The sequence below is a fragment of the Abramis brama genome (genome assembly GCF_963993115.1).
Source record: "Abramis brama genome assembly, chromosome: 17".
In the NCBI taxonomy this organism is placed as follows: Eukaryota; Metazoa; Chordata; class Actinopteri; order Cypriniformes; family Leuciscidae; genus Abramis; species Abramis brama.
In genome coordinates this window covers 35098921-35156420 of record NC_139979.1, presented here as the reverse complement: position 1 = coordinate 35156420, position 57500 = coordinate 35098921, and the positions used below count along the sequence as shown (strand labels likewise).

Genomic DNA, 57500 nt, shown 5'->3' with positions numbered 1-57500 from the left:
CTCAGAATAAACCTCTTCAGGTGTGTGTGTGCCCGCGTGTGTGTGTGTGTTCTCAGAATAAACCCCTTCAGGTGTGTGTAATCTCAGAATAAACCTCTTCAGGTGTGTGTGTGTGTGATCTCAGAATAAACATCTTCAGGTGTGTGTGTGCCCGCGTGTGTGATCTCAGAATAAACCCCTTCAGGTGTGTGTGTGCCCACGTGTGTGTGTGATCTCAGAATAAACCTCTTCAGGTGTGTGTGTGTGTGATCTCAGAATAAACCCCTTCAGGTGTGTGTGTGTGTGTGTGATCTCAGAATAAACCCCTTCAGGTGTGTGTGTGTGTGATCTCAGAATAAACCCCTTCAGGTGTGTGTGTGTGATCTCAGAATAAACCTCTTCAGGTGTGTGTGCGTGTGATCTCAGAATAAACTCCTTCAGGTGTGTGTGTGTGATCTCAGAATAAACCTCTTCAGGTGTGTGTGTGTGTGATCTCAGAATAAACCCCTTCAGGTGTGTGTGTGTGTGATCTCAGAATAAACCTCTTCAGGTGTGTGTGTGTGTGATCTCAGAATAAACCTCTTCAGGTGTGTGTGTGTGTGATCTCAGAATAAACCTCTTCAGGTGTGTGTGTGATCTCAGAATAAACCCCTTCAGGTGTGTGTGTGATCTCAGAATAAACCCCTTCAGGTGTGTGTGTGTGTGTGTGTGTGTGTGATCTCAGAATAAACCCCTTCAGGGGTGTGTGTGTGTGTGTGTCTGTGTGGTCTCAGAATAAACCTCTTCAGGTGTGTGTGTGTGTGTGATCTCAGAATAAACCTCTTCAGGTGTGTGTGTGATCTCAGAATAAACCCCTTCAGGTGTGTATGTGATCTCAGAATAAACCCCTTCAGGTGTGTGTGTGTGTGTGTGTGATCTCAGAATAAACCCCTTCAGGTGTGTGTGTGTGATCTCAGAATAAACCCCTTCAGGTGTGTGTGTGTGTGTGTGTGTGTGTGTGTGTGTGATCTCAGAATAAACCCCTTCAGGGGTGTGTGTGTGTGTGTCTGTGTGGTCTCAGAATAAACTCCTTCAGGTGTGTGTGTGTGTGTGTGTGTGTGTGTGATCTCAGAATAAACCCCTTCAGGTGTGTGTGTGTGTGTGATCTCAGAATAAACCCCTTCAGGTGTGTGTAATCTCAGAATAAACCTCTTCAGGTGTGTGTGTGTGTTCTCAGAATAAACCCCTTCAGGTGTGTGTGTGTGTGTGTGTGATCTCAGAATAAACCCCTTCAGGTGTGTGTGTGTTCTCAGAATAAACCCCTTCAGGTGTGTGTGTGTTTTCAGAATAAACCCCTTCAGGTGTGTGTGTGTGATCTCAGAATAAACCCCTTCAGGTGTGTGTGTGTGATCTCAGAATAAACCCCTTCAGGTGTGTGTGTGTAATCTCAGAATAAACCTCTTCAGGTGTGTGTGTGTTCTCAGAATAAACCCCTTCAGGTGTGTGTGTGTTCTCAGAATAAACCCCTTCAGGTGTGTGTGTGCCCGCGTGTGTGTGTGTGTGTGATCTCAGAATAAACCCCTTCAGGTGTGTGTGTGCCCGCGTGTGTGTGTGTGATCTCAGAATAAACCCCTTCAGGTGTGTGTGTGCCCGTGTGTGTGTGATCTCAGAATAAACCCCTTCAGGTGTGTGTGTGATCTCAGAATAAACCCCTTCAGGTGTGTGTGTGCCCGCGTGTGTGTGTGTGTGATCTCAGAATAAAACCCTTCAGGTGTGTGTGTGCCCGTGTGTGTGTGATCTCAGAATAAACCCCTTCAGGTGTGTGTGTGATCTCAGAATAAACCCCTTCAGGTGTGTGTGTGCCCGCGTGTGTGTGTGTGTGATCTCAGAATAAACCTCTTCAGGTGTGTGTGTGTGTGTGATCTCAGAATAAACCTCTTCAGGTGTGTGTGTGATCTCAGAATAAACCTCTTCAGGTGTGTGTGTGTGTGTGTTCTCAGAATAAACCCCTTCAGGTGTGTGTGTGATCTCAGAATAAACCCCTTCAGGTGTGTGTGTGTGTGATCTCAGAATAAACCCCTTCAGGTGTGTGTGATCTCAGAATAAACCCCTTCAGGTGTGTGTGTGTGATCTCAGAATAAACCTCTTCAGGTGTGTGTGTGATCTCAGAATAAACCTCTTCAGGTGTGTGTGTGTTCTCAGAATAAACCCCTTCAGGTGTGTGTGTGATCTCAGAATAAACCCCTTCAGGTGTGTGTGTGTGTGATCTCAGAATAAACCCCTTCAGGTGTGTGTGTGATCTCAGAATAAACCTCTTCAGTTGTGTGTGTGATCTCAGAATAAACCCCTTCAGTTGTGTGTGTGATCTCAGAATAAACCCCTTCAGTTGTGTGTGTGTGTGTGTGATCTCAGAATAAACCTCTTCAGGTGTGTGTGTGATCTCAGAATAAACCCCTTCAGGTGTGTGTGTGTGTGTGTGTGATCTCAGAATAAACCCCTTCAGGTGTGATCTCAGAATAAACCTCTTCAGGTGTGTGTGTGTGTGTGTTCTCAGAATAAACCCCTTCAGGTGTGTGTTTGATCTCAGAATAAACCCCTTCAGTTGTGTGTGTGATCTCAGAATAAACCCCTTCAGGTGTGTGTGTGTGTGTGATCTCAGAATAAACCCCTTCAGGTGTGTGTGTGTGTGATCTCAGAATAAACCCCTTCAGGTGTGTGTGTGTGTGATCTCAGAATAAACCCCTTCAGTTGTGTGTGTGTGTGATCTCAGAATAAACCCCTTCAGGTGTGTGTGTGTGTGTGTGTGATCTCAGAATAAACCCCTTCAGGTGTGTGTGTGTGATCTCAGAATAAACCCCTTCAGGTGTGTGTGTGTGTTCTCAGAATAAACCTCTTCAGGTGTGTGTGTGTGTGTGCGATCTCAGAATAAACCTCTTCAGGTGTGTGTGTGTGTGATCTCAGAATAAACCCCTTCAGGTGTGTGTGTGTGTGATCTCAGAATAAACCCCTTCAGGTGTGTGTGTGTGTGATCTCAGAATAAACCTCTTCAGGTGTGTGTGTGTTCTCAGAATAAACCTCTTCAGTTGTGTGTGTGATCTCAGAATAAACCCCTTCAGTTGTGTGTGTGATCTCAGAATAAACCCCTTCAGGTGTGTGTGTGTGTGTGATCTCAGAATAAACCCCTTCAGGTGTGTGTGTGTGTGTGATCTCAGAATAAACCCCTTCAGGTGTGTGTGTGTGTGATCTCAGAATAAACCCCTTCAGTTGTGTGTGTGTGTGATCTCAGAATAAACCCCTTCAGGTGTGCGTGTGTGATCTCAGAATAAACCCCTTCAGGTGTGTGTGTGTGTTCTCAGAATAAACCTCTTCAGGTGTGTGTGTGTGTGTGATCTCAGAATAAACCTCTTCAGGTGTGTGTGTGTGTGTGATCTCAGAATAAACCCCTTCAGGTGTGTGTGTGTGTGATCTCAGAATAAACCCCTTCAGGTGTGCGTGTGTGTGATCTCAGAATAAACCCCTTCAGGTGTGTGTGTGTGTGATCTCAGAATAAACCCCTTCAGGTGTGTGTGTGTGTTCTCAGAATAAACCTCTTCAGGTGTGTGTGTGTGTGTGATCTCAGAATAAACCTCTTCAGGTGTGTGTGTGTGTGTGATCTCAGAATAAACCCCTTCAGGTGTGTGTGTGTGTGTGTGATCTCAGAATAAACCCCTTCAGGTGTGTGTGTGTGTGTGATCTCAGAATAAACCCCTTCAGGTGTGTGTGTGATCTCAGAATAAACCTCTTCCGGCTGATAGAGACCTGATCCTGATCACCCTGTCAGGATTTATTCTGAGATACAAACCGGCTGGATGAACATTATCCCGTACGTAATAAATGAACCTTATTGTTTCCCACTCGAACAGCATCATGTTTACATCACAGTGACATTTTATTCAAGAATCAATTTACAAACTTTTTAAAAAAAAGAGTGGTAAGGTTCTAGTTTAAAATGAGTAATCTAAGAAATGAAGCCGTCTGAGAAATGACACAATAATGAAATGTTGATTTGTCCGTTTGTTTCCATCCAGTTCATTATGGTGCACCAGCACCAGCGGCTTCAGCTGCTCCGCGAAGCTCCTCGTGTGTGTGTGTGTGTGTGAGAGGCTCTACATGAGGCGTTTGGGGTCGATCTTCTCCAGGTGTGTGAGTGTGAGTGTGTGTGTGTGTGTGTGTGAGAGGCTCTACATGAGGCGTTTGGGGTCGATCTTCTCCAGGTGCACCAGCGGCTTCAGCTGCTCCGCGAAGCTCCTCATGTCCTCGGACACGGTGTCCTGCCCCGCGGGAGCCAGAACGCTCAGCTCCACCAGATAGGACAGAGACAGCGGCTCGGTGTTCTCCGTGTTCCCCGGGACCAGCACCCGGGACAGCTTGCTCACCACCACCTTCATGGCCCCCTTCCGGAACATCTGGCCCTTGGCCACGAACTCGTGGTCCATGCGGAAGCCCATCTCGTTGAGCACCTCGGGCAGGCCGTGTGAGGCGGACACGTCCACACAGTTCCTCACCAGCGCCAGCCGGCTCTTGTCCCCCACCTCGGGCTGGCCCAGGTAGCGCAGGTGCCACGGGGCGGGGGGGTGCAGGAGCGAGCGCCGGGCCCGCAGGAGGAACGGGTTTCCCTGCTGGCCCTTCAGGAGATACACCAGCTCGTGGTCCGCGAAGCTCTCTGGCTCCATGTTATCGCACAGACCCCGGAGCCGATGCAGGAGGCTCTCCAGCGACTGGTCCAAAACACTGCCTGTGCGGGAGGACACACACGGGGTCAAGGGTCAAGGGCACTGGCCATGCGTATACAGATGAGCACTGAAGAGCTCAACCCTCTGGTGCTTTTACGTGTTGGTCAGAAATTACGTTTTTTATTTTCAAATATCAACAGTGTTTCTCAGAAGTCGCTCACTGCACCTTTAAGATTAGCTGCTGCATTTACTCACAATGAGCAACACGTGTCAGAGTTTATTAATCTTTGTTAATAAGCATACAACCGTTCATTCGCTCAGATCCATTAAATTTTAGTGATAAATGATTTTAGTAATTTATTCCTAATGTATTGACTAAGATTAATAAATGCTTTAAAACTATTCTTCATTGTTAGTTCATGTTAACCAATTAAATTTTACATTTGAACATGTCATTGTCACAGTTTTTACATGTTTTATTAACACTCAACAATAAGGATTCATTAGTTAACATGAACGAACAACGAACAGCACTTTTTTAAAGATTAAATGTCAACATTATTTAATGCACTGCTAACTAACATTAACACCACTATTAACTAACATTAACATATTGCTAATTTTTAGTTAAAGCATTAACTAATAACCTTATTGTAAAGTGTTGCCAAAAAGTTAAAGTTATATTAAGTTAACAATCTAGCTGAAGGTGTATTGTGTGTGTGTGTGTGTGTGTGTGTGTATATACATGTACCTTGCAGCAGATACTCCATCATGTTGATGGCTCCACCCGTGACGGGCATCACAGAGACCGGGGGAGCCTCCATCACACACACACACACACACAGATCTGCTCAACTCTATTCACAGCTGAGCCGATGATCAACACTCCCAGCAGAGCTTCAGACGAGCCGCAGATCAACACACCGTCGGCCTATATCACACTCTCGACAATAAGTGCAAAATAGCATGTATTCAACTTTCTATTAAACAGAAGAAAACGAAACAACAGATGTTTCCGCAGATATCAGCTACAACTCATTCAACTGCCTCCATGTGCAGCACAATGCGCATGCGCAGTGACGATAGACAGTACTGCGCGTGCGCGACTGGTCTTCCGATACATTCATTTAGCGCCATCTACCGGACTGAACGATCTCTTTATTATCATACTAATATCATCTATAACAAAACATAACATATCCTCAATTTTGAAAGTATGCTGGAAAAAGAAGCAATGAATTCAGATATTGAATCTGTAGGCCTATTGTTTAGGTGCTGGGCAACTGTCTAATACTGTTTTTGTGCCACGAATGTGCAGTGAATGTACATAAGAGTCTTCAGAAATCAATCCTCAATTCATAGTTCTCCATAATGTTTTTAAATATGTCATTTTTAAATAGTTCTTTACGAACCTATTTTTCCAGCTTCACCTGCTGAAGAAAGATATCAACAGGTGTATGTAATGTAATATGTGTGTTTTACTCAGGTCTACTCATTCAAAATAATTATCATAATTAGAAATGGCCATTAGGCCTTTGTTCAATTAGGATTTACGTAGCTTTATTATGTGCCTTAGAGGAAAAACAACAACAACAACTTACTGATGTGCGTCTTCTGACAAAACAATGGCACTGACATATTCTAAGATAAATCAGTGCAAGTTGCTTTCAGTTAAAACCGCTCAAACATGCATTAGTCTGAGACGAGATAAGCCTGTCTGTGAACCCGGGGGTATAAAACGTAAAATAAATCTGTATATGTTCGAAATAAAAGATATAGATTGTACTGAATGTCAGCTTGCTTATTTTGCTTATTCCAGACAAGGATATCAAACTTTGCAAAACACAAAAAGGCCATAAATGTTGTCATTTGATTACATGACTGTAGTTGGAAATCTTTTTCGATTTAACATTTCAGAGACACTTACTGTCAATAATATTATATTCTAAAATTACTCTGACTCTCTTTGTCACTTCGAAGTTTTAATTAGATGCCTCTTTCTGGCTTGTTTAGATCATGTTCCTCATTAACTGTAGCAGATTTGCCATGTCTGCTAATTAAAAGTTGCTTTAAATGTGCTGTTATGAGTGTTTGTGATTTATTGGACTTTTTATAAATAAATAAAAAAAGTAATGTATATGTGCTTGCTAAGCAATTCACCCTTCGCAGGGAGCTTGATTGACAGGCGATCTAACCAATCATAATCCGCCATCCGCCATTTTGTCCGACAAAGCAGTCAGGAGAGATAGCAGATTAACATGGGAGGTTTTGAATTTAAAAAACGGAGTGTACTGACGCCTTTCCGCGGTTTAAAACAACATTCCTTCTTATGTTCATTCATGTTTATTTAATGCTATAAATGAACTAGAAGGAAGAGATGATCGGTTCACGAGCAGCTTTAACTGATGCTCTACAGTCTACAGCGATCTGTCAGACATATTAAAGAGCCACAAAACGGTATGTATCGTTTAAATTTCTTTTAAAAAATGACCAAATTTGAAAGGTGAGACTTTGTTTAATATGTTTAATATCAAAAGTTACCGAAAAGTAACCTGGTCTGTCCTGTCTGTCAGCGTGTTGTCAGTCTCCTCTCTGCTCCGCGATGTATTTTTCACTGCGTGAGAACATGGTGTGGCGTGAGAGCAGCGTAGCTTGTCGGACATAGCGACAGTAACTAAGGGGGGCGGGTCTTTGCGAAGGGTTAATTGCACGACCAGTTTAATCACTTGCTTCACTTCTCCTCAGCGATCACATTATCTGGACAGATTTCTCAAACTTGGAGAAAAACAAAAGATAATTTGCTCTGTATTTTTTTAAAAAGAGGTTGTGTGAGAAAACTTGTCTGAATGCGAGGTCAACTGTAAACAAATAAGAATCAATCATCCTAATTACTGTATGCAGGACTTCTTTGAATAGATACAGGCTGCATGAACGCAACGCACTGTAATCAACGGACTAGGACTTTTATTGTGAAAAACATAAACGTGCGGTGACGTTTATTTAGAATGTAAATCACCGCTTGGGGACTTTTATTTTGAAGGTCCGCGCCGGATGTTTGTCGAAGATGAGCTCTACTCTACCGCTTCCGGTCGACACCTAATGAAGGTATGTTATTATTCTGTTTTCGGGCTGTTATGTGTGTTTTTCCGCAGTTGTTTCTGAAATCGAGGCGGTTTTGCTCTCTTTATCAGCTGTAAATGTGTGTCTCCGTGTGCTGTGTTGTTAGTGCTAGCGTTATTTACACACGACATCATACTGTCAGCTTCAGAACAGGCGAATAAACATCACAAATATAGTTGATAGTTTTACAGTTTGTCGTTTTAAAGTTTTCGTTATTCTTCTGTTTGTCATAAAGTGTTAAATGTTAACAGTAGCCACTGTCAGCACAGCTAATCTTTTACTCATAAGAGCTGGTGTTTATCTTGACATTTCCTCTTATGTCATTTCTTCAGAAAAGACACACACACACACACACACACACACACACTCACTCACTCACACACACACACACACAAGGTGTGTTTTAATGGCTCATCCCAGATTTCTTTGACAGAAAGCTGACGTTTGATATATTGCTGTCAATCAGAAAGAATTATCTAGAAAGATTAATTACTTAATTGGTGAAATGCTGTTTACAAAATTAAGCAATTCTTATTATTGTCAATTTAAATAAAATATTGTCAGAACAAAATAAGTAACAACTATTTAAGTAGTATTAGATGTATAAACCTGAGAATAAATATTTCAATTTCCAAATTATTTATATTAGTTTTTTCTTTTCTTTTTCTTGCTGTTAAAACATGGGCTGTCATAAATAAAATAATTGATTATGTCATCACTATTTACAAAGCAGAATGAATTTAAAGAAATTAACAATAAATTAAATAATATCAAATATTAATGCATATGAGGCCAGATAACAGGGAGTGTCTGAGCTCTGGATCTCTGAGGAGACTGTGAGTTCTGCTGGATCTGCTGGTGAAAGCTTCATCTATCCCGTGTGTGTGTGCACAGCTCAGACACTGAAGAGCGTGTATGTGGCGTCTGGAGAACCAGGATCATGGCGGATGACAAGGATGTGCTCCGGGACGTTTGGTTCGGGAGGATCCCGGCCTGTTTCACTCTCTCTCCTGAAGAGACCACAGAGAGAGAGGCTGAGCCCTACTATGTGAGTGAAGATGACCAACACTCGTTTGCCTTGTCCTGGCACACACACACACACACTTGAGGTCTTGGCCACTTGAGAGCGCGTGCACACGACTGTCTCGTGTCTTAAACATGCCAGAGTGCTCTTACTGCACACTACACCTACACCATCTCAGTGTTCGAGGCTTAACGTATCCCATCATGCATTATGTTCGGGAACTCGCGAGATGTCGAGGAAAACATTCCACTGTAACTTCAGTTAATTAGATGCATATAATTTGGGAGTAACAACATAAAGTGTTGCACATTTTAATAGTGCAAAGATGATTATGTGTGTGTGTGTGTAGGCCTGTTTTGTTAATTAGTTAATCAGTTAATTAGAAGCACTGTCTTCTGTTAGTTACACAGTGACTACTGAACAGACATGTAGAGGTTTATCTTAAAAGGCAAAATATTGAAAATATAGTAAATAAAAGCTCTGTAAACACTCGCAAGACTATAAGTGTGTGTCTTACCGAGTCAGAATCAGAAGGTCTACACACACTTGCAGTCTTTACGCCTACGTGAACACTTGGGCCAGACAGAGGGAACACTTAAAGGTGCAGTGTGTGAGATTGACAGCTAGTGGTTGAGACCGGTACTGCAGTCTAAATCAAAATATCGGAGATCGCTGTTTCCCCGCCTCCTCAGACTCGACGCTCACGCGGGTCGCCAGATTGAGGACATGCGAGCACAACTGACAATCAACGTCGAGGAGACTAACACACTGTAAGCTGAGTTGATTTATCCGATATTTTAATATCGTTCACAGAGATTATTAGATGGATATCGAGGCCTTCTAGGGTGTGTGGAAGCTGCCATCTCTGACTCAGTTTGTTTGCTCGTTTCCAAGGATACGATATGCTGTGTTTCCCGCCAACTGGCATCCCGGGTGTCGAAACACTATTGGCTGAACTGGCAGTGGGCGGAGTCACACAGACCAAAACAAAACAATAATAATAAGTAAAATAACTGTGTTTTCCAGAGGAACGAGTGTGTGAACGTAGCATGTTTCCTCAATATCTGCAGACATATTATGGTATTTTTATGCTTTATTAGAGTAAACACATTACATACAGCACCTTTAATGTGAGTAGACGAGTGTTCAAGTGTGTGTGTTTGGACAAGGCGTGTCTCTCTGCTGTGGATCGTGTCACATGACCTGTGTTGTGTCCAATCAGCTGCTGCTCCCACGGGTCAGTTACCTCACGCTGGTCACGGATAAAGTCAAGAAGCATTTCCTCAAGGTCATGAAGGCAGAAGACGTGGAGGAGATGTGGTTCGAGTACGAGGGAACGCCGCTCAAATGGTACGTCGAGCTGCAAACATTTCACTTTCACATTCATGAGTTCAGCGGATGCTTTTATCCGAAGCTTCTCTGCTAGCGCTGAGGGAACAGGTCAGGATAAATGTGGTCATGATGCTTCCAAACAATCCCTTAATAATAATAATAATAATTCGTTACATTTATATAGCGCTTTTTCTGAGACCTCAAAGTGCTTTACATAGATGGGGGAATCTCCTCAACCACCACCAATGTGCAGCATCCACCTGGATGATGCGACGGCAGCCATATTGCGCCAGAACGCCCACCACACACCAGCTTACTGGTGGAGAGGAGACAGTGATGAAGCCAATCAGTATATGGGGATGATTAGGAGGCCATGATGGACAGAGGCCAAGGGGCAAATTTTGGCCAGGATGCCGGGGTTACACCCCTACTCTTTTTCGAAGGACATCCTGGGATTTTTAATGACCACAGAGAGTCAGGACCTCGGTTTAACGTCTCATCCGAAGGACGGACTAATAAAGTCTTGATGTTCAAAAAGATGATATGTAAATACTTAGTTTAGCAGAGCTCTGTAGTTTTAAAGTCCCCCTGTAGTCAATCATTGTATCCCTTAAACTCATCTCTGATCACCAAAATTACCTATTTAAACGTTTTTTTTTCCTTGAACAAAATGTCTTAACGCCATAAAATATCTTGAATGTAACTCGACACCCTTGCCTCATTTAGTATGCGCGGTTCTATGAATATGCAGATGAGCCCCGCCTCCACTCACTCCCTCAGCTCAGAGATCCACTGGTTGACGATCACACGTTGATCTGATTGGTTACAAGGTAGTTTGTGACGTCAGAAACACCAGCGATTTCAAAGCGTGTTTTTGAGACTGTCTTTGGTTCACTGCAGTTTTAAGGAGGAAATACTCAGCAATGGAGTCGACTTATGAATTTACACATGGTTTGTCTTAAAGAGTATTAAAAACACCACATAGACACATAAACAACATTAAAAGCTGGACTTTAAAACACATAATGCAATGCAATGATGAATGAGAGATGAACAAATAAACCTTCCTCTAAAGCCTGTATTATAATTGATAGTCATTAATTCCTTAAATCTGTATATTCAAGTAAACCTCAGTTTCTTCAGTCCAGTAAGTGTTCATCTTGAACTATCACTAACAATATCAGGAGTTATTCTTACGTTTACTTGATAAAACCAGTAAAGGCCATAAAGGAGGACGTTTGTACAGTGACACCAGAAGAGTTTTACTGGATAAAACAGTGTAAACTCTCAGTCAGAGGCAGAAGACTGGAGGAGATCGAGTGTTATCAGCAGAGTTTGATCATGTTTAGAGATGTAAAAAATCATGCATAAAATATCATACAGTAGACTTTACAGGGTTAATAAATAGGAGAAAAATAGTAAGCTGTGTTCAGTATAAATGAAGCGTTCATTGTTTAACCAGACGAGCCCGTCTCTAAAGGCCTGTCGGTGGAGTTTGAGTGTGACTGACTGGTTCTGCTGGTTTCAGGAGCACGTGCTCCTCAGACGTCTCACAGGACTGAGTTATTGTTGATGTTCTCGCAGGAACAGTAGTGTGATCAGAGGTGTGTGTGTGAGTGAGTGGTGCACTTCTGTCTGTCACCACAGGGTGGCGGAGTAAAGCTGAGGATCTCCTGCTGCCGATGACGACTGTGGCATTCAGTTCTTCTCTTTAACTTTCAAAACCATACAACACACAAACCAACATCTATTCACTCACACATACCAGCCCACAGGATACTTTACACAACCTCTAACAATAACACACACACATACACACAAATGTAAGAAATAATAACCATAAAAAATTAGATCCTCCTTGTTCAAAGTAATTCTCTTGTTACAAAAGCTTTAGATTTCAGATAAATGCTGTTCTTTTGAACTTTCTATTCATCATAGCATCATGAAATAAAAAACTGTTTTCAACACTGTATTTAATAATAATGATTTAATAATCATAAATGTTTCTTTGATCATCAAATCCTCATATTAGAGTGATTTCTGAAGGATCATGTGACACTGAAGACTGGAGTAATGATGCTGAACATCAGCTTTGATCACAGGAATAAATTACACTTTACTGTATATTCACATAGAAAACAGATGATTTACACTGGAATAATATTTCACAATATTACAGTTTTTTATTGTTTTTTATCAAATAAATGCACAGCAGAAGAGACTTCTTTTAAAAACATAAAAAAATCGTATTGACCCCAAACTTTTGAACGGTAGTGTATATATTACAAATTAATTAAATAAAACAGAGAAGGGAAATGTGGGGTGTGGGCATTAGGTTGATTATCCCTCAAGCACTGATTTATATTCCTCTTCTGAGCTTAAACATTCACATGTATTGAGGGATCAGTTGAACTCACCAGAAGAATTAATGTCATTAAAGTGATCTATGGAGTCTATGAAGAGATCGATGTGTTAGCGGCGCCCAAGTTAATAACTAATGATCTTTGCGACAGAAGTGAATCAGTCAAAACTAGCTTGATCTGGACAGTAGCTTTACTCTAGATCTGCTGTAGAGCTCAGCCTCTGCTGCTGTGATCTCCTGTTCTCTCTGTAGAGCCGCTCTGAGGCGGCAGTGTTGGTGAAGCGCTGTGTAGATGCAGGAGACTCGACTGACTGAGAAAGATCTTCTCTAACTGTTCTTCTTTCTTCTTATGAGCTCTGGTGTGTAACTGTGTGTGCTTGTGTTCAGGCACTACCCCATCGGTGTGCTGTTCGACCTGCACGCGTCCAACACCGCTCTGCCCTGGAGTGTGTCCGTGCACTTTAAGGTGTGTGTGAACTCCTCTCTGCTTCCTCATATGGTGTTGTTACTGTGCCCGAGTGCTGATGCGCTGTGTCCTGCAGAACTTCCCCGAGCACGACCTGCTCCACTGCACATCCAACTCCGTGATCGAGGCTCACTTCATGTCCAGCATCAAAGAGGCCGACGCGCTCAAACACAAGAGTCAGGTGATCAACGACATGCAGAAGAAGGACCACAAGCAGCTGTGGATGGGGCTGCAGAACGGTACACACACACACACACACACACACACACACACACACACACACACACACACACACACACACACACACGCACGCACCTCTATACACACACACACACAGAGCTGTGGATGGGGCTGCAGAACGGTACACACACACACACACACACACACACGCACCTCTATACACACACACACACACACAGCTGTGGATGGGGCTGCAGAACGTTACACACTCACACACCTCTACACACACCACTGTGGATGGGGCTGCAGAACGTTACACACTCACACACCTCTACACACACCACTGTGGATGGGGCTGCAGAACGGTACACACACTCTGAACTTTTGCTCTTATTTCTGACACGATGAGTCTGGATGAGTCGACAGAAAGCTAACGCTAATGATGGACAGAAACTCATGCAGTGTGTGATGAGCACAGGCTATCTGTCCTGAATAATAGCACTCCAAATTAGAAGTAGTGTGTTCCCAGTTGTACGCAGTGTATTAACAGGGTTATACTGCCCTCTGCCCACAACCCATTGTGTTTTGGACAAGGATTCGATTATAACTACAAATACAAATAAAAAACTACAAACATGGTGGATGTGCAAGAGATGATTGACAGGCCATTTTAACAGGTGCATTTAAAGAAGCAGCGGAACGGCCCGTTAAAGACACACTCATGATGAAGTAGTTCGTCCCAAAGCTTGCCACGTAATGTCCCCAGTTTCTTCAGAACCATGCGTTCTTCTCTGTGTGTGCGTGTGTGTGTGTGTGCATGCATGTGTGTGTTCAGGTTTCAGTCTTTCATTTAAAGGTGAAAACGTGAAGCTCTGCAGATAAACTGAGAGCTGTGAGTTTCAGAAGCAGAGATGTTTTGATAACACACAGCTGTCCTGTGTGTGTGTGTGTGTGTGTGTGTGTGTGTGTGTGTGTGTGAGAGAGCAGAGAAAGTAACAATTTCTAAGCGGATGTTGATTTTCACCTGCACATGTGAGAATGCAGCCAGCGTGACTGAACACACACACACACACACACACACACAGGACAGCTGTGATTCCTCCAGGCGTCTCCGTGTGTGTCCGACGGCAGAAACACAGCTGTGTATCTCCTTCATCTACTGTCATTGATTACTGTGATCTGCTTCTGTCACAGATAAATTCGACCAGTTCTGGGCCATGAACCGTAAACTCATGGAGTATCCCACTGAAGAGGGCGGCTTCCGCTATATTCCCTTCAGGATATATCAGGTATTTGTTCATTTATTCATTTCATACACACACATGAGCTTTAGAAACATAAAACTACTCGTTTACAATGTTGATTATATTAATAAAACTACATATTTTCAGGTTATTGTAAAATATGCATTAATATATAGTGTCGAGCGCAGGGAGATTACAGGATGTCATTCGCAGTGCTTCATGGGAGTGGGCGGAGCTAAAGCGCTCTTCTATTCTCTGATTGGTGTGATTTTCTGCACAGCATCATGGGTAATATAGTTTTCCACTAGGGCTGGGTGATGAACAATATCATATTGAGATCGCTTTAGATAGTTATTGATAATATTCAATACATGAGGACATGAACTTTTCTGAAACTTTTCACCGTTTTATTTGATAAAAACTACCGTCAAATACACACTGAAACTGATACTGACAACTCGTCAAAATAAGAGTTCAGTTTAACTTCAAGAAATTATGACAGAAATGCATCACTGCTGGATCGTAAGATGTACTTCTCAGTATAATAATAATAATAATATATTTTTAAGGAACAAGAAGATATTTCTTTCGTTCATGTTTTAAATGTATACAGTTCTGTTCTCTGCACTCATTTTCTGTGACAAAAAAATAAATATGCAACGTTTTGTTGTAAATTGATTGTTATATACTTTCACTTGATTACATTTTAAAAGCTTGACTACATTGTTATAGTTTATATAAATTTGTATTAAATTATAAAACACTGAATCGCAAAAACAAATAAAATAGAATTTAGGAAAAATTCAATTTGATTTCATGGGGCCGTAAAGTAAAAGACAGCCAGTCTGAGGAGTTTAATTGTGAAGGAACACATTAGCAGGTTTACATTGATTCTCAAGGTCTAACACACATGTGGAACGCACTTCCTTCCCCTTTAATGGCGAATTAATATTGTGATAAATATTCATATCATATGATATGGAAAAAGAAATTCGTGATGATATGTTTGGCCATATTGGTCAGGAATTCAGGAGTTAAACATGATTATTGTCATGATTTCATGATTATTAACATGATTCAATAAGTTGAAATAATGTGGGCTGACTTTAAAGGCTTATAAGTTATCCTTTAAAATCTATTTCCCTGTGGAAAAAATGAAAGAAGTTTTTACTTTTTTAGTGTTTGTTATTTAATGTCAGCAATATAACACAAGGTGTGGTGATATCAATCTTTTTTAATGTAAATAGATTTATGAAGTTTATTACTGCATCGTCAGAATTAGATATTTTTAATCGCTTTTTGTTTTACAATGTGATGACAAGATAAAAAAAGGCTTTATCTGTGCAATTGTAACATCCACTGATGTCAGTAATTTCATATCAACTCTATGATGGTGCCACAGATTGGTCAAATGTTAAAAGCTGTTGTCAAGTCATTCCCAGAATGCATTTCACTTTATTTCATGCCCATTTGTATGCTTGGTCTCATAAGTGTATAAATATTATATCTGATAGTCATTTGAATGTTTATTTAATTATTTGAATTCACCGTTTGAATATTTGAATGACAGTTTGAATATTTAGATTTTTTTATTTTTTTGCTTGACTTGTTCATTGGCCTTTTTAAAAGTGTCATGAAAAGGAAGTTACGCTCTTTTCCTCTATCGTCCTCTATCTATTTCTGATTCCTATTGGTGAAGATCAGTTTCACATCAGATATACTGTAATAGCTTTCCTGAAGCGCTGGCACTTGCAACGCCAAGGTCACGGGTTCGATTCCCAGGGAAAGCAAGAACTGATAAGAATGTAAATGTGTATCTTGAAATGCAATGTAAGTCGCTTTGGATAAAAGCAAATGTAAATGTAAATGCCGGTAACTCCCATGTACACTGTGCTGTCAACATTATTACCTTATAGAAAATATGACGCCTCTCACTCCAGAATCATTCATAGATGCGTCGGATAAAAGTCCAATATGAGCTTGAAAAATGTATTAATCTCACACACTATTCACACTTGCATCATCATAACAAACATTTTTCACATTTTCAAAGACATTATTTTCCAACAGCCTACAATTTTTAATGTTCTTTGTACAGTATTGATCTGTCCTCCTGCCACATGTGTTTGGTGAAAAGGAGGAAAGAGTAGAAGGAGACGCTGGATGACAGGATTTTGTTTGAATAAGAAATTAATTTATGAATAAATATATATATATATAGATAGATAGATAGATAGATAGATAGATGTGATGTAGGTAAGCTGGTTTATTTTTCTTCTTTTGTCTTGTAGCAGTTCTGAATGGCCGGTAACTTAAAAATGTAGTAGCCAAATTGTCCGCTGAGTGAAAAAGTCCTGAATGTTTTCAATATTCAGATTTCTCACCTGTTTGGTGTTTTATTTTTTAACTTTTTGACCACATCCCTGGATTAAGCCCAGGCTCTGATTATTCCTGAAAGATCCTCTAATGATGCTGATGATGATATCCAGTCGTCTGAGACCCGAGAGCTCAGAGAAAGGCCTGTGCCGGGTCATGTGTTGGTCTTCCAGGTCGAGTGTCAGGGGAGTTGAAAAGAAAGTGTCGGCACCCAGAGTATCACACTTCTCATCAGCATCAGGAGCCTTTCGGATAATGCCGAGCTCAATAATTGATGCTGGCCTTTAAATATGCATGGAAGTAGCTGTCGCTTCTCACACTCTCTCTCTCAGATGATCTCGGTGAGTCAGTTTTTCTGGAAACCCGATCGAGAGCGGATCATCCTGAGACACCTTCTCTTCCCGAGCGCCGAGGGTGTCGTGTCACAGCAGCTTTTCACAGCGCCAACATCCAGTCCTATTGTCTATCAGGCTGTGTTTGTCCAGATCTTACCGAATGACACGCTCGGGCACTGACCACATGCGAGATGTGTGTGTGAAACCTGGATCGCGTCCAGCATTCGACACCCCGAGGCCGAAGGAAAGACTATGCCGTGACTACCGGCTGTTAACACACTCAATATCTCGTTCCGCTGTTCACAGCATCACACACACACCAGTGTGGGCTCAAAACAGACGCTCACTGACGAGATATTAGCACATGAACTATGTCGTTAGCTCTCAATAATGACACACAATGACTATATTTAAGAAATGGTTTCTATTTCTTCGACGTCGCGGCTGGAACTGCAACACGCTTTATTTAATGTTAAAAGCATCTGATGTGAGTTTGATTGTGCGTTACAATATTGTGTTACTCCCTAAAAAATAAGTAATTGCGTTACTTAGTTACTTTTTATGGAAAGTGATACTTTACATTTTACAAAATTAACAAATATTACAACAAAGTTTTGGCAAATGTAACGGCTCTTTCACACCAGAAGTGAAATGAATAAGCCTCAGGCTGAAGGAAATGTAGATTAGTAGAAAAAAGTAGTATCGTCAGTAACATGTATTTAGACACTGAACATTTCTTTTAAAGTCCCCCTGTAGTTATTCATTTTATCTCTTAAACTCATCTCTGATCACCAAAATGACATATTAGATAGTTTTTTCCTTAAAAAAAATATCTTCATGCCTTAAAATCTCTTGAATGTAACTCGACACCCTTGCCTCATTTAGTATGCGCGGTTCTATGAATATGCAGATGAGCCCCGCCTCCACTCACTCACTCAGCTCAGAGATCCACTGGTTGACGATCACACGTTGATCTGATTGGTTACAAGGTAGTTTGTGACGTCAGAAACACCAGCGATTTCAAAGCGTGTTTTTGAGACTGTCTTTGGTTCACTGCAGTTTTAAGGAGAAAATACTCAGCAATGGAGTCGACTTATGAATTTACACATGGTTTGTCTTAAAGCATATTAAAAACACCACATAGACACATAAACAACATTAAAGGCTTATATTTACCTCAAAACTGACCTGAAAAATTCTGAAAACCATAAATGTTCATTTTCTATTGAAAGGGCTGTTGGGTAATTTTGCAGCTGGCAGAACTTCTGTTAAAGGTCCCATTGCATGTAAATGTCACATTATGAGGTTTTTTAACCTTAATATGAGTTCCCCTAGCCTGCCTATGGTCCCCCAGTGGCTAGACGTTTTGATGGGTGTAAACCAAGCCCTGGGTATTTTTGAGAAAATGAAAGCTCAGACGGGCGAATCTAGAAATCTTCCCTTTATGTCGTCATAAGGGGAAAGGTCACCTCCCCTTTCTCTGCTTTGTCTTGGCCCGCCCATGAGAAAATGAGTTGAGCGAGCGCGATATTAGTTTTTCCTCAAAAGACATCATGGCTTGCAAACTTTTTTTTGAGAACGTTGCACTGTGATTATTTATTTATTTTATTTTAACCTTTATTTAACCAGGCAAGTCAAGTTCTTATTTTCAACAACAGCCTGGCAGGAGAGTTACAATGGACATACACACAAACATACATTACAATAAACACACATATAGTTTAATTTAAAACATTTACAAGCTGTGATAAAACCCTCCCTATAGTCAGTCTAACAGTGTTGATCTCTGTCCCGTTGTAGACGACGAGCGACCGCCCGTTCATCCAGAAGCTCTTCCGGCCCGTGTCTGCCGAGGGACACACTCTCACACTGGGAGACCTTCTGAAGGAGCTGTTTCCCTCCAGCATATGTGTGGAAGGTGAGCCGTGTTTGACATGAAAATCTGACTTTCCATGTTTAAGTGCTGTAATCTATAATCGGGTTCCGGTGCTTCTACCAACCCAGAAACCATGAAAATGAAGTGAAACCCAGTATCTTTGTTCTGGTGAGCCTTTCTCTGCAAGCATGTCAGAAAATAAGCCGATCAGATTTCTTCTCCTTCTGACGTATGAAGAGGATCTTATTATAATATTACCGGCCCTTAATCTGCACGTTTACACACACCAGCCGACATTTAGCTGACCAGAACATGTCACCGCTGTCTTATAAACACCTCAGGAACTGTGGACACTTGTGGAGAAGTTAAACATGAAGATGAGATGATCAGTGTAACTCCACAACAACTACAGAAATGTCTCCACTAACATTCAGAAGCTCTTCCTGAGTCTCTCCGTAAGGCTGCACTCGCTACTGGTGATTCTGGGATTCTGGATGAGTGAGATTGGCCTGTTCTGTTATTGAGTTTCTGAAGCTTGTGTAAAGACTCCGCCCTCTTCTGAATGGAGGCAGAGCTACAGCTCATTTGCATTTAAAGGGACACACACAAAAACGTCATGTTTTTGCTCGCACCCATAACACCCGTGTCCTAACCAGACACAATGCAATAAAATTCCAGCGACAAATAATTTGTCTGTCCCATAGACTGTAAAAAAATATGGACGTAGTGTCCGTGACGTCACCCGTAGGTTTCTGAAGACCGTTTTTGAAGCCTAAAGTGGGCGTGGCCGACCGTCGCCATCTTGGCAGCGTCACTCCCGAATTTATTTATTTTGACAGTCAGACAATGATCTGAGGTAAAGTGACGGCTAACAGACAGCAGACAAACGGCTAATGATGACTAATGACCACAGCAGCGGGAATCCACTCAGAAGTGGACACGCCCTTAATTATACAGAACTTTAAGACTTAATATAATTTAAATGGATGAGTTATAAAAAAATGCACCCCCCTCACAGTCGTCATGAAGGGAAAAATAAGCTATATAGACCAAAGCCACTTTTTGCTCCAGGCTGTAAATGTGTTTTTTTCTGCTGTAAAGTTGGGCATTTTAACATGGAGGAGATGCAGATTTGACTCACTTCTGCAGCCAGCCTCAAGCAGCCAGTCGATGAATTGCCATTGAATTCACTTCCGTGTTGGTTTCAAGAGAGAGACAGGGAGGTTGCCGCTTGGTCTGTCCACACTAGATGCGACACGACTGCGAAATGCGTCGAAATCAATCAAAACACACAGCCAGTCAGAGCAGTGTGTGGGCGGAGTCAGCCAATCAGAGCAGCGTGTGGGCGGAGTCAGCCAGTCAGAGCAGCGTGTGGGCGGAGTCAGCCAATCAGAGCAGCGTGTGGGCGGAGTCAGCCAGTCAGAACAGCGTGTGGGCGGAGTCAGCCAATCAGAGCAGCGTGTGGGCGGAGTCTCACGGCACCAGAGAGTAATCCTGACGGCACTCGCAAGAAAATGGATAAGTAGCTAAATAATCAAATTCACAAATATTACACCATTTAAACATTATTCAAATACATACTGAGTTACTAAAACAATCTTTGTCAAAGAATACACTTGTTTGTTCACAGTTTGAACGTTCTCGTTTCCATTTGTTTAATTTCAAGATCTGAGGTGAATTATCCATTGTTGCTTTTACAGCTACAAAGCTGGAGCACTAAATGATATTCAGAGTCACATGACACGCTTTTAACATTAAATAAAGCACATAAACAGCACCTGAGGTCATCATCGCCACACTTTGTGTTTGTTGTTCCAGCACGACGCCACAGAAAAATAGAAACTGTTTCTAAACTAGAATCGTCGCGTGTCGCCGTCGCTGGTTAGGACAAACACTCTGATTAAGGCGAGACACGGCAGGCAAAAACATTGGGCTTTTTTTTACTGGTCTTCTTTCAGACTTGTGGTGAAAAAAAAGTCCGACATACACATTTAGGTCTTTATTTTACTACACTTTGTCTGTTTGCGTCTGTAGATTTCTCATAAATTTAACAAAAGTTGGCGTTCTTAATCAACATGTTGCTCTGCGATCGCTGTCTGCACCCTGTCATCACACACACCGCTGGACAGCTCTCTCTCTCCTGTACAATGCTGTCGGATCCAAATATGGGCATTTCCTTTTTATCAGCAACCAATCGTGAAAGTAGAAGGGCTGAATGCGCAATCTCATTGGCTGATGATAAATCTCTAAAGCCCGTTTTCTCAAAATGACCTTTCTCTCATACTCATACCGAAATCTCCACTTCAGTCGCACCGATATACACCAAACTTTCCAGTCTTGTACCTAGTTATATTATGAAGACATTTACAGAGCGATTTGTAAATATATTATTCCTAGCCTGATTTATATAACATTTTATTCAAAAAAACATGGCGAAAATCATTTTTTTAAGGCTATTGACAGAATATTCTGATTTACAGGATAACAAAAGTAGATATCCATAAATCCCTCTGTAATGTTTTTCCCATCTAATATGTGAACACAATGAAAACATTTTTTTTAACCTGACTTTATCCAATACTTATTTTTTTAAATATATGCAAATTAGCGCATATTTAATTAGATACTGCCTAATTTGCATATTTAAACATTAAATTACAGAAAACTTGTAATTTTTTTTTTTCATCTTAATGTAGGTAATCAACTGGGAAAGTTTCATGGTGATATCTGCTAGTTAAAAATGTTACCCTATTCACCTGTAGTGTTTCGCCTTAACATGGAGAAGAACCTTTTATCGTGTCGCGGCGCGTGTAGTTTGGACACGGTGTAAAGGGGCAACTTTGACAAGCTATAATAAATGATCTGGTATTTTGAGCTGAAATTTCAGAGTCACATTCTGGGGAAACTATAGATTTATATTACATCTTGTGAAAAGGGGCATAATGTCACCTTTAATCTCTCACGGGAGGTCGTAATCAAAGATTAGTGGAGGAGACAGTAGAGGAAGACATCTGCAGATAGACGGAGGAGATGAGAAAAGGGAAATGAAAGGAAAAGACAAATGAGGGTTGCATGAATGAAATCCACAGCCAAAACAGAGGCGGTGTGTGTTCCTCCTGATGGGAAGTAGATAAGCAGACAATAGCAGTGAGGAACCCAGCACATCTGTGTCTATTCAAGACCCGATGCTTTGTCTGTAGTCGGGCTGAAGAGAAAGTGGCACTTTGTGTTTTGTTATTGCTCTGCCTCTCCCAGATATGTGGGATTAGCTTTGATAACAGCTCATGGTGTCGAGATTACAGGGAAATACATCTCGACTTGCTCAACCTGGGAAAGGCCTTTTCTGTCAGAAGATTAGAGTTGGGAATTCTTTCGATTTTGATTGCGCTTATGAACAAGGAGTCGTTCACTTCAGAGTTCAAATGTCCTGGTCATTTACTCCCCCTCGTCATCCAAGATGTTCATGTCTTTCTTTCTTCAGTCCAAATGTGAGTTTCAGTGCAGCTTCAAAGTCTCAACACGATCCCAGAGGAATAAGAGTCTTATCTAGACAAACCAGCCGACATTATATAACAAAATAAACATTTATGTACTTTTATCCACAAATCCTGGTCTTGCTCTAGCTGTGATGCGCCACACATGACGTCATCAGGTTGAAAGGTCACGCGTGATCCGGATCAGAAATGTAGAGTAGAGTGAAGAATCTCATTTTCTCCTACAACTTCAAAATCGGCTGACATCGTTATTTTACCTTTTATTTATTTACTTTTTGGAAATGTTCTTACACCTAACATTCCCGTGCAAAAGATTTTTAATGTTTTTAAAAGAAGTCTCTTCTGCTCACCAAGGCTGCATTTATTTGATTAAAAATACAATAAAAAAAAAACAGTAATATTGTGAAATATTAGGACAATTTAAAATGACTGTTTTCTATTTTAATATATTTTAAACTGTAATTTATTCCTGTGATCAAAGCTGATGTTCAGCATCATTACTCCAGCCTTCAGTGTCACATGATCCTTCAGAAATCACTCTAATATGATAATTTGATGATCAAGAAACATTTATTATTATTATCAATGTTGAAAACAGTTGTGTACAAATTTCTTTCTAAATTCTTTGATGAATAGAAAGTTCAAAAGAACAGCATTTATTTAAAATAGAATATTTTATATCCTTGATGAATAAAAGTATTGATTTATTTTATTTCTTTCCCCAAAAAATAAAATAAAAATTCTTACTGACCCCAAACTTTTGAACGGTAGTGTTTAATGTTACAAAAGCTTTAGATTTCAGATAAATGCTGTTCTTTTGAACTTTCTATTCATCAAAGAATCTTGAAATAAAAATGTAAAAAACTGTTTTCAATATTGATAATAATAATAAATGTTTCTTGATCATCAAATCCTCATATTATGCTGATTTCTGAAGGATCATGTGACACTGAAGACTGGAGTAATGATGCTGAACATCAGCTTTGATCACAGGAATAAATTACACTTTACTGTATATTCACATAGAAAACAGCTGATTTACACTGGAATAATATTTCACAATATTATAATTTTGTATTTTTAATCAAATAAATGCAGCCTTGGTGAGCAGAAGAGACTTATTTTAAAAACATTAAAATCTTACTGACCCCAAACTTTTGAACGGTAGTGTGACCTTTCACCCTGATGATTACGTCATGTGTGTCGCTTCTCAGAGATGGTGCAAGACCAGCATTAGTGGTTAAAAGTATATAAATGTTTATTTTGTTATAAAATGTCCGCTGGTTTGTCTAGATCAGACTCTTATTCCTCGGCTGGATCGTGTCGAGACTTTGAAGCTGCACTGAAACTCACATCTGGACCTTCGACCCGTTGGACCCCATTGAAGACACTATATGGAGAAACACCCTGGAGTGTTTTCCTCAAAAAACGTAATTTCTTTTCCACTGAAGAAAGAAAGACATGAACATTTGGATGACGTGGAGGAGAGTGAATTATCAGGAAATTTTTTTTTTCACGTTTTATTATATTTGATTTCAATTTCTGTTCTATGCCTCCCTGAGAAACTAAAAACACCATTTAATTTGGTTCATGGTTCATTTGTATTTATTTGTGCTATTGCTCATTTCTTGATTTGTTTGGTATTTTTGTTAAAACCATACGCAAAAGTGTTCAGTAGCCTGATGAGTTCTGTTCTTGCTATTCAGCTGCAACACTTTTTTTGTTGGAAAATTAAAAAATTGCTACCTTACTGGAATCAAAACTGGGAATCTCTAAGAATGGGAATTGATAAGGAGAATCAGAATCACTTAAAGGGGACCTATTATGCCCCTTTTCACAAGATATAAAATAATGTCTCTGATGTCCCCAGAGTGTGTATGTGAAGTTTCAGCTCAAAATACCCCACAGATCATTTTTACAGCATGTTTAAATTGTCATTTTTTGGTGCTCAGAAAAACGCGCTGTTTTAGTGTGTGCCCTTTAAATGCAAATGAGCTGCTGCTGCACGGCACAGGGGGCGGAGCTTCATGAGCTCAGTCTCAGGACAGTTTCATCTCACGGATTGATGATAATATCAGAAACTCTCAGTAACGGTGTTCATTTCGACCCGGAGTCGGACAATAATGCCTACAGAGTCAGAGTGCTGTATAGAGATGGGACAGGTATAGTTTAGTTTAATTACGGTTATTATAACGTATTTGTCATCTGCTTGTATGTATCCATTATTAATAGCCTACAAGTCTGCTGTTTCGGACCAGGGGCCTTATTTATAACCGTTGCGTACGCACAGAACAGGCCCTGAAAGAGGCGTACGCCACTTCCGACGCATAAGTTGTGATTTATAAAAACTTGACGGGAAAATTTGCGCACCTGCACGCAAACTCTGACCCATGCGTACGAACGTTTTGGAGATGGAGCAGTTTGGCGACACCGATGGTGAGCTGGAGATTAGTGTCTTTTTGGTCACTTTTAGACAGAAAATCTAAAGAAAAAATACAAAGATAATACAAATATAATTTCACTCACCAAGCCTGTCACTTGAAGCAAATCCCTTCTTAAATGTCGGCGCCAGCGAGCGCGTTGAGCCGTTTAGTGAAACTGACGTAAATAACAGTTTAAATAAATAAAATAATGATTTAAACTATGTTTTACTTCTGATATAAACATTTAGATTAAATATGCCATTCAAATTAATGGAGTTAAACACTTAAACATGAAATCATTACTGAGAAGTTACAACATTTTTTATATTCGAATTCAATCAGTAGAAATATTTGTTGCGGATGCGATGTTTTTGAACACTTTTCCTGTAGCGTGCTGTGTTTTAATGTTTTAACCACAGAGATAATTGCTTATCAAGATAATACAAGATTGTCTGAGAAAACAGTTTCGTGCAAATAATGCCCAAGGCCTATCTGTTTCCAAAAATATAAATCAATTAAAAATACTATTCGGCCAGTGGAAAAGACGAAATGTATTTTACACTATTTGATTTATGTATTCAAAAACAAGGCAAGGATAGGCAAGTACATGATTTTTATTAATGTAATGTGTCTTGTACCATTAAACGTCATCACGTGGATGAATAATTATATGCAAATGATATGCAGATGAGGATCTGCATAGTAAAACTAGGCGTTGTAAGCTCCATATATGGTTATTTCGGGGAGGAGACGCATGTGCGCACAATCTTCCGCTGACTGGGATTTATAAAGTGAATTCTGCGCAGGTTCTGGCGTACGAACGGTTTTATAAGTCTGAATATTTTTTTGCGTACGTCATTTTTGGCTTTCGGGCGCACGTACACTTTTAGTAAGGTTCCTACGCACAGTTTTATAAATGAGACCCCAGGTCCGAATGATGATCAAACATATACTGATGAGTTTAATAAAGTTTATTGTACATCACACAAAAGATGTAGCGTCAGTTTTACTTCAGAAAATCACCGTAAGAGCTGAGTAAACACAGTTATAAAAAGTGCGCAAGTACATAAACTAATTTCGGTAGAGTTGAGGGAGCATTTTCTTTGAAAACAAAATAATTCCACCTCGTCTTCAGCGGCTGCCTCAGATTTCGGGAGTAAATAGAGAGAGCTATGTGGATTAATACATCCAGCCACACAACACCTACAACGCTTGGGAGACAGTCTCGTCAGTGCAGCAGCAGTGAACTCAATCAGGGCGGGGCTATGTTAAAACTGCAGTGTCTGTCAACACTCGTGGGCGGGGCCTGTGCTTAGTGACATCACTAAAGCTGCATTCTGGAAACAGGTCGTTGGGAGACACTGCTGATGATTTATGGGGATTAATAAAAAAGGAGTGAGTGGATTTTTATCACTATTGGCTGGTCATGTACACACACTGCCAACACACATTTATGTCCAAACAGCATGCAAAAGTGAATTTTGCATAATAGGTCCCCTTTAAACTCAAACAATACTCGACCCTACTTCAGATGGTCTCAGTTCATGTGTCATTGGCTTGATTAGCCTAATCCTTCATCAATGCACACGAGTAAATATCTACATTTTGTGACTTTAGACGTCTTGTTTTATCAGCAGATGTAGTTTTTCTTAGCTTTGGTGTTTTAACGCCACAGATGATGACTTGCAGTCCTGTTATGTTTGCAACAAAATGGGGATTCCCACAAATAAAAATAAAGAGGATTTTCAGACAGACCGGCTGGTGAAGCTCGTCTCAGACGCCCAGTGGAATGGAATCTGGTGATAGATTTTATCCGTTTTGGGGGTAAAAATGGAGACATGTTTTGGCCTCTCCTACGCTTTTCACAATAAGATAAAGAATTCATATATATCGAAACGGCAATACATGGTAATCTAAAATTTCCCTTTGTTCTGCTGTAGAAGTTGGTCAGAAGAGTGAGAGGTTTATAGTGAATAAGAGGGTGTGTGGTGGTATTGCTTCAAATAAATGAATTGCACAGAAACCCCCCGCCCATCATCCCTTCATATCAGCCCACGGGTTCAGAAAGCTCCAGCTGGGCCGCCCACCTCCATCACACGCTCTCACACGCTCTCTTACATTCATAATGTGGTGAAAAATGGGGTTAGTTACTCAGAAATGATCTAAACTCTAGATTTTGAGGTTAGAAATCAGAGGGCTTTTCATAAGACGACTTATAGAATATGTAAGTCATGAGATATCGTGTAGTTTACACAATGTGCTAATGGATTTTTATCAACATTATTCGGTTGAAATGTACAGTCAAAGCTAAATGTATTCAGACACCTTCAACATTTCTCACATTATCACAGTTTATTCGCTATAGTTTAGAAAATGGTAATAAAATATTGTACTTGATATTTGATATTTGACTGGTTTTGTCCGTCCTTCTGTTAGACTGTCTCACACATGAATTATGTTGAATATCTGTCAGCTGTTAAATTTAACTACACAATTAGATAATACCAGTTTAGCTCAACCAATCACCAAGCAATGCTTCATTGTGTTCAGTCTGTGTGTAAAAAGAGCATTAGCAATTAAAGAAAACACACTTCAGCAAAACATGATCAGCTCAAAGTGTCTGAATCATTTCTGGCCCCAGATGTTTATTAATGTCACTGGTAGTCGCTGTATGAAGAATATCTGGGTATAATATGTCACAGTTTACTGTATTTTGCTCTCCTCACTTACATTAATGAACTATAGTGTCCTGCACACACTAGTGGAACAATATCAGAGATGATATCTGGTGTGTGAATAATGTTTGGTTTGACTGTACATGAGTCTATAAGGCAGAGCATATTCCTTTAGGTCTTGTTTTTAATTATTGTATAAGTTTGGATTTAAAGGGTTAGTTCACCCAGAAATATATTCTGTCATCATTTACTCGCCCCTGTTGTTCCAAACCCGTCAAACTTTCATTCATTTTCATAACACAAATGAAGATATTTTTAATGAAACCTGAAAGATTTCTGTCCCTCCATTGAAAGTCCATTCATCCAAAACTCTGACTTTTCTAAACATTCATAAAGAGGTCGTAGAATCGAGCGGTTTGATCCAAGTCTTCTGAAGAGAGACGACGGCTTTAAATGATGAACAGATTTAATTTAGACTTTTCTTCACATGTAAACACTGATCAACACATGCAATAGAGCACATCAGATATGATATTTGGACAAATATGTGTTTGGAACAATATGGGGAGGAGTAAATGATGACAGAATTGTAATTTCCGGGGGAACAAGCTCTTGAAGAAGTTGATATGAAATGATCCTGCACTCTGACAAATTAATTTTACAAATATTCACTGTCTCAATTAATGTTCAGGAAGTGTTTTATGTCATATATGAAACGAGCTGTCCGAGTTCAGGTGTAATTCCAAAATATTTTTTAGTAGCAATAATAGGCAATAATGGCAAACCAGTTCGCTTAGTGTTGTTCATGTGTCTATGTGGTGTTTTTAATGTGCTTTAAGACAAACCATGTGTAAATTCATAAGTCGACTCCATTGCTGAGTATTTTCTCCTTAAAACTGCAGTGAACCAAAGACAGTCTCAAAAACACGCTTTGAAATCGCTGGTGTTTCTGACGTCACAAACTACCTTGTAACCAATCAGATCAACGTGTGATCGTCAACCAGTGGATCTCTGAGCTGAGTGAGTGAGTGGAGGCGGGGCTCATTTGCATATTCATAGAACCGCACATACTAAATGAGGCAAGGGTGTCGAGTTACATTCAAGAGATTTTAAGGCGTGAAGACATTATTTTTTTCAAGGAAAAAACAATTAAATATGTAATTTGGTGATCAAATGAAATTATTGACTACGGGGCACTTAAATCATTCAACAAGACAGAGAATTTTGTATATTAAATGTTTACAGTATTTTATGCATTTTTATGTAATGTCAGGCTGCGTATTCTAATAATTCCTCATAAGGTCAGCTCTGCACAGGAGGATGTGAGGAATATCTGTGACGCAAGCTCTCATTGGCCCATGTGATCGTCTTGACCCGCCCCTCTTCTCACCTGATTATTGGTTTATTTGCCACACCTGTCCTCCCTCTTTCCCTCCTGATGTCCGTGTGTATTCTCCCCGTGTTCTCAGATCGTTGTCTAATGTGCGCTGAGTTTTCCTGTCCAGCTGTCGGACATTAATAAAGCCTTTTCCAAACCGGACACTGAGAACTTTGGGATTTGGCTGGTTTTGGTTTCGACTACTGAAGTTAACGTGACAACATTAGCGCCAGCAGTGCCAAGGTCATCCCAGCACATATGGTTTATTAATAATCCCGGCGCACAGAAGAGCACCAGGGCTTTCCTGCGGGCGCTCCTCATAACCGATGAACTAGCGAGTTGTGAAAATAAAAGCAAGTTGTGTTCGTGTTTACTAATATGAGTTTGTTTTTGAATTCCCCTCGCATCATTCTGAGAGTGACAGTGGGGACTCACCCACCTTACACACACACACACACACACACACACACAGAGAGAGCTTAAAGGAATCAGTGCCTCCTGCTCATCACTCTCACACTCTCTCTCACACTCTCTCTCACACATAGACACTCACACACACACTCACACACACACACACACACACACACACAGATCTTCAAGGAATCAGTGCCTCCTGCTCGTCACTCTCTCCCTGTTGTGTATTCCTCTCGTTGAGTCTGTCCAGTTTGTCCGTTATCTATAAGCTCTGAGCTGTTCATGTTTCTGAGATCATAAATCTCTCATGGATTATTTTTTTTCCATTAATATAAGCGTGTCGCATAAGTGGGCATGGAGTCAGTTCTGTTATGACGTGGAGGTCCTGCTCATGGAAGTGTGTGTGTAAGGGTCACCCAGTGTGTAGTCATATGTGCCTGGGTTCGGTGAGTCCCCTGTTCTGGGTGTGTGTGTGTGTGTGTGTGGAGGTGTGTGTTTTACTTCTTCCTGTTAAGCTGAAGACCATGAGACTAAGACTAGCTGAAGGCCGTGTGCAGTGAACACCTGCCAACACACTCGTTAGAGGATTCTATTAAACGCTCGTTAAATACACTATTGTTCTCTAGCATTGTTCATGGAAACTTTTTATCATCATCATCAATTATATTATTATTTAATAATAACAATCATAACCACCTCCACTGAACTCAGAGACAACAACATATTCTTCCAATTACCGAAATACATCTGCAATAGTGTTATTTTGACTTTCATTTTAGTTTTCATATTTAGTTATAGCAGTGTTAATATTTTGAGTGGCCTTTTATTTGTATATTTTTTGTTTTCATGTTAATTTTAGTTTCATTTTTAGTTATTTCATTATATGATTTTGTCATTTTATTGGTTTTAAAAAATATATTGCTATTTAGGGTTAATTAATTTTCATTTCATTTCTAGTTTCTATTTATTTCCAGTTAATAATTTTAGTGCTTGAACGTTTTGCCACGGTAACATTTCAAATTTTCATTTAGTTCAACTGATGTTTATATTTTATTTTATTTGAGCTTCATTTTAATTAACAGAAATGTTTTAATAGTTCTAGTTAACGATAATAACCTTGATCTACAATGTGAGTTATCTACAAGTATTCATTACTTCAATTAGCTCATTGTTTCTGACTTAAATTAAACTAAATGTCCAGTGTTGGCTCTGAAACTCTGGAATAGAGGCTGCCTTTGCATTAGAACTGCCTCCACAGTGGGATCTTCTAAATCTGTTTCACTGGCTTTCCTGTCTAAACCAAATATCTGAGTTAGTTGATTGTTTGTTTTATGAGAGTAGTTAAATATTTGCATAATGTTGTATACATGTTTTGTACATTTGCTTTTTGCATGTTTTTACAAATTGTACAGCACATTGGTCAACTACCCGTTGTTTTTAATTGTGCTTTATAAATAAATGACCTTACCTTAAATTATTACTTTTAATTAATACTTTTTTAGCTAACTGTGATTTTGTACATTTCTGAAATGCATAACTTAGACAGTTTCCTCTGATAACAGATAAACTGTACATTGTAAAGTGGACTCATGCCTTTTCTGTAAAGCTGCTTTCAAACGATGTGTTTGTGAAAAGCGCAACACAAATAAACGTGAATTGAATTGTTTTAGCACAAACACACACATATCAGTAGGTGATAAGACAGAAGCAGCAGTACAGGACACACACACAGTGGGGTTCGCCATTAGAAACACATGTAAAAGATGAAGAGTAAACACTTTTCTACTTGTTTCATGCAGAGATAGAAAAGCAGTTGTGTTGTTGGCCTCGCTGACAGCTCCGGCTAATGAAAGCGCAGATGATGCATGACTGTAGTTCAGGGTAATTGATCTGACAGAGGGAAAGCTGAGGCCGTGCCTTTTTGACCACTCGCTTAATAAACAAAAGAGTGCATTATGAGGAGAAGTTCCTTCCTGCGCTCGTTATCAGTGTCCTGAACCCCTCAGCCCTGAGCTACAGCTCACACACACTGATAGATGACCTGTGTGTGTGTGTGTGTGTGAGCTACAGCTCATCACACACTGATAGATGAGGAGAACAGACCTGATGAAGTGTGTGTGTGTGTGTGTGCTGTTCAGGACTCAGCGTAGGGAGATCTGTACAGCGAGATCCTGCGTTTATCTGAAGGTTTTAAAGGGATAGTTCACCCAAAAATTAAAATTAGCCCATGATTTACTCTCCCTCAACTCATCCTAGGTGTGTATGACATTCTCCTTTCAGACGAACACAATCAGAGTTATATTAAAAATGCCCTGGCTCTTCCAAGCTTTATAATGGCAGTGAATGGCTGTTTCTGTTTTAAAGTCCATTAAAGTGCATCTGTCCATGATAAAGTGCAAGTGCACACTTATGATGGCCTTTGGGTGGACTGTCCCTTTAAGGGCCAGGCCGCTGTGGTTTGCCGGTCGGCAGTGCTCATCAGTGCTCATCAGTGATGTAGTTGTGTAGTGTTGAAGGTCATGCTGATGTCTGAACCATCACTGGCTGTCAGACTCAGACTGCATTAGCCGTTTAACCCCGCGGGTCAGCAGGCTAACGTTATAATGTCACCGCCTCCAGCGCTTCCTCCAGCCCTCAGCCGGTGTGTGTACACGTGCTCAGTGTGATGAGACAGCAGGAATGATCATGCTGGGGTTTCAGAACGGCTGCTCGTGTACTTTCCACATCTCAGGGTCTGACTGTGTGAAATGTCAGAGAGGATGTGGATGAAATAATCTGAGTTGGGTTGTTCAGGATCATCAGAGCAGTCGTCACAGTTACAGTGGTGATGCACAGGCTCACACTAACACTCATGTGTTCACTTTCAGCATTCAGCTGCACAACATCATGGTGACTTTAGCATGTTCTTGAAAACCATTGAGCTGTATTAATGTTTAAGCTGCAAAATATCTCTAAAAGTTTTATTCTAGAAATAAAAACAGAAAACGCACTGATTTTACGGTTATATTGTTATAATGGCAGCATTTAGATTATTGCAGAACAGTTCAGGACACCAGCGTAGGCCATCTGTGTTTCCCAGAACTGCAGCATTTCCTCTCAGTATGACGTGCAGACTTAGATCCTTTCACCTCTAATACTATACACTTTTACAAATATACAGTATATATATATATATATGTGTATATTACAGTTTTATTAATATTCTGAATTGGCTTTTATTTTTATATTTTTAGTTTTCATGTTAATTTTAGTTAAATTTTTAGTCATTTCGTTCTGTGGTTTTGTCTCTTTTTCTAAATATTAAGGTTTAATTTTTCTTAATTTTTATATCAGTTTCAGTTTTCATTTATTTCCAATTCGTTTTAGTGCTTCAACTTTAAATAGTTTCAGTTCATTCCCATTTCTAATTTTTATTTAGTTGGTTTTTCAACTAATATTTATATTTTATTTCAGCTTTAGTTCCAATTAACATAAATGTTCAGTTTATTCTGGGTCCGTGTCAAATCAGCCACATTTCTGAAAGTCACATTTTAGAATTTTTTTTTTTTTTTCTGAAGAAAGACATAAAATAGGTGGAAATTGAAATAAATCTTATTTGGGAAATTTACCATTTGTACCAATTTAAAATGATTTTTTCTCATTTTTGATGAGAATAAAGATGTGCTGCGTTTGCAATCGCATACTATAGTAGACGAAAAACAGTGTGACTAAAGAAGTACGAACGAATTCACAGTTCTCATAAAAGAGTGGGTGAAAAGTCTTCCAGAAGCTGAAGTGTGTGTTTGATGGACACTTTAATATCCCATGAGGCCACAGGAGAGGATTAATGAACGACTTTGAATTTTGTTTGAATATTACATGAATGTATGAAATCCAAGTTTTATAAATGTTATAGTGTGTCTATAGTGTAGAGCGCAGGGAGATGACAGGATTACATCCTTCGCTTCATGGGAGTGGGCAGAGCTAACGAGCTCTTGTTTCAGCTCTCTGATTGGTGTAATTTTCTGCACAGCATCATGGGTAATGTAGTTTTTCACTAGGGCTGGGTGATAAACGATATCTACATCAATAACGATGATATCTGTGACATAGTTAATCTGGTTCATTTTCTTTATTTTCTCTTTTTCTGGATAGTAGAAGTTCTGAATGTCCGGTAATTTAAAAGTTTAGTGGCCAAAAGTTCATTTCAAACCCTGGTTACTATGGAAGTTTCCAGGGAACATTCAAGCTTTTCTTGCTTTCCTTCCATTTCACTTCCCGTGATGCTTAACTGTGTCCTTTTCTCTCCCTCCTCATCCTCCTCTTCCTCTTCCCAGACGAGCCGAAGCGCTTCCAGGTGATGGTTCACGGGATCGAGCCCCTTCTGGAGACGCCGCTCCAGTGGCTGAGCGAACACCTGAGCCACCCGGACAACTTCCTGCACATCAGCGTCATCCCGGCGCCCAGCGACTGATCCCGGCGGGAACACCACCGGATAGAGGATCTGCACACACACACACACACACACATCGAGAAGCCTTACTGAGAGTTAACTCTCCCGCTCCCTCTCTCTGATCCCGCTAACACACGCTTAGACTCGCTCATCCGTCAGCAGTGTCAGGAGGAGTCCCGGTGTGTGCCGAGGCGCTGAACTGCAGGACCGACTCGATCATTACAGGGACTAATGTAGGAGATTCACGGAAACATGAGGAAGTCATGAGTGTGTGTCTGGGTTCAGCTCACAGGAGGCATTACTGTAGCACACACACACACCGCTCACCTTCGCTTCGTTATCTGGGAAACGGCTGTCACTCGTTTAGAGACTAATACTGTATCAAAAGCCAAATAAGCACATCGACATATCACACTGTTCCCGAGTCACCTTACAGTATTCTCCTCTTCTCTGAGCGTGTATTTACCCCCTGCCTTGAGTGTGTGTGTGTGTGTGTGTGTGTGTGTGTGTGTGTGTGTGGGATGTGGGACTGTAGACGACACACAGCTGACTCTCATTATTGGTGTGTAGGAATCGGTGAGTGTTTCCCCCGGAGCGAGACACACACACACACACACACACACACACCGCAGAGCTTACGCCACTTCTCGGCAGACTCTTCTACACAGAGACGTGTGTGTGTGTGTACACACTCTCAGATGTTTAGATCATTCCTCGCATAAGTACTGAATAAAGATGCTGCGACCCGTCTCTACTACTAATAACACGGTTAAATCATAACGCGGTTCCAGTGTGCGTGATTGCTTTTCTGTCTTTGCTAGATTCATTTAAAATGCATTGAATTAAAACTATTTTATAACTATGACGTGTTTCTGTGTTTATTACTCAGATGTGTCTCACAGGATCTCCGTAATCGGTGCAGACACTCAGGTGAACGTTTCAGTAGTGTTATTTTCACATGACCTCTTCAAAACTCTTCATACAGAGACTACCAGTGACATTCATACACATCTGGGCCAGAAATGATTCAGACTCTTTGAGCTGATCATGTTTTGCTGAAGTGTGTTTTCTGTAATTGCTAATGCTCTTTTCACACACAGACTGAACACAATGAAGCATTGCTTGGTGATTGGCTGAGCTGTATGTTATTGGTCTTATGAACCATTCATCCATGCTTGTCTCCTTTAAAAAAGGCATTTAAATTTGTTAAAATATCATAATTCTAATCTTCTGGTGAAACGACTCAGTTCTTAAACCTGCACCTTCAGCAAACTCTCCATCTGACGTCCCTATCGTACATGCTGTCCTTTTAATCACGCTTCACTCAGATGTGTTACAATACAGAAGAAAACATCATTTCTACTTCAGTTTTATCACAACTTTAACTCTACAGCAAATCTCCATTAGAATTAACTCTTTTTAAAACAACCTTTTTTTTTTTCTTAGTGTGAAGAATATTTCAAAAATCTAGAGAACATTTTTCCAATATTTTTGTGCAATGAAAAGATTTCATAGATGTTAAAGAATCTTCACTGATTCCCATAAAGAACCTTTATTTTTAATATGATATCCATATTTCATTCATCTCCAACTGATAGCAGAACTGTGTGGTGTCGTCACAGGCCAGATAATAAGCTAATATTTCACCTGTTATAAAAAATGTGTTTAAAAAATCAATCATTCACACGATTATTAACTCGTGGCCACATTTTACTGTAGTGGCCATTTTCTCTAATTTGTTCCCTTGTTTTATTTTACTTGTGTCCATCTAACTAAATGAAATTAAGTTGTGGGAACAACCCCCCGTGTGGAATCATGTGTTCGGGATCTGGGCCGACACTATGTTGCTGTCTGGGAAATGTTTGATTAATGGCCACGATATCTTTTTTGTCCCCTCGCAGACTCCGTACTTCCAGTTCATTATTCACACTGAAAATGTTGCGCTGAATGCATTGCATTCAGTGACCAAATTTATTTTTTAATTTCAATGAAATTAATGTACTATATTTTAGTTCGATTATGTTTTTTATTTAATATTTTGTATTTTTAGGGGATTTACTGTTTAAATCTGATTTACTTGATGGTACTCAATTACATTTTCATTGTATTTATAATCAATTTATTCACTTTTGAGCACAGACCTAAGAATTAAATGTCCAGCTTAAACTGGTAAATCTTGAACGCTTTAGAGCGACAGACTGAAGTTTGATCTCTTTTCAAAGACGACACTTGGCAGATTATTCCTGAAGTGAAAAAAGTTTTAAAAAGTGAACTTAAAAAAGTTACAGAATTTTATGTTATGAAAAATGTGAAAAATGCTATTTTCAATTTTTACATGAAAGATATTCTCAAAAATATGTTTTACTCTAAAACTGTGAGAAAATAAACAAGTCGTGCTCCAAATGTGAGGTTGATATCTCAGTGAATGAGCTTTCAGTGAGAGTGTGTTCGGCTGCAGTACCAAACGCTTCCACTAGAGGAAACTCCTCTCCATTCATTAATGACCACGAAACAGAACAAATGGTAGTATTTAATTTTCAGGACCATTGTGTATATGTGAGTGTGTGTGTGTGTGTGAGTGGTCTCCGCACAGGAAGACGGGTGGGAGGCGTGGAGAACATCAAAGTGAAGCCCAGTTCTCTTCATGTGTTCATTAAATAAAGAGCTGGTCGAGACTCACTGATTCCTGTAAACCCGTCACTTAAAGATCACAGGAGCCACTCTACTCCTCTGTCATTCTCCGCAGACATTTGTTCTGCCGTAAGAGCAGTAAAAACTCCTGTCTTCATGTCCTGCATCTCGTGGTTTCCTCCATGGGAAGCTGCTTTAGTCCTGACCCTCTTTGAAGTGAAGTTAATGAGGTACATGTCTCATATGTGGGTCTGTATGCACATTACTCTCGCGTCCTCACTCCCCTGCACTGGCTGACTGGATATAAAAGTAAAACTCGAGGCCATAACTCAGCTGAGTTATACGAGGTGTCCGAAGACAACTTTCCCTCTGTCCGCAGGGAACACCTGGAGCTGAGAGAGGAGAGGAGGATCTCTCTCTTCTCATTAACCTGAGCCCTAATGCACAGGTGCTGACGGACCCTGGTGACGTCTTTCAGCGTGTGTGTCCTGTTCAGTTTTCTCTCTTTTAAAAAAAGGATTTTATACTTTGATTCACTTCTTCCTCTTTCCTTCCTTTTTCCTGTTTCCTTCATTTGTTTCCTCAGTAGGAGAGAGCGGGGCACAAACTAACGCAGCTGTACTTGCACACACTCGGTTAAACACTTAAACACATGCTAGCATGACCAAACTTAGTGTATTTACTGCCATATCAACACACAGAGAAAAACATACGCCACAATTCAAAAAAAATTGGAAGATATCACTGAACATTTATTTATCTATAGCAAAAGTAAATGTCTTATGTTAATTTTTCATCTGTTTTTTAGTGTTTATTTAAAATTAGACAAATCTGATATTATTTTACTCTTATATCTGTAATTTAACAGTTGAGATAGTTGTTTAATGCTGATCTAACAGCAGAAACACTCGCCGGGTTTAAACCCCAGTTGTTCAGGCGGGGGCATGTTGTCACACTGCGTTAATGAGCCCCTATTAGAACTCATATTAGCCCCTAACCTATTCTTTACTTTTATGAATTATTGCGAAACCAGTCAATGTTCAGAAATCATTCATTATTATTGTTTTGAGCTATTCTGTATAGCTGTGTTTTTCTGTTTGTGGTCAAATGCAAACATTTATTTAAATTTATTTTTCAAATGCCATTATTTTATATGAAAAAGTTAATTATTGTATTTTATTGACAAAATATTTTAGTTTGTCTTGTTTTGTTTTTTTATTAGATCAGATAACATTTGAATCTGTCCTATGGTCATGTTATAATGTGCATGTGATGGGGCATGTTGTCACATTTCACTTCCATTCTTTCAGGATAAATCAAGAAAAAAGAAGACACTGTATTAATGAAACAAATCCACATAATTGTACTAGTAATGTGGGAAATATAGTCCATGCAGCTTAAGTTCAGTGATGGTTCATTTAAAAATTTATTAATTTAGTTCATTTATATAGCCGCTCTGGAGAAAACAGCGATGTCATCATCCAGCTCAGTTCAGTTCTCATATAATATTCAATAATAAATAAAACTGTTGAATATTAAGTGCATCAATTATACTACTTATGCTATGGACATTTTTAAATGTGGCGTAATATTTGAATATTACGTTGCTTCTAGCACTTCCGAGGCTCTAAAAGCATCTCAGTTTTATCTGAAACAGATGAACATTAATCTGCCAATAGTTACATTTGTTGTTGAACATATCGCGCGCTCAGAAATGAAATGTCCGGTATTGTTAAAGGTTAATTATCTCGTTTGAAAATAGAGCAGCACCTAGACTAAACTAGCCATTACTAGCATAGCCTATAGTTTTTAATATTATTAAACATATTAAATATGGTTATCTCAGGCGGACACCCAACTTAATCTAGCCTATGATGATATTTACCATTTAAATCTAACGATGATGACGTCATCAAATGGAAAAGTCAGCAAGCGGTTTATTATCATGTTACTATTTGTTGTTTATTGTATAATAAAAAATCATGTTAATGTGCCTTTAAGGCCCGTTCACACCAATAATGATTTAAACTATAAACTAAATTATACTATATCGTTATGTTTGTTCTAAGCGCGTGCTTGCCTGCCGCTTTAATATAATGTAATATTAATTATTAACTATTTAACAGGATCTTTTCGCTGTCCGCGATCGCGTCAAGCATCAGCCACATTTCCACGAGCATCATCATAAACGCGGTCATTAAGAAAGTGCTGAGCTGGACTGATTGTGCCGTATTAGAAGAGAATGAAGTCAAACACGGCTTTAGCTCCGATGATGGACTCCAGTGCGAACAGAAGCAAACCTGAGATGCTAAAGCATGTGGTGTTAACCTGCATCTTGTTGTATCTCTGTGATTGTGACTTGTGTGTGTTTGACTCCTCAAGTGTGCACTACTGTATATCAGGTGAGCCGAACACAAACATCATGTGATGCAAACGTTAAAATATAGAAGTTTACAAATCACTGTGGTAAAAGTGTTTTGAGCTCATTACATTGTATTGTGCTGTAACCCTGTGAGATTAAGTCTTTATTTATCAATAATTTGCCTGTGTGTGTTTAAAACTGTAGATAGAGGCCTGTTTTTCCAGTGAGCCTGTGACTTTTATGTTTCTACTCGGTTAAACAATAATCGGTAGATTCAGATGTGCTGTTCTGTCCTCTTTCTGTTCTGAAAACACAATTGTGTCTGCAACTTTCCCCTTTTAGCGTCAGTGATTCAGACATCATCATCATCATCCTCATCATCACAGCGGGAAACGGAGAAAGCCAATTATCAAGTATAATCCACATGCTCACATGGGACCTATAAATGTACATTTTTAGAAGAGCTGAAAGGGATTCCAGTTGGTGTAGTCAGTGTTCTCAGAAGAGCTGGATTAGGAAGAGCTGTGTGTTACCACATCTGTTCAACAATCAAAATACCTTCTACTCATTCAGTTCGGAGTGTTTTTGGCTTGAAGTGTTTAGGTCACTTCAGTAAATGTTGCTCGGACAGGTTTTCATTAAAAATATCTTGAAATGGACCCAGCTCATATTTATAATGTACAGTTATGAGGATTTTAGACTAATGGGATTTCATAGTTATAGTGGGATGCCCTGCGTGATAATCCATCAGAAGGCCCTGTTGTGGTCACAGCTGGTCACAATACTGTACACAACATTTTGATGTTTTTGTGCAAAGATATTAATTGTTTTGCATTCATATGCATTTCATTATTATAGAGGGCTAGTGTGATGTATAGGCCTGTTGTGGTGGCATTACTAACAGCTCATGATTTGTGTGTGTGGAATTTGACACATTGGCTGATTCTTTTGTCTGTTGAGTCATGGGAAATGTTCATGAAGCTTCTCGTAATTGTGGGGTTGCTAACTTTTACCCCGGAGCTACTCGCTACAGTTTTTAATGCACTGTTTAGGGTAGTTTGCTGTATTTTTAAGTACCTAAGAATCAGAGCCCTTACATATTTTCTAAAATGAATTTATGTTTGGCTTTTTCTTTTTCTTTTTTTTGCTGTATTTAATTGCAAATCATTTTTTTGCATATTTGTTTTTATCTGAAAAACAAAAGTCATGATGCAAAAACTCTTTAAGGGTTAAAAATAACAGATCTGATAGAATGCCAAATATATTTTTTTAATTGAAGAAATATATCTCAATGCTTTTGCATCTTCTCACTAAAGTTTTGCGCTCCCCTGAGAAACTGCGTTCGCTCGCAAAGATTTCACAAAGTTTCTCGGGAGAAACCAAAACATTTGACATACTTTTTGTCCGTCACCGTATCGCTTTACTGGTTCCATCAAACACCTTTCTCTCAGAATCAACTTTGCGTCAAGGATCAGCCAATGTTCAAGTTTCACGCAGATGTTTAGGAAAGTGCTGCGCTCAGTTTTTGTGCCACATGGTGGTTTAGAGGAGAGTAAAATCAAACCTTGTACCCAATATATAATGAAAGAGCACACAAGCCACAAAAATGCATTAGATCAGTGAAGATTTATATTATAATTTACATTTTGTCAAAGCTGTACTTAAATAGCTACGTAAACCAGTATGTAAACAAAGACAGTCTTTTTCTTTAATTTAAAGCTGAAGATGAGGTGTAGACTTTGGTCATACTTTAGAACAGAGAGTCTATGAGATACTACTACTACCTCACAGCACATGTGTCTCCTGCTAATATCGCTGGACAGAATCATATTAAAAACAAAGGGAAAGTACAAACATAAGATGGAGGACAAAGAGCCAGTGCATACGAAGGCCGAGGTGGTCGTCACCACTGACCTCAGAACAGACAGTCGCAGCAGCTCACACTGCGTTTGCACATCTCTGAAGAGTTCGCTTTGGTTAGTCTCTACACATTCTCATTTCTTTATCGTTTTTGGTTTCAGTGATGTGCCACACATAAGGAAGAAGAAGCAGTGTCGATCTCACAGCCTGTGTGTGACAGACTGCGTTTCTTTGGACCACATGCAGAACTGCACACTGGGACATTTGGTTAGCAAAACAAACATCACATATAGCTCTCAATACAAGCACACACACGCACACACACACTCCCACATCTGAGGTAACAGTTGTTAATATATAATATGCCCTTTTTGCATTCATTATATTGTGTAGAGCTCAACATTAAGAGAAATAAATGTTATGTAAAACACGTACACAGATATGTAACCCTTCCTAGAGTAAAACAAAAAAGCCTTCCTCTGACTTCAGCCCACATTAAAAAATCAACCTGAATGTGGGAAGCTCTCTGCAGTCGCGCATCAAATCACAGTCAACCGGGACACTATTTACACTTACCATCCGCAAAGAAGAGGACAGTAGAAGGAAATATATAAAACAGTAAATTACAATGAGTCATTGTAAACATTGTATTGGTTGTGAAGAATGACGCGTTGAACAATAAATTAAATAGATTAAGTAACAAACTTAAAAATAAACACCAAGAAGAGCAAATCATAATAATAATAATAAAAAAAGATATGATTGTCTTTATCATTTGTGTAGGACATACTGGAGCACTGATGGACTGGATCAATGTCTGTTAGCCCTGAGTACTGAAGTCCCTGAACTTAAAGGAGCAGTTCACCCAAAAATGAAGATTAGCCCATGATTTACTCTCCCTCAACTCGTCATAGGTGTGTATGACAAGATGCACTTTTATGATGGATAGATGCACGTTTATGATGGATAGATGCACTTTTATGATGGATAGATGCACTTTTATGATGGACTTCAAAAAATATACATCCATTCACTGCCATTATAAAGCTTGGAAGAGCCAGGACATTTTTTTACATAACTCAGATTGTGTTCGTCTGAAAGAAGAAAGTCATACACCTAGGATGACTTGAGGGTGAGTAAATCATGGGCTAATTTTAATTTTTGGGTGAACTATCCCTTTAAAGGCCTGATTCTTTGAGAAGAATTGTGTATTCTGGTCCAAAGCACCTCGTCGGCTAGGTGTCCATGGCCTCCTCTGTCTCCTTTTTAACCGTGATGGGTAGGAGTTGAATAGGGCTGCTGCAGTGAACCTTGATGACCGACGCCTCGCTTCCATGTTCGCTCAGACGATACGGTGTCGACGGGTGCCGGTCTCCGCTAGTGCTAACCGTGTGATACGACGCCTTAAAATCCATCTCTTGCCAGAGCAAACCAAAGATCTGTTTCTCCACCGTGCCGTCCACGTCAAACCCCTCCATCTCTTCCAGCCGGTCTGCGTTATCGCTGATGTCGAAGCGTTCGATCTCCTCATTGACGCGGTTGAGTTCGTCGAGGCTGCAGCTGGGAGGAGGGATGAGCGCTAAGCAATAGCCTTTGAGGTGGAGGCGCAGACTGTTGAGGTGGATGTAGTTGCGGTGGCAGTGTGGGCACTGGTGTGGACGCTCTCGTGTGTGTAGCCGTTTGTGCAGCTTGAGGTGGACGAACTGTGTAAACTTGGCTGGGCAGATCTTGCACTGGTAGGGCTTTTCCCCAGAATGCAGTCGCAGATGTGTTTTCAAGTTGCTCGTGCTGCTGAAACGCTTGTGACACACCTGTGAAGGTCAAAGCAGAGTTTTAGCATCTCGCTCTCATCTGTGCGGAGAACTCAGTCAAAGCTAAATGTATTCAGACACCTTCAACATTTCTCACATTATCACAGTTTATTCTCTATAGTTTAGAAAATGGTAATAAATTATGAGAAGAACTCAATCAGATCAGTTGATATTTGACTGGTTTTCACACATGAATTATGTTGAATATCTGTCAGCTGTTAAATTTAACTACACAATTAGATAATACCAGTTTAGCTCAACCAATTACCAAGCAATTTTGGTTTGACTGTACATTATATTACATATTATGTTTATTTTACCTGGCACTCGTGGGGTTTCTCTCCGGTGTGGACCAGAAAGTGTTTCTGCAGATGGGCCAGCTGGGTGAAACCTTTATTGCAGGTCTGACACTTAAAGGGTCGTTCACCACTGTGGACACGCAGGTGAACCTGAAAACAAAGGTAGGTTAGATAGGCACTAGGGTTGGGAATCGAATCAAATTGAAATCCAATTCTGGAATCAAATACTTGTGGTCAGGAATCGTATACTTGTTCGGATACAAATAACTTTAGTAACTATTTTTGTAATGTATATTTTAATTATAAAGTGCAGTTTCTACCTGAATACCTGCAAATCTTAAAACACTGTTAATTTCAATCGTATATCTTTGTTCAGTTGTATCTATTTGTTGCGATTGCAAAAAAAAAAATGTTTCTTCTATTTGTTCTTTTTTAATTACTGAGTGTTTATTTGTCTTTAATAATGCTTGAAATTTATATTAGTTAGGCTAGTTGTTTTTCTACGGTGTTTTTAAACTACAGGCAAAGTGTTCTTTAGCCTGTTGATTTTTGTTCATGATCTTCAGCTGAAATTAAATGTTTTGCAATAAGACTATATGTGAATGATATATACGTTTTTTTTTTTATACCTTATTGGAATCGAAATCAGGAATCGATAAGAATCGCAATCAAAATCGTTCAAATTCAAAGGATACACAACCCTGCTAGGCACTACGAGGAGTATTTCAAATATAGCACACAGAGAGACAGTTCTCTTGCTTACCTTGAGATTGGAAAGTTGACCGAAAGTCTTGGTGCAAACATTGCACTCGTACTTGATCTTCCCGTTCTGCTTCTTAAGTGGATAATCGAGACTTTTGTAGCCTGCGGAGCCTCGTTTCATCTTGCTGAGATTGATGGCCTCGTCCTCTGTGCGGCTGGTGCTCAGGATGGCTGAGGTAGGCTTGGTAGGAACGCGTCCCGTAGAGGCTCCCGAGCCGGCTGTTGGAGACCCGCCGGCAGGAGCATAGTGGTGCCCGTGCCCGTGGATGATGGGTTTGTCTTTCAGAGAAGTGGCTGCGGAAAAGGCACTGGTGGCCGCTGGGAGAAGGAGATCCCTGGGAGCCGGAGAGTCAGGGGGAAGCAGGAACTGTCGACCGCCCTCGGATGGAAGAATCCCAGGTGGGAAGGGTACATGAGGGGGGATCAGGCTGCTGTAAAACGGGTACATGTGTGGAAACATACCCCCTAGGGTAGGTGGCCCACTCAGACTACTAACAGGGTAGTGGGGCATGAGGTAGCGTGAGTAGTGCGGGTTCGGGTAGAATGGCATTGAGCCGGCCGGTGAGTAGCCATGGTAGTGGTTCAGGCCTCGACTGTACAGTGCTGGAGAGAAGGAAAGAAGACTGTCTCGTGGCTCAAGGGATGCTGGTGCAGGACTGCTTTCTGGGCTTCTCTCGGGACTGCTGTGTGCAGAAGGGCTGGGCGTCGCTGAACGCTGTCTGTGGGAGCGGCTCGGGAGGCCAAACACTGTGGTGCTCTTTAAAAAGTCCTCGTTTAGGGAAGGGCGGAGCGGATAGACAGGACTGGGGTACAGAGGTCGGTCTGGGGTGTTTGGGCAGCGAGGACGGGTGGGAAGAGGTCTGCTGGGTTCTTGCAGAACGTCTTTCAAGATCTCTGAAACGCTGTGCTCTCTTTTCACCGGGTGCTTGACTTCGGTCACTTGCTGCTTGGCTTCAATCAGGCTCTGCTCTGTTCACACACAATAACACAATGTCAATAATTTTCTCACGAATTCACATATCTCTTTGTGTTAGAGTTGTCAAAAAGTGCTGACTTCTGTACCAAGTCAATACTGAAATTGTAAAAAATGTGACGCTTTGAGCGCTGATGAGCGGAGCCATAAACACCTCTGATTGGCCATGATGTTCACGCGCTCATCGAATATGTCTGTGATTGGCTACAATGATCAGCGCTTCAAAAACATGTTGTAAAAATACAGTCAAACGAACACAAAAAAATAAAAATATTCAGACACCAGATATCATTTTTGATATTTTTTACTAGTGTGATCAGGACACTATAGTCCATTTCTGTAAATGAGGAGGGCAAAATAAAGTAAACTGTGACATATTATACCCAAATATTCTTCATACAGAGACTACCAGTGACATTAATAAACATCTGGGGCCAGAAATGATTCAGACACTTTGACCTGATCATGTTTTGCTGAAGTGTGTTTTCTTTAATTGCTAATGCTCTTTTTACACACAGACTGAACACAATGAAGCATTGCTTGGTGATTGGTTGAGCTAAACTGGTATTATCTAATTGAGATTGAGAAACAAGTACATCCAATCCAGTTATTGTTAATTTGAGGGATACAGCAGCTCCATTGTCCCGGAGCACATAGCTCTTCTTAAACCAGATTTCAACAAAGCACCCCAGTGGTTCACTTAGTGTGACAGTTTGACAAATTGTCTGGTGTTAGGGTCTACAGGATGTGAGCCTGACAGCGCCCCGGTCAGGGTGGGATGGATGCACTGATACTATCTAATGGGGTTCACTGAGTGGGTGTGGGGGGACGGATGGCGTCCTGCTAATAGGGATCTACATGCCTAGATCTCTCCCTTGTAGAGTCCAAAGAGACCGGATATTATTTAGTGATCGATCTTTCATGAGCTCCCAAATTTCTGCACAACCTCAAACTTAAAAGCTTGCACAGAATTCACATAAAAAAAATAAAAAAATAAATAAAATCAGACGAGGAGTCAGAATGTTTGGGCTAAATAGACCCATTATAAACCACCCGGACTCTTCCACACACCCACATTTAATGAAAGGTGGAAAGCTAATTAGAAAATTACTTTCCCATACGTCTTAAATACTTATCTCCTTTAAAAGGATGTAAACAATTAAATAACTTCCTGCTTCCTGTCCACTTAACATTCACAGGGTTAACTGTGTAGAATTCAAGTGTGAATATGACTGTGTGCATCTCTTAAAAGATGTACTGTACTCTCTTCTCCCCTATCCTTCTGTCCCGGCAGCTACGTGTAAACAAACCGAGAGGTTATCAGCTCTCCCCTCCCACCTCTCTTCCACAGATAGCACCAGTTCTGTTCCTCCCTAGAGAGCTTGCCAAAAACAAACAGCCGGTGATCACAGAGATATCAATCTGTCAGCACAGCCCTGCCGCCAGGAAGTTCAACTAGTCAATGGAGATGGGTTTTTTTTCTTCTCTTGCGCACGCTCTTACTAGCCTCTCCTTACTCTTAAAGTGGCAAGCAAATGAAAAAGTTCCTCCCACACCTCCTGAGGCAGGACGGTAGGAATGAAGGCACTTAAGATACACGTTGGCTGAATGTGCTGTCGTTTTACACCAGACAGGGCCAGTGAAATAGAAAGTCAACGTCTAAATCAGTTTCATGTGGGAGGTTGTGTCAGTCAGATCACCCCGTTCTGTTGGGCTGAGTCACACTAGGTTTCACTGCTGTTCAGCTTTGAGATCCAGGAGCTATTATTCCCTCTTCAGGCTGCAGGTATGAGGGAGTAGGTGTAATTACAGGCTTGTCTATGTGTGTGTGTGTGTGTGTGTTGAGCTCAAGGGGTCGGCTACATCCAGTGGCCCCGGGGTATGCGCATGACTCTGGGGAGAGGAGTCACACTGACTGGCCTGTTCACCTAACTATAATCTCCCCCTGTCCTCCGTATCAATCTTTTCTTCTGTCTCGTCCTTTCAGCTTTGAGGACTTTTATTGCCGGTTTATTATGTTGGGCAAAACAAACCTTAGCCTGCACTTTCATGTTTAAAGAACATCCTCAAACACCAATGGCTGGAGCATTACACTGCTATTCTTTGTAATTAGTCTGAAGGAAAACATTGTTGGGGAAGAAAGCAGAGAAATCGAGTGGTTCAAAGAATTCCGATCCTAACGCAGATGAAAGAGAAGACGCTGGTGTGTTTGCACAATGGTCTATCTCTAAAGTGGGATGGCATGTTTTCCTTGACTTAAACTGAGATAACGAGGAACCAGGGGTCTCATTTATAAAACTGTGCGTAGGATCCTTACTAAAAGTGTATGTGCGCCCGAAAGACAAAAATGGCGAACGGCAAAAAATATTCAGACTTGCGAACGCCAGAACCTGCGCAAGATTCCCTTTATAATCCCAGTCAGAGGAAGATTGTGAACATGCGTCTCCTCCCCGAAATAACCATATATGAGCTTACAACGCCTCGTTTTACTATGCATATCATATAATTTGCATATGCATATTCATCCACATGATACCATGTTTAACGGTACAAGACATTAGGAAAATATGAGATACGGATGTGCTTCAATGGTTAAAAATCATTTAGTAGCCGATCCTTGCCTTGTTTTAGAATAAATAAATCAAATTGTATAAAATACATTTTAGAGAAAGTTTTTCTCAATCTTTTCAATCTTTTTTAATTGCTTTATATTTTTATAAAATATATTTCCTCAGACCATGAGTTCTGCTATTATCATCATGCGCTAAGCATACCACAGGAAAAGTGTTCAAAAGCAGAGCATACACTACAAATATTTCTATTTATTAGAATATCATTTTTTTTGTTCTTCTCGGAAATGTGAAATAAGTGCTTAACTCCATTAATGAGAATGGCATATTTAATGGCATATGGTGTATATTTGATAGTTTTGTAAACTGATACAGTTTGAACTGAATTTATTAAAGATAAATTTATGTAAAATGTTATTGTGAACATGCACTGTATTTATGATTATGACCATCATTGATCATCAGATCATCATCGGTGTCGTTACACTGCTCCGTCTCCAGAATGTTTGTACGCATGGATCAAAGTTTGCAAAAATGTTCCTGTCAAGTTTGTTTTAATAAATTACAACGTATGCGTGTGAAGTGGCGTACGCCTCTTTCAGGGCCTGTTTTGTGCCACGCAACGGTTATAAACGAGACCCCAGGGCTATGACAAACAAAGAGAAGTTGTTTGCATGAACTTACTGAGTTTTTGCATCATAATCTCTCCAGAGGCAGGGTAGTTGAGGCGTCGGGCAAACTCAGGGCAGTACCACACCAGGAGCTCCTGGTCAGCAGGAATGGCCTTGACGGTGTAGAAATAGATGCTCATCCCGTTCTGGCAGGCGGCAAGATTCTGCTCCTGCTGGGAATGAGCCGGATTCACATAACGCATCCAGTTACTCTTCTCCTCGTCCAGTCCGTCCACAAAATGGCAGAACTCTCCATTTGAGTATATCTACAAAATATAAAGAAGAAAATGAAGATCAGACGCGATAAAAATGTTCTGTTCTCAAGTCCCCCAGTGTGTTTCTCATGTCTGTGAAACAAATGAGTGGGATTTGCTCTTATAAAGTCACATAGTGAGTCAGCAAACACCCCCGCACTAATATTCACAGTCTCTCCAACAGTCCTAGGACTCGTCTGAAGTTTGTTAGGGGGGACGCCTGTCTCAGTATGAGTTCTACACTAAGCTTGCAAGTTCCAGGAACACTTTGAGACGTCACAAACAAGGTTTCCCTCTGAAACGTCAACACTGTACTTCCTCTTCTACTTGAACACTCTCACCAGTGACTGTGTCATCACCTGTCTTGCACCATATGGTGAAAGACTGACAGTAACTGAGGAAAGAATGATATCAATGCTGTCACTAGTAGGTAAAGACCAGAGTTGTTCCGCTTGGGGATCTTAGATTTGGCAGCAAAATAGAAGTGACAGAAAATAAGACTAGAGCGGGGTGACTTTGCACTTTCTGACAGGAACTCAGGAAAGAATGCATAACATGTCTCCAAATGACCTTTTAGGGTTTTAAATATCAGGTAGGAAATTAAGATCAACGAACCAATTTTGTCCCTTATTCTAAGAAAAAGTCAAAGGTTGAGCGGGCTTTTTCAGTTGTGGAACAGTCTTCCCCTTCATATCCAGCAAGCTCAAGCAATAGAGATGTTCAGTCTCAGTTGAAAACTTATCTTTTTAACTTAGTTAAGGGTAATCTGTTCATTGAAGTAATAACTTATTTTCATTTAATTTTTTTCTCTAACTCTTCTATACTGATCTCACTATACAGTTGTGTGAGTATGTCTAAGAGTGTGTAGTCATGCCTTCATTTGCTAGGCTTGGTAAATTAATAAACGTTGCTATTAGATGTGCTATATAAATAAATAAGAGCTGAAGTGTCTCCGTGACGGCGGCTGCTGGCACAGATGAGTGAGGGGATTGGTAGTGGCAACAACTGTGATGCTGACTTTAAACGCTACGATGACACGGATGATCCGTCGAGCTCACGTATTCTCAAGAAAGACGTGTATATTTACAGCAGCAGAACTGAAGAGTCATCCTGCACTTCCGGTCCCACACACTGCACAGTCAAATAAAGATGAACGAATCGCTGCACTCTCAGCCAGTGCAGTTCCCAAAACAGCAGATCTTTACTCAGCAGTTTCTGATCGCTCTGACAATACAAACTCACTGCTGCTGTAACCATCCAGCCCATGATGTCACGCAGGAAGTCAGTCAGTGGAACAGGAAGTGACCCGGTATTTTTTTTTAACTTGTCGCTCCTACTTTTATTGAAAGCTTCTGAAACAAAACAACTCACCCGCCAGAAGTACTTCCTGTTGGCATCTTTGGGGACGTTTTCTGCAGTGTAACTTTCTCCCACAAGGGGGCCGAAGCGTGTGCCTTTGGGGATGTATTCTCTGCTCACTACACCAATGACCTGGTCAAAAAATAACATAAACGGTGGTTACAAACAAGTGGTTAAGAGGTAGAAGACCTTACACTCTAAAAAAAACAATCTTAGGTGTTTTTTTCTACCCAATTCCTGGGTTGAGCCTTTTTGGGAAATTTTTTAAGGTTATTTTTTCAGTATTTTGGGTAGTTTTTGTGTTACCCAGCTCCTGGGTCAGACGTAACAACCCAGTGTTTGGGTAGTTTTCTTGTGTTGCCCAGATCATGGGTCAGACACAACAACCCAGGGGTTGAGTTATTTATCTCTGCTTACTACACCAATGACCTGGTCAGAAAATAGTAGGTAAACAGGTGGTTGAGAAAGAGGTAGATGACCAAAATCATTTTCTGATTCATTGCTAGCATCATTATATTAGTGTGTGTGTGTGTGTGTGTGTGTGTGTGTGTGTGAGAGAGAGAAAGAGGGGTAATTAATTGACAGTCAGCCAGATGTGCGCACTTGAAAGACACCGAGCCATGCGTCTCTTCAAGCGTCACCTCTCCCGACAGCCACGGGAAGTGAAAGGTCATCAAGGTTGTGTCCTAAGGCTGAGAGAGACGACTCGTTTGTCCCGCTTCACCTCTGATTAACCACACGGACACTTCTGACGAGAGCGCCAGAGCTTAACCTCTCTACACAACACCGAATCATACAGGTGTGTTATATTAATAAAGCCTATTAGCGCAGGCTTTCCAAGTTTATACTACAAAATGGTGATAAACTGTAAAAAAAAAAATCTGGTAAATTTACGGTAATAAAATGGTTGCCAGAAATTTACCGTAAAAATACGCCAGCGACATTTTAGGTTTTACAGACTTAACAAATATACAGTAAATAACCGTATTTCATTATCTGATATGTTAATTTAATTTAATCTATTGAAGTACTAATCTGTTTTGTACCATTGTAATACACTGACATCCACCAATCACAGCGGTGATGAGAGTCACATGATGAACCAAAGCTCATCTCAAGCTGAGAAAGTTAATACTAAGATATAGAAGCTGTATATTCACACAAACACTAAACACCATCATGGTAACACACATGAAATTAAATTTAGAAATGCAATAAACATTAATTTAACAACATTAAATGTAACATAAAACCCTAATGTACATAACTGACTAGAAAAAACTATGAAGAAACGGTTATTTCACCAAAAATACATCAAATGTGAATGTCAATATACATTTTTTCACTGTAAATTACACAATGACTTGTTCTTTTTCACGTCCAAAAAAAGTTATTAACCGTATATAGTACGGAAACTTTCCGTTAACCAATTAACAGTTTTTCACCGTAGCATTTTTACAGTCTTTTACCGTTAAAATCACGATTATTTTTTCACAGTGTATGAGTTTGATACTTTAAATACTTTTGTGTGGATCTATGCTCTCCTGTAAAGAGCGATTACAAGCACTCATTAAACGGCGTCTCTCATCATGCTAATCTCCCACATGACTTCACTCACTCTCTTCCTGTTTGATCCTCAGGTGTTTCTTGAAGAAAGAGCGCTAACTCTTTATCAGCTCATAAGTACGTGCTCACAGGAAGAGATAACACGGACAGAGCAATTGATGAAAAAATCCATAACCCTGTTCCTATTGATCTACAAACACTTTGAAAAGAGGAGAAGCCTAATCCCATTCACAGCGTCAGCCGTCATTAGCGCAGGAAAGGTGGAAAGTAGTGTGTGTGTGGACTGTGGTGGACACAGACCTGCAGATAAACCCGGTGTGATAGATGGCAAACGATCGCGCCGCTCAACTTTTGCACTCTGGAGCTCGAGGAGCTTGTCATGCGGTGCGCTGATGTATGGATGTTTGTGTTAGCCGAGTGACAATGCGAGTTAGAAATTATTAAGCACACACACAGACGTAGACAGGGAGGGTTTTTTCAACAAAACAAGGGCTGACAGTGCAGATAAAGAAGATTAATACCAGTTGTGTGATCAGTGGGTGTGGCTTTATGGAGATGCCGTTTAAACAAAAATCACAACCATTCAAAGTTCTTGCGGTTTGATAATGTGACTCTCTCTCTGTTTGCTTGTGTTGTTAGCAGATTTCAGAAAGCATGAGTGTGTGCTGGCGCTGTCGTACCTCTTTGGTGTGTGCCGGGTGTTTGAAGGCCAGGTTTCTGGGCAAGGACGCCTCGGCCCGTGTGTTCTCCACCGGACCCTCCCAGGTGTGGTCCTTCACCACGTACGTGCACTTCTCCTCAAACTCTTCCTCCGTCCATTTTGTCATGTCTGCATCCTCCACATCCATCTTGAGCTCCTCATTGTCTGCGGTGTAGGGCGCTCCCTCAGTAGTCAACATTGCCGAGCTGTGATGAGAAGCAGCCTGAGGACAAGAAGAGGGGTTGTAGTCTGTGTGAGAGCTAAACATTATCTAGGTAAAGGGCAAAGGTTGAACTACATCAATGCTCATTTTCTATGAAACATTTATGATACACAAATATTCTTTAATAGCAAGAAATTCATTTGAAATTTTGCTTTTGCCTAAATTAGATCTCGGTTGTTTTTGGTAACACTTTACTTTATCCTCTAGTGCTGTTCGGTCATTTAAACATAACATTCTGTGACTTTTTTTAAGTTCACTTTTTAAAACTTCTTTCACTTCAGCAATAATCTGCCGAGTGTCGTCTTTGAGAAGAGATCAAACTTCAGTCTGTCGCTCGAAAGCGTTCAAGATTTACCAGTTTAAGCTGGACATAACATTTTCAGGTCTATGCTCAAAAAGTGAATAAATGGATTATAAATACAGCGTAAATATAATTTAGTACCATAAAATCCCCTAAAAATACAAAGTATTAAATACAAAACATTATCAAACTAAAATATAGTACATTCATTTCATTAAAAAAAAAAAAATCAGTCATTTTTCCACGTGAAGAGCACCAGAGGGTTAAAGCCTTTATATATATATATAATACATTTAATTATGCACCTTATAATGCATTGTATGTTCTCATTAATAATTGTAACCACAGTTATACTATATCACAATACTTATGTTTCGCCTTTAGAAAGTGTAATCTATGAAAACACACGAAAAACAACAAATTTCAGATGCAACAAGAAATCTGCAAATATTACACAGCATTTTAACTTTGCTTACAACTACTTATGAAAAAATATAATGCAATATGAAAGCTTTTATAATGCATCACACATGAAGTGTTGCTGAATCGTCTTTCAACACAGAGAAGCTAAAGTGCTCCTTAAAGTAAATAAAAGACATCCTGAGCTGAACTGATCCCAATCTCTCTTCTAGTGTCCTACTCTTCATTTCTGTCCATCAACTATCCCTCGCTCCTCTTCCCCTCTCCCTGTTTTCTTCCCGGAGTGAAAAAATAGTCACAAATGGAGGAAAACAGAGGAAGGAAGTCCCGTCTGCTTCTGAATGTGGCTAAATGTGGAATCAGAGGAACCATCAATCCATCCCGGAGAATGTGTGTGTGAGAGAAACAGAAACAAAAGAGGAGAAACGGTTTTGCACTGGGACGCAAAAGTGATACGATCCGATACTTCAACCAACACGCGAGACAAAATAGGTAAAATTCTCAACCAAAACTCTGAGAATGTTTTATAAACCTCTTGAAGAATTAAAAGTGCATTCATGGGAACTTTTTCGTTCCTATAAACTACAAATGTTCACAGTTCTATAATTTGTATTAAGTTATAAAGTTCACTGAATCAGTCAAATTTCATGTTTCAGAACAGACAGCAACTTCTAAAGTAAAAAAGTTGATTCGTGGATATTTTATGTTGTAGTTGAGCATTTTCTATTATACTAGTATTTTGTACTATTTTTTTATACAAGAGAAGAGCAGAAAACAGTTTTTTCTTTTGTTAGAAAGTCTTGCGCGTAGGACAGCTGTAGGACCAAAACTCATAGTGAAACTGAGAAACTCAACATTAACAAACATGGAAATCAGATGTAAGCGTACTAAATATACAGACAACATATAAAACTATATCTAAAACACTGCTTTTAGGTGAAATCATTTAAAAACCTTTACTTTAAAAACCTTTACTTTAAATAAATTATATATATATATATATATATATATATATATATATATATATATATATATATATATACTGTATATAATTATATATATAACAAATATATATGTATATATAGATGCATCCAGCCAATAAATACAGAAGATAAGAATTGTTTTAAATGAATTAAAATAAATAGAAATGACTACACTCTCATAGCCGAGAACTAAAACTAAAAAAAATAAATTAACTAGAAAGCCCCAATAAAACAGTTCACAAGCCTCACAACAAACAATCACACCACATATAATTAACAACCTCTACACAACTAAATAAGCTCTAAACATTTAATTAATGTAATAACAGAAACAGTTGATTGTAATGTAAAACGCATTCTTGGCTTCCCACAGAAATAAGCTCAGAGAAATGTCACTTACCAGGACGCTCTGGTCCCAGCCACACATAGAGGCTGTGTGTGATCTCTCCCCTGAGTGTGTGTGTGTGTGTGAGTGAGTGTGTGGGACAGGTGCAGCTCAGTTCTCCGTCTCGTCCCACTGCTAGTCCAGATGGTAATGACTTCTCCTGCGAGTGCCTGAGATTGACTGACTAACTGAGCATGTTTGTCTGACTTGTTGAAGGCACGTTGGCCCCGCCCACTGACTCCTCCCACCCCAGTGTAACTGACTCCTCCCACTCCACTGTCACTGACTCTGCCCCCAGAGGACATGATCTAACAATCACTGTGCTGCTACACACACACACACACACACACACTCACACACACACTCACTCACACACACACACACACACACCCACACACACCTATTGCTTTTATATGAAGACAGTTATAAATATTATAATCTAACCCTAACCTACCCTAAACCTAACAGGACACTTTTTTTTTAAATGCATTTTTACCATAAAAAAACAACTTTTTATTTTCATGACATTTTCACAATTGAAAATCCCCCCCCACGCACACACATTATTCAAGCAAAATAAAATAACAAATAAATTAAAAAAACAATAATAATTACATTTATTTTAAATTTACTTTCATAATCTTTTCATTGGCCTTTTTACTCTAAAAACAGTGCACTTATAATCCTAAATAATCCTGTATAAAGATAAATCTGTGCTCTTTTTCTTTCTTTTTCTTTAAATTCTAGACACATGAATCCAAAACGAATAGTTTTGTCCAGTACTAGCCCCATGTCTCTGCTGATCGAGACGCTGCGTGGACTCACAGCCCCAGAGGTGTGTGTGTGTGTGTGTGTGTGTGTGTGTGTGTGTGTGTGTGAGGAAAGTGAACATGTTTCAGCGTCTCGCTCTCGTCCTGAGGAGGAAGGACGTCCTGTGACGGAGACTCAGTGACGAATGCCGTTTACTGGGAGATCTCTGACGTCCCTGTTCCTCTTTTATCCACAGTGTTCCCACAGTGCTGAGCCTCTCCGGTGCGTTATTCACTCCTGACAGCGCTCATGCTAACTCACACCAACATAGAACATAGAATAGTCTCAATACACACGACCAGTCAAAAGTTTTGGATCGATATGATTTATAATGTTTTTAAAATAAGTCTCTTCTGCTCACCAAGGCTGTATTTATTTGATTAAAAATACAAAAAAAAAACAGTAATATAGTGAAATATTATTCCAGTGTAAATAGCTGTTTTATATGTGAATATACAGTAAAGTGTAATTTATTCCTGTGAATGTTCAGCATCATTACTCCAGTCTTCAGTGTCACATGATCCTTCACAAATCATTCTAATATGATGATTTGATACTCAAGAAACATTTATGATTATTATCAGTGTTAAAACAGTTTTTTATATTTTTATTTCAGGATTCTTTGATGAATAAATTTCAAAAGAACAGCATTTATCTGAAATATAAAGCTTTTATAACATTAAACACTACCGTTCAAAAGTTTGATCAGTAAGAATTTTTATTTTATTTTTTTCTGGGGAAATAAATAAAATAAATCAGTACTTTTATACCTCAAGGATGAGTTAAACTGATCAAAAGTTACAGTAAAGACATTTATAAAAGATTCTATTTCAAATAAATGCTGATCTTTTGAACTTTCTATTCATCAAAGAATCCTGAAAAATAAAATGTATAACGGTTTCCACAAAAATTTGAACTGTTTTCAACATTAATAATCATAAATGTTTCTTGAGCATCAGATCATCATATTAGAGTGATTTCTGAAGGATCATGTGACACTGAAGACTGGAGTAATGATGCTGAACATCAGCTCTGATCACAGGAATAAATTACATTTTAAAATAGAAAACATTTCACAATATTACTGTTTTTTTGTATTTTTAATCAAATAAGTGCAGCTTTGGTGAGCAGAAGAGGCTCTTTCAGAAGCATTATGAGTGTCCCGACCCCGATCTGCTGAACGGCAGTGTGCTCCAGATGTGATTTGGAGTTGGTTTGGTGAAAACGGAGAGTTGACCACATCACACACAGCCCACTCTTTCCTGGCAGAAGACTAGCCAGAAGATTACATGCGCCCAGAACCCCCCCGACCCGGCCCACAGCTGTTTACACACAGACCCACTCAGGACCGGCACCAACACACTCATGCGTTTATATCATTTATATCATATGATATTCATGGCTTGATTAATCATGGGTGATTATATGACTGATGTGTGTTCATTCTTCTGCATGAGACCGGCTCTAAAGCCTGAGACTCCAGCAGGAGCACAGAACATGGGCAACACCGAGGCCTTACACACTTTTTCTCTCTGTTTTGGCCTTCCGTCGACACTGAGACGCCGTTTTTATTAATGAAAATTAAGCTTTTTGAAAACCTCTGCAAAGTGGGTGAATTTGAACCGCTGTTTCCGTGTTGTCGTGTGGACTGTGAAAACTGAGGAGTTTAAAAACATTGATGTAAGTTTAGTCATGTGATGCATATTGTACTAATAGATATTCATGTTTATAATGGTATTGTGCCTGTAATGTGCTGTTCACTTTCACACTGCTGCTAAAATATGTTACTTCACACACTCTTCATATCACAGTCCTGCAAACATGACAGAAAACTCACTCGCATCTGCTGCGGTGACGCATGAGAGCGACCTGGACGATCAGTGAATATTGCTAAATCAAATGATCCTGTCAGAAGAATGATACCTTTATTATTTATTTCTCCGTCTGTATCGTCTCAGTGAGCTTTCATGAGGGTTTACGCATGCGCAGTAAAGAGGAATTTAGCGTTTGCAGGCGTTTTCCAGAAGTTTCTCATCCACACCGAGACGTCAGGAAGCTAGAGTCGCTTTTAAACGAAAACATTTAAATGAATGTGTCCGTAGCCTTAATTCTCCTCAGCAGAGCTGAAACGGGGACCTGCGAGAGAAGAGGGTTCGTCGTCCCCAATAAGATCCGCTTCTTTAAGAGCCTTGAAGCCCATAAAAGGTCTGAAGCCTCCAGGGCTTGATCACACACACACACACACACACACACTCCTCTTTCTCTGGTTGAGTCGAGGCCAGGGGGCAGGGAGGACTCGCAGCTCTGAAGACACATTCAAATGGACCTTTTACTGTCTATGTAAAGGGTTTAATGTGGCCTGAAAGAAACCAGCTGAACAATAGAGGATCAGCAACAGCTCTGTTAGCTTTACTGAGGACTCATAACATGCCCTCACCACAGAGGAGGAGAGGAAGAGGAGAGAGAGGAAGAGGAGAGGAGAAGAGGAGGAGAGGAGGAGAGAGAGGAAGAGGAGAGGAGAGAGAGGAGGAGAGGAGGAGAGGAGGAGAGGAGGAGGAGAGGAGAGAGAGGAGGAGAGGAGGAGGAGAGGAGAGAGAGGAGGAGAGGAGGAGGAGAGGAAGAGGAAGAGCAGAGAGAGGAGGAGAGAGAGGAGGAGAGGAAGAGGAGAGAGAGGAGGAGAGGAGAGAGAGGAGGAGAGGAAGAGGAAGAGGAGAGAGAGGAGGAGAGAGAGGAGGAGAGGAAGAGGAGAGAGAGGAGGA

General features: G+C 40.1%; 3 protein-coding genes across 4 annotated transcripts; 1 reads left to right on the top strand and 2 right to left on the bottom strand.

Moving 5' to 3' along the window:
* Positions 1-3863: 3863 nt before the first annotated feature.
* On the bottom strand, positions 3864-5748 carry med18 (mediator of RNA polymerase II transcription, subunit 18 homolog (yeast)). Its single transcript, XM_084088747.1, has 2 exons — positions 5422-5748; positions 3864-4732 (listed from the first exon to the last, which is right to left on the bottom strand). Exons 1-2 carry the CDS (start codon positions 5492-5494, stop codon positions 4179-4181), a joined length of 627 nt encoding a protein of 208 aa, XP_083944873.1. The 5' UTR covers positions 5495-5748; the 3' UTR covers positions 3864-4178.
* A 1962-nt stretch (positions 5749-7710) lies between these two features.
* atg5 (ATG5 autophagy related 5 homolog) lies at positions 7711-34663 on the top strand. 2 transcript variants are annotated; one of them, XM_084089389.1, is made up of 8 exons: positions 7711-7775; positions 8685-8838; positions 10037-10164; positions 12896-12974; positions 13051-13213; positions 14349-14443; positions 18910-19027; positions 33686-34663. In XM_084089389.1, the coding sequence occupies exons 2-8, from the start codon at positions 8731-8733 to the stop codon at positions 33820-33822; spliced, it is 828 nt and encodes a 275-aa protein (XP_083945515.1). In that variant the 5' UTR covers positions 7711-7775; positions 8685-8730; the 3' UTR covers positions 33823-34663. The 2 variants fall into 2 exon arrangements, with proteins under 2 accessions (XP_083945515.1, XP_083945516.1); XM_084089390.1 differs by lacking the exon at positions 7711-7775 and having other exon boundaries at positions 8552-8838.
* A 5739-nt stretch (positions 34664-40402) lies between these two features.
* prdm1a (PR domain containing 1a, with ZNF domain) lies at positions 40403-54113 on the bottom strand. Its single transcript, XM_084088098.1, has 7 exons — positions 53947-54113; positions 51600-51842; positions 49366-49485; positions 47754-48006; positions 43528-44495; positions 42786-42914; positions 40403-42465 (listed from the first exon to the last, which is right to left on the bottom strand). Exons 1-7 carry the CDS (start codon positions 53971-53973, stop codon positions 41890-41892), a joined length of 2316 nt encoding a protein of 771 aa, XP_083944224.1. The 5' UTR covers positions 53974-54113; the 3' UTR covers positions 40403-41889.
* Between the last annotated feature and the right edge of the window lie 3387 nt (positions 54114-57500).

What these genes read in the sequence shown, in the direction of transcription:
- med18 (XM_084088747.1), bottom strand. Translation starts at nt 5,494, where the DNA reads ATGGAGGCTCCCCCGGTCTCTGTGATGCCCGTCACGGGTGGAGCCATC. An exon ending in GATGGAGTATCTGCTGCAAG is followed by an intron (nt 4,733 to 5,421) that starts GTACATGTATAT and finishes CCTCCCGCACAG; the next exon opens with GCAGTGTTTTGGACCAGTCG.
- atg5 (XM_084089389.1), top strand. Translation starts at nt 8,731, where the DNA reads ATGGCGGATGACAAGGATGTGCTCCGGGACGTTTGGTTCGGGAGGATC. An exon ending in GAGAGGCTGAGCCCTACTAT is followed by an intron (nt 8,839 to 10,036) that starts GTGAGTGAAGAT and finishes GTGTCCAATCAG; the next exon opens with CTGCTGCTCCCACGGGTCAG. An exon ending in GTGTGTCCGTGCACTTTAAG is followed by an intron (nt 12,975 to 13,050) that starts GTGTGTGTGAAC and finishes TGTGTCCTGCAG; the next exon opens with AACTTCCCCGAGCACGACCT.
- prdm1a (XM_084088098.1), bottom strand. Translation starts at nt 53,973, where the DNA reads ATGTGTGGCTGGGACCAGAGCGTCCTG. An exon ending in GCTGGGACCAGAGCGTCCTG is followed by an intron (nt 51,843 to 53,946) that starts GTAAGTGACATT and finishes TCTTGTCCTCAG; the next exon opens with GCTGCTTCTCATCACAGCTC. An exon ending in AGAAACCCCACGAGTGCCAG is followed by an intron (nt 42,466 to 42,785) that starts GTAAAATAAACA and finishes TGACCTTCACAG; the next exon opens with GTGTGTCACAAGCGTTTCAG.